Source organism: Papaver somniferum, chromosome 10 (genome assembly GCF_003573695.1).
Source record: "Papaver somniferum cultivar HN1 chromosome 10, ASM357369v1, whole genome shotgun sequence".
Lineage (NCBI taxonomy): Eukaryota > Viridiplantae > Streptophyta > Magnoliopsida > Ranunculales > Papaveraceae > Papaver > Papaver somniferum.
Genome location: NC_039367.1, coordinates 158,304,820 through 158,376,908, shown reverse-complemented (window position 1 = coordinate 158,376,908; position 72,089 = coordinate 158,304,820). Strand labels below are relative to the sequence as shown.

The following is a 72,089-nucleotide window of genomic DNA, read 5'->3' as shown; positions in this document are numbered from 1 at the left end:
TCCACACAAATGTATTTCTCCAAAAACACCTATCCAAACACAAAAGCACCATAATTAGTACAATATCGAGCACTAACAATGCGGAACATTGAGAACAAAATAGACACATAAATGCGTCAATCAAATACCCCCAAACTTATTATTTGCTAGTCTCGAGCAAATTAAAAGAATAAAATCGAGTTAATCTCTGGTGGGTTTATCAGAGGTGTAATTGGTCACAAGTATCCAAAGAGCTATGAGGACATACATATTCTCAACCTATCTCCAAGTAACTAGAATGCCAGAGAAATTAAAGGTGTCAGCTCTAAAGCTGACTGAAGAAAAGGGGAGACACATCCGCACCACTGCTAGATAAAGAGATATCCGCTACACAGCTAGATATACATTGTAAGATGCGTCCGCTGCTTTACAGCTGGATAAGATTAGGAGAGAGATAAAAATGAGAGAGACATCTGCTACACAGCTGGACTGATTACGTGTGATGAGTTAAACCAGTGCTAGAAAGATCTTGTGCCAGATTGAAGGCAGACTAACAAAGCAACCAAAATGCATCTTTCTTCGGCTCTCTCACAGTGCTCAGTAGAAATAACGTCGTCTTATGTCTTCAAATGTTGATGATAAACTCTCGAACCTCATAGAACCTTGACAATTAACTCTTCTCTTCGATTTCTTGCTTTAGTTATAAATTTCTTCTTCCCTATGGCCTTATTGAACAAAAGGAACGTAATGATGTTTCATTTTTCATTTTTTTTTTTTGACAAAAAAATTACAAGACAAAAATTTACATGGCCATGAGAGAAGGACTATAAAACTTGGATCTTCGCAACTTGTGATATCTTGGTATCATGAATTCAAACAACTTATATCATTTGCTCTTATAACTTCTGAGTCTTCAATTTTGACTTTTGAATTATTCTTTTTCTATTATTGCTTCTAAACCTTAAACGTCTTCAACTTTCTTCATAGATTTTGATGTCACTCCGCTTGTTGATGATGATAAGTTTCTACTGAGAGAGAGTCGTAATCCAGTAACTACGACTACATTGTGAGGTTGCTTTGTCTTTCTGGCATTTCCTGACCTACTTGCCTTTCCATCATGGATGGTTAGGTCCATCACGGTTACCCTCTAAAAAGAACAAGTTCTCTCCTGAATTTCAAAGATCTCAATGTCTTTTTTTCTAATGTCTCAATAAGTTGTTATCCCTAGCATTCCAATTTCTATCTTTTCGGTGAGAAACAGTATGTAAACTTAGCTAACCGGATACCATGTGACGCTAGAAGTTTCAAAAATGCAACTAAAAAGTTTCTCCCATACCCCCAAACTTAAATCTAACATTGTCCTCAATGTTCTAAAGATAAAATTAAAAGCATATGAACAAGGAGAAACTGTTACCATTTGAAGCAAAAGGGTTAAGGAAAGATATTACCGTGTTTCATGTGATTGGGTTACCTCCCAAGAAGTGCTAAGTTTAAATTCTTCAGCCAGACATCGGAAGGAATTAGTCACCTCATAGAATCATATAGAAGTAGCCGGAATAATTGTGGGTCATCTGGATCAAAAAGTGCTAACCACAAGAAGAGGAAACTGCAACAGACCAAGAAGATACCGAACATACACTTATTTAACTTTTTGTTTAAGACAACTATCTCTAGTTGTGGCTCAGGTTCAGGCTCTATAAAAGGGTCTAAATAAAATGCTTTCATAGACTGGACTTCCTCAAAAGAAGGATTCTTAAGATCAGGTTGTAGAGTCTGGAAATACTCAAGTAGGAACTTAGAAGCACATACCAATAACCTAAACAACTGCGGATCCTTAAAGTCAATTAGACTTGACTCACAAAACTGACCACGATGAAAGAGTTGGTCTTCCTTAAGAAAATGTGTCGACCCTAATCTCCTAAAGTAATTATGTTTAGTATCAAAACTTAATAACCGACAAATCTTAAAATCAAATATTCCCACAATTGGAAGAAAATTTGTTGGTGGGAAAACAAAGTCAATCTTGGTATCATAGCCTGGGTCAAACACATCAACCAGAGGATGGGTTTCTAATAACTGAGCTTGTCTTTGGACATCATTAGGTTCAGGAAAAAGTATATGAAGATAATCTTGTAAGATGGTTGAGGCACAAATGTCAAGTCCTACACGAGGGAACTTTTTAAGAGTTAAAGCACACGGAGAATGATAATCACCCCCAAACTTAGAGTTTTCTGTGTCTCTAGAAAGACTAGTCACAAATTCCCTAATTTCTAGGTCATCGGATTCCCGAAAATGGTCAATTGATTCTTCTAAGTCGGGTTCATACTCACTCATTTCTACGAGTTCATTTTCTTTTTCTAAGTCTAATGTTTCTAAATGTCTAGACTCTAAAACAATATTCTCAGAATAAACTCGTTCCTCAAAACTATCATCGGCTTCGTAGACAGGAAATACTACATCATCTAAAACGGGGGTATCTCTAGTCAAATCCTCGTCCTTTTGAATAGGTGAATAATTATAAAAATTATTTGGATTTGAACTAGAAATAATATTATCATCGTAAAGCTTAATTGGATTAACAAATTCCTGATCACTATGCCTACATATTTCATGTTCTTCATCGATACTATCCTCATCATAATCATCATTATAATAACATGAAAATGATCGAACCTCATCAAAACAAGTAGTGTTACCAATTCTAACCTCGTCATCTTGATTATGAAAATAACTATCCTCATTTTTAAGGGTATTATTGGAAACACTATATTGGAAAGTAAGATTATTTCGAGCAAGTCTTTCGTTCGTCTCAGCCATCAGCTTGAGGGATTCCTCTATAAAAAGTTCTCTTTCGTCAAAAACTAAGTTATTCATTTCTGCTAACTTACGTGTCGACTCAGCTAATTTACGTGTTGACTCTAGTAAAGAGGAATTATCAGAAGGATCATAAAAAGGACTACTTTTCAATAGTTTCATTGCATCCTCCAAAGACGAGGAACTAGTGCTATAGTCTTCTTGCTCGTATGACCGGTGCGCATGTGGATAGTAATTTGGCTCACCATGGTATAACCCATAACCTTCAAAATTTTCGCGTTCCCAATCACTATTCACACTATGGTCATAAAAAGGATAAAGTCCAAGCTGCTCAGTCGGATACTCATTGTATTGGTTATTATAATACCAGTTCGACATCATAACTGCAAGGGAATTCTAAACAAACACAAAGAAGGCTGACTCGACCACAACAAGCCTATTTTATCTAGCAAACAAAAAGCATGATGGTTCCACTTATATTGTTTCTAGACCAACTTCTATTCTTTCGAAAAGGAATTCGTCACAATCTGAGCAAACCCCTCTGGAATCAATTCGAGTCAAAGTAAGCCGAATAGAGGCGAGGGAAGCTTCGTGGAGCTTTGATACCAAAGGCCTCACCGCATTACAAGGCGGCGCAGTCACGCATTCAACTCACATAAACCATCATGAACTTCGAAGTATGCTTAAAAGAGTAACCAATATTTTTCGAATGACTTTCCTACTAAGCTCGTTACCATATAGGTCTGGTTCTGTTCCAAATTTTAAAGCTTAGGTTCGCGATTGGTTTCGTTTTCCTAAGGCGGGCAAGAAGAGAACGGTGATTAAATCCGAACCCTTATCTTGTATGGATAGGCCTTTCCCTTTACTAGAAAATTAAAAAAGTCGTATTCGATTCCTCAACATATATGCATACAAAATCATCCAGTAAACCCGCTGACAGGAGATTCGCGGGTGTTTAGAATTCTTACCTCCCGTTCCAGACGGGGGATGAACCGTTGAAGTCGACTCGGGCCACGACTCCTATGTCATGTACGAACCCGAAGGGCCGAGGCGATATCGTAATCGCCGTCCTTCTCTGTGCATTTTATTTAAAACTACCCTTCCATAGGGTTTTAAAAAAATAATGTCCAAAAAATAAAAATATCCAAAAATTAAAAAGTCCAAAAATAAAAATAAGAATTACAAAAACAAAATCCTATATACAGTTTCTAAAAATAAAATAAAAATAAATTAACTATATACAAAATCTTCTTCTTTACTTCTTTTGGATCCCTTCTTTGTTTCCTTCTTTAGCTTCGCTTTTCTTTTCAACACTTTTTCTTTTTCTTTAGCTTAGCTCCAAACCTGAAAGAAAATAAGAAATACCAAAACGCATAAAAAAGAACAAAAATAATAAAAAGAAAACCTAAAAAAAAATTTATAAACAAATCCGCATCGGCGGCGCGAAAAATTGGTGTGGTTTTTAAATGATGTTGTAGTAAGATGATTCATTCACTCATATTTGTTGAGAATTTGTTTTAAGACTTAATAAAGAAAATAAGGAAAAATATATACACACAATTTTTCACAAGATGAAGAGATGCTGAGACGCGGGATTCCACTACTTTTCACATTGTTATGGTTCAGTCATTAACTCTAGACAATATAGCTCAAACAAAAGAAGTTGTGACTCTAGTTCTTTGCCAAAAATAGATTTCGTAAAATATTATTTGTAATTTAAAAGCATGACGCATCTAAAGAATTTAGAACTAAGCATGCGGCATCTAACAAAATAACAAATAATTAATAAAATCATAAAGCAGTGCTTACAAGAAGTGAAAATATTATAAAACAGAAAAACTCTCTGCACCTTCCTATTATACGCTCTATTTCTTCCCCTAACTCTGCATTCCCTTTTGTGTGTCCCCCATCACCTATTTATACCCAACAGATGCATATCTCTCGAGTTAATACTCACATCTTCTGACGATTAATAATGTATCTCCCAAGTATTTTCTCTTTATTTTCACACGTAGAAGAGCTGTCAAAATCTTTCAGAACTTCCCTAAACTGATAGATATGAATCCCAGGGGATTTTATATTCCCATATACTGCATTAACTTGCAGATAACAACAAATCTTCGAGATATTATTCTTTCCCTGTTGACTCAAATATACACGAAAATCTTCTATTTTGTCGATCAAAAACCAGTCTGCAATCCTACTTCGGTGTGTCAAATCATTCCCAATCAATACTGTTGAAAATATCCGACAAAAATCTCCACAAGATTTCGATAGTATTTCCACCTCCTCTGTTCTATAAAAGGAAAGAAATTTTGCCTTGTTTTACTCTTCAAAACCATATATTGTTTTACCGAAACAGGATACATCAAGTCCAAATACTTTGAGAATCTCCAACAGAACTCGTTAAAATCTTCCCCAGATATATCGCTGTATATTTCTTTCCGCCAAAATTTCATTTTTAAACCGTGAAGAAGAAGTGCCCCTATCCAAAATATGGGCACCTTTAACAGCTGGGGCGCCTGGGGGTGCCCTAATCCAAAGTGAGGGTGCCTTTTAACACTTTTTCCGGGGTACCTTTAGTAATTTTCTCCGGGGGTCCAAATAGCACTTTTCGAGCACTTTTTCCACACAAATGTATTTCTCCAAAAACACTTATCCAAACACAAAAGCACCATAATTAGTACAATATCGAGCACTAACAATGCGGAACATTGAGAACAAAATAGACACATAAATTTGTCTATCATTATACGACTGTTGTCTCAAGCGTAGGATATAGAGTAGATAGACTTTTGAGTGACAGGATGAGTTCAAGTCTCCACATAACTTTTAGTCGGATGAAGTTCCACCGGTTCCTTGAGTAGTTCTTCGTCTTTGCAAGATAATCGCCATGGAGTCTGGAGCTCAACTATTCCTAACTATCCTAGACCGAGACTTAGTCATAAGTATACTAGAAATCAAGACATATAGTTTTGATCGCTAATATTGACAAATATGCTTGATATAGCAACACATGCGAGTTTGACCGAGCAATCCTCTAATAGGACCACTCGTAGTCGGTTCATAGCCAGTAGTAGAATCTTTAACAGTGGCATTCTGGGTGGTAACCTGTTTGAAGATAATTGGTAAACCACTGTTCTGCTGAGTCATGTTTTGTTGAATCGGTCCAACATAAAAAATCTTCAAAGTTGTGAATCGATTGACGAAAGGTCCCATTTAAAACATGTTTGATAAACCGTTTTGGTTGATATTATCCATCTTCTGATTACTATCCTCAGCTTTTCCTTTATTGCATACAGGAGTAGCAATAGACCCTACTTGGGTATCTGGCACAATATCAGTATGTTGCATAACAGTATCCAAGATTGCAGTGGAGGTGGTTGCAGCTTGTTTATTTTCTGGTACTGATGGCATCATGAGTCTTGAGACACCAGGAAAACATATTTACTAATAGAAGACGCAACTTCTTTAATTGTTTTCTTTTTTAATTTCCAAGATGGATAGTTTTGAACTTTATGATCAAGCACACGGAATGAAGTACATAAGTATCTTGGAAATTTGATGTATCTGCATTCAATAGGAATGGTTGAGTTCTTCCACTGGTAAAGAGGGGGAGACCAACTGGTAAAGCTTTCTGCACTGAAATTCTGACACACACCTTGAAATTCTTCTTTAAAGGATGGTTACTGTAAGGATCTAGAGCTTCAATGAGTTCTCCCATATTGAAAGTAAGTTTTTTAAGGTCTTCAAATTCGGTGAATTCATTACGGATATTACATAGAATAAACCACATTAGTTCTTCAGTGAAGTAGAGCTGATGATTTGTTGGCCATCCCTCTTTTGGAACAACTTTTAATACCATTAGGCATCCACAAACAAACCAAGGTCTCTGAGAGTTAAGTCTATTGAAATCATCTTAAGCTAAGAATCGAATAAGGATTTTGTTGCGCAATCTACTAAATGTTGTAACAGTAGGAGATTGAGCTAGAGGCCACTGATTACAGATATAGAAGCGGATGGAGGAGGTAGGAACCAGGGTTTCACAACATAAGTATCCCACCATACACCATTTCCAATTATTATCAGACTCAGCTAGAACAACTTTTTTGTTGGTGAACACTGGTTCAGACAGGTTTTGAATATCTTGGTCTAACTTTTGATGGTTTTCTTGGAAATTGGGGATTCCATTAGATAAGAGAACTGGATATATATATGAATATACACATATTGAGATGAGAATTACGAATAACCATTGTAATATGTAGTTGTATATAAAGGAATCTCTTAGTAGTACTATACTGATATTGATCACAGACAATGTGGACGGAGAAATGGCAGAAGGGTTTTATTTGTTTATGTTTTTGAACCGTAAAAAGTTAATGAGAAGACTGTTGAATAAAATTTGAAAAACTTTCAGGAGAAATTTGGTGTAAAGTAGTTGTTGTTACACTGCTATGACTGTGTTGGGGACATGGTTTGTCATACGAGATGTCACTTTTGTTCACATACTTTATCAGTGTGGAGATGTATGTATTCACGTGAGTTTTATGATAAGAGAACCAAGTAAATACAAGTCCAATGATCCAATGTAAGCTTTCTTGGGATATAAGAGATTGGTACGTAAGCATGGCGAATTTTTGGGTTAGATCATTAATGTGTTTGTCTTTTTTTAGATCAACATAGGTATGCTGGTACAAACTGCCAAGTGTAATAATGGTAATGAAATTGCAAAATGGGTGGTGGAGGTAGAAATTGAGGGAAAGATTATGTGGTGGCTGATGGTTTTGGTTGGGAAGTTGCATTTTGGTAGTTGGCATAGGTTTGATGGTTGAGCTAGTAACCCATCTGGCAGATATGCTCAAAACCGCAATGGTGCCTCTCAACTGATGTTGCATTCTTCTAATCTGCATAAAAAACAAAGTTTTAGTTAGACCCCAAAATACTATATAAGAGTTAGATGACCTACCAATACTCCACTCGAAGGCAGTTCCATACGGAGTTATGGCTAATGAAGCGGTTAGGTGTTAAGACACCGAAGATTTTCACCAAGTGATTCACCGTGTGAGAGTGGGTGGTGGACCCACTCGTACCCACCCCTATCTTAATGCACATAACGCTAAATTGGGGACATTCATCCTCTTGCTGTGCATTCCACGGTTCTTTCGTTAAGTGAACCTAGAATCTCTGGTTAAGAGATGAAGAAAAAATTTGAGCTAATTAAAAAAAAAAAAGAGTATTAAAGTTTATTTGTTTCGATGTAGTGGACAATCTAACCCCCTGGTTATTGAGACTGCATAAGTTTTTCATTGGATAAGTTAAATGAAGACTAGTGCATAAATTTTCCTTGGTTTCATATCATGGAAGGAAAATTGTCCCACATTGCTAATATTCCCTTAATTAACTTAAATATAATATGGAAGAGCAGGTCCACTCATTTCCTTAATTAACTAAAATATAATATACTAGGGCCGCTCTACTCATTGCCAATTGATTTTTAGTTGGATACCCGCAGATTTTAACATGGTATCAGAGCAGGCTATTTGTGTCGAGTCATTTGACCGCACCTTTACTCCGCGTCAACCGATTTATTTTCCGCATGTTAGACCCAATGAGGCTACACGTGAGGGGGCGTGTTGAGATTATTATTAGTCCCACATTATTTGGGATATCTAAGATCCTGCGGTTTATAATCCTTAGGGTCTCTCCACTCATTGGCAATTGGTTTTGAGTTAGATGCCCGCAGACTTTAACATGGTATCAGAGCTAGGCCTGTACGCGGGATGTAGGCCCGATTTTGGCCATTATTATTTACCATGACCGATGCGTCACTTGTGCACCCATGACCCGACTTTGGTCATTTTACGTACGTAGGTCCATATGTTAGGCCGAGTTACTGGCTTTACACATGAGGAGACGTGTGGAAGGACAATTGTCCCACATTGCTAATATCCCTTAATTAACTTAAATATAATGTGTAAGGGACGCTGTATTTATTGCCAATTGGTTTTGAGTTGAATGCCCGCAGCTTTTAACACATATGTTGTAAAGAAAATTGCATAAATGTGACAAGGGACAACTAAACAAACACCTAGTGTCTAGTCTTTCTGTTTGTGTGTTATTTTTCAAAGCCAAAAGAAACTCCAACTGGCCCAACACCTAATCTCTCAAAGTTATCCATTTTTGTACAGTAAGGAGATAGAATTGTTAGTATTATCTCGGGAATCATTTCATACCATTTTGAATATTTGTCCTCTTTACAAAATATTGATTATTACTTATTCTTGTATATATGAACGAAAAAATCGGATGACCTAAGTCCGACATTTTTATTGAAGATGATGAACTTAAAGAGATACGTACTGATGGCGATATGCTTGAATCTAAAATAGCAAGCCAAAAACTATCCATAAAAGATTGAACGAATTACCACTAAAGGAAGAAAGAATAAGACTGAAGGGTAAATCATCAAAATTGTATCGATATATGTCAAAAGAAAACTTTTCAAAAAAATCCTACTCAAATTTGCTCGACACCAACCAAACCTAAGCAAGATGATACTGACGGCTATCAGGATTTCAACGACAAAGTTTTTGATTAAAGAGATATGGGCGTTCGCGAGGAACTAGATTTAATGAGATCCTTATGGGGAATTTTTATCTCCAATGGTTGTATTTTAAACAATAAAGTGTTGAGTAAAATAGGAAGAAGACACATTTTTATTTAAAATCATATTCACCATTTAATGTAAGGATGGCATGTAATTTTATGAGGACATCCTCTTTCTCATCTCTATACCTAAAAGAAAGGAGTACTTTGCCCGCATTCTTGTATACCCAGACGAATCCGGATGCCCTAAAACTCTTATATTAAGAATAGATTCAACGGGATACCGTGTTGAATGATTGATGTTTTTGAATGGAGAATAGCAAGCCACGATTCAGCCATGAAGATTTGAAGAAAAATCGTCCCCAAATCGAGAAAACAATCGCCCCAAATAGCGAAGAACATAGTCCGAAATAACGAAAAAATATGTCAAAAGACTTCAAAATAATAGAAAACATGTTTTATTTAATTAACTATTGATTAAAACTTTTAAATAAAAAAAAATATCTTGCTCAGATATGTTCCAAAAGAACCAAATATGAGCAAGAGGGTGATGGAGGCTAGGGATTTTTTTTTTCTTTTGGAGAGAGAAAGTCAGAGAGAACAAGAGAAATGGAAATCCTAACTTTTACTCCCTTTTATTTAAAAAATTATGACCTTATATGGAAATTATATCTCATGATAATATCTTAGTTCTATTGGAGAAGCTCTAAACCGGCCTTCATTTGGGTTGCTTTCCTAAAAAGTGATCGCAATATCTTTCCCATAAATGAGTTTGAATTTTCTAAATTTGATCACACTGAATAAAATTAATTTTTAATTTAAGATACTCCTTTTAAAAAAGACTGACTGCTTTGACTTTGTCAAAATATTAAGGAGGCCGTAGTATTTATTCAATTACCCTTAGTTACTTTATCATAATAAAAATGTCAAAAGACATCAAAACAATCCCAAATATGTTTTTAAAAACTTTAATTAAAACCCTTAGAGCATCTCCAATAGAGGGTGAAGTGTTTTATGAGGCATAGGATTTTACACCCCCATTTACCATAAATCCATCTCCAATAGAAGATCCTACAAAATAGGAAGGGTGTGAAAATAAATAAGAAGGTCTTATTTAGACCTTGAGAATGACCTCCATGTCATCGTTTTAACATATTTTTTTATTATTATTTTCAAATAAATTTTTCTAAACCAAGTAGAGAAAAGATAACCCTCGCCATTGGAGATGGTTCATGAACAAAACATTGTTATTTTTCTCACATATATAAAACTCCATAAATAAGAACCTAAATAAAAACTCCACATAGGATTTTTAGCACCCACCGTTGGAGATGCTCTTAGTTACTTGATTAACTATTGATTAAAACTTTAAAAAAGAAAAATTAGAGAAAATGAGAGAAATGGTATTCCTAATTTATTACTCCCCTTTTAGGAAATCTATAACCTTATATGGAAATTATATCTCATGAGAATATCTTAGGTTTATTGGGGAAGGTCTAAACCAGTCGGACACCCACGAACTTCGTTTAGATTCCTTTCCTAAAAAAATTAGCATTTACCCGTAAATGAGTTTGAATTTACCAAATTTGATGACATTAAATTTGATATTAATATTGTACTCCGTTTCAAAAAGACTGTTCGCTTTGATTTTGTCAAAAAAACTGCTTTGACTTTGTCAATATATTAATGAGACCGTAGTATTTTACTTGATTACCCTTAGTTATTTACCTATTTTATTTTAGTAAAAATGCTAGCAATAAAAACTATCTTAAATTGTTAGAAGGATTATAAATACGAAATATAAAAAGAAAATTAAGAGATATCGAATTTATAGAGTATAAACTTTATAAGGAATTTAATTAGGAATATAAATATATATTCTCTTACAAGGAATAAAAAATATATTTGCTTCCTTAATTATACAAAAAAATTTAATATTTTAGATTGGATCCCATTAAAAATGATTTATAAGTATATAACATTTAAGGGTATTGTTAGACAGTTAATTAGAAATATCTGACTACAGAAGTCGGACATAATTTTGAAACCGAGTCAAATGGAGTGGAGGACAATTTTTTCGGATTAGAGGGTTTGGCCAATGCCTAATATACCTCATTTAATGTTTAATTTCACAGAATGGCATTAGGTGACATTAGGTGTGAGATATAATTTCATAGAATCCAACCTTGTTGGAACTTGGAAGAAGGCATTAATGACATTAGGTGTGAGATATAATATCATAGAATCCAACCTTGTTGGAACTTGGAAGAAGGCAAATGACAGATTCGGTAGTGTAATTAGGCATTTGCTAAATATGTCCTGGAGCACATTAAATTTGCCCCCTCACCTTGGTGGCCACATTAAATTTGAGGACATGACACATTTAATGTGCACCGAGCCATGAGGCACTTTTTATATATAGGCTATATAATATAGCCCTGCCATGAGGCACGTCGTAAAATGCTAGGCAGAAGGTCAAGCAAAATTTAATTGGCGCGTGCTTATTAGAGACACTGGCAGACTGTGCTCACTTTAGCAATGCTATATATTATCAGTTATTTGGTGTGTGCGTTTTGCCAACGCTAAAGTTTTAAACTAAACATCATCGACGTGCATAAGAACTGAAAGTTGCAATATAGTGATGCAATATTATTCAAAACCCATAAACAAAGAGTTTCATTATTTCCTTTCGAAAATTGCCTTCAAGATACGACAAATAAAAGAGAGATGCCGATAAAAGCAAATATAAACCATTAACTTCATGGTGTGAGTGCGTTCTTCGGCTCCTGCTTATTTTGATTTTTGGTGCTTATGATCGACATTTTCGGATCTTCTCAAGGAAATACAGGATACGGAAGGTCAAAACCAAGCCCATACCCTAGCGTAGTTGCGTCGGTGCCAGTGCTGGTGCCAGTTATCAAAAAGTACGATGTCATCAAAAACCCAACAAAACCTACTAAACATTTAACACTAATTTTTGATGAACTGAGTATGGTTTTCATACCTAGATCCTTCTTTTGGACAAGAATAATAAGCTGGATAAGATGAGTACGGTGGACCAGCATATTCATATGAATCATCATCGGTGGTGGAATCATCATCGGTGGAATCATCATCTGATGAATCATCATCGGATGAATCATCATCTGATGAATCATATTCATATGAATCATCATCTGATGAATCATATCCCTACAAAAGAGTGAGAGTTTGTAATAATGATAATAAATCTTGACGTGAAACATCAATGACATAATTATGGTTTTTATGGAAAGAATTAAATGGTTATGAAATGGAATGAATGAACTTACGATAACATTAACTTCAGGTGATGAAAGATCTTCCTGAGGTGGTGATGGTGTTGCGGCTACCAAGGGTAGTGTAGCTCCTCCATTCATCACAGAACTTACGGTGGCATTAATTACCGGTGGTGGAAGTTCTTCCTGCGGTGGTGATGGTGTTGCATCTACCGGCGGTGGTGTACCTCCTCCATTCATCACGGAACTCAATTGTTGTTGTAACTCATAATTTTTTTGGTGCACCTCAAGATTTTCTTGTTGTAACTCATAATTTTTTTGGTGCAGCTCAATATTTTCTTGTTGTAGTTTAAGAATCACTTCATCTTTAGACATCATAACCCTGGATATCCCGTAGACATGATCTTCATATCTATGCACGGCTTCTGCCAGTAATGTCTCAGCAGCTCTTTGTTGCAGATGAGGCTGCTCAATATTTTGCACTTGGAAATTTCTTGCGCTGATAGAGGCACGGACATCCTTGAAATATCCCATCAGATGAATTGGAGAATACCCAAGGTATATGCCCGTAGGTTGATGTGCCATTTTGAATCTTTTGAGCTACATAAAAACAAAATATTTGTCGTTTAGTATAATCATAAATAAGGCTAAAATAAAAAAAATAATATATAAAAAACCAATGGTAAAGGGCCATAATTTCGTTTTTTGGACAAATTTTAAGCAAACAAAGTAAGCAAAGAGAAACACAAAGAATGCTTAGAGAAATATCCCTCTGCTCCTTAAAATTGAGACTTTCGGCATTTGCACAAATTTAAAGGAAAATACGAGAGAGAGTAGTTTTTGGTTTTTTTATTCCATATTTCTGTCCTTATATATTAGAATTTCGAATCCACAAATCTCACAAATTAAGAAACCGGTTTTGGTAAATATTATCTTGTTAGAAATTTTTTCAAATGACTTTCATAGCGAGTATAAACATGACCACCAAAATTTTCTATTTTTCTCAAAAAAATTTTTAACAATAATAGTTGTTAGTGGTTTAGGAAAATAGTCTACATATCAATTTTCCTGAGATAAATCTAATATAAAAAGGTCTTACTTCCATAGGGAGGGGGAGAATAATTGTTAAGGATACATATCCTTTTGCCTATAAAAAAATGATTCAAGAAGCTCAAAAGATAATCCTTCCCTCTCAATTCATTTAAGGGTGATATTTTCACTCATTATTTGCACGATTTTTCAGAAAATAGAGAAAGAAGAGACAACGAGGATATGTAAGAAAAATACTCTCTGTTATTGGGTGAGAAAGATGAAAGTGAAAATATCATTCTTTGTAGAACGAAAGGAATATACTAACAATGCCCAACTATAGAAGTCAGACAAAAGAAAAGCAAATCAACAAAACAAGTATTCATGGAAACATGATATAAAAAAGTTTCATACCAGGTTGATATCTAGAGAGGAAGAAACACAGAAACTAGTAACAGGCAGTCAAAAAATTAGGCTGTGAAGTTATACCGAGTATAAATAACTGAAATCAACAATGATCTAATGAATTCAATGGCAAGAATCCAGAAAGAAAACTATGATTCTTGATATAAATTAGTTACTTAAAATCGTAATGCTGTAATTCGATTTCCTTTTTTGGACTTGGTACATTCATTAGGTGGTTATATATCACATCCAATACTTTTCCTGATGAATTTATCCTATTGAAATATGATAAAGAATAAGATACGATACATTAAATTTACGTTTAATATGCAACATTTTAACATCTGTCATGTCATGTTATCATATTTGATTCTTTCGTAATCGTGTTTCTTAGATAGACATAAAATCAAATATAAATTTATTTCCTCAAAAGCACGTTGTATCATAGAGGTAGGGCTTTCCCTAAGGTGTAAGGAATGTGTGATTGTACAGGACCTTCAAGGCCAAAACATTTTGGAAGGATTCTGGAAGTATGAATCTGACAAGATGAGGGTATATGAGTACGTCACAATCTTTTAAATATAAACCTATGCATACATACCTTGTATAACCTTATCAAAACAAAAACGTCTAAAAGATTATTTGAACACAGTGTACATGGTAAATAGTCAGCAGTGTTCAAAACTAACTAACAATGGGATCGTCACCAAGTAGACTAAATTACAAGTATTTTTACTTTAATATAACTATAACAACAATTATAATGTAGAGAAGTAAAGCAAATAACATAGACACAATTAAGATTCTTGGAATAAAAAACCCCTGATACTCTCGGAATTAAGCTGCTATACGAATTGACTACCACAACAACTCATATAGGTTAAACTAAGTAAACACTCCTTCGTTAATCCTCTTTCAACTCATTCGGATTATAACCCGAACAACAAATGAATAAAATTTTGTTCACCGTATAACTCATTTATCGATCACCCAAATCAATTTTAAGATAAGTGATAAAGTAGAGTCAAGGATCTTTCATTTATTCAATATAATCTCCTTTAGTCAACGATTATCGAAATAATCAATCTCAGTGAACAAGATCTATCTGAGCAACTGAATACTACTAGATAGTTTGTTAGATATTTTCATAATTCTTAATTAAGTTTATCAAGATAATCAGTTTGTTAGATCCAAGAGAATCAAGTGTGTAGGAAGTAACACAAATATTTCTCAGCACGCCCAAGTTTATATTTCCAGCAACATAGACTTGGTCACTTGGAGTAATCTACATTGCTCAATGATAAATTATCCCATGGTCCAAAATCTACCCCCTTATAATTACATCATTTGTGACGGACCGAAAAATTACTCTTATGGAGCCAAGGCGCGCAGGTCATAACTTCTCCGATGCACCATGATGATGCTATAATCTGGGTCGTAAAGTTAGGAAAATGCACGTCCATTTCCCCTTAAAAGCATGCTCGTGGAGCATGATGCAGCTAACTTACCTTTTACACCGTTCCAAGTTACCCTTGTTCTGTAAAGGGTTTAAAACCTTGTATGCTATGGACGATGCACCTTACATGCATCACTGGCCTTCCGAGTCTTGTCCAGGCATAAGACATTCCTTGAACTTACGCATATGCCAATGCAGGCCTAATACCCCCTCTTCACTTAGCTTATAAGACATAAGATATGTCTTGAAGAGGGGGTATGGCCCTTTGGTGTAGAAGTACCTGCAGAAATAATCAAAGAAGTTTCATCTCCAAAAGTGGTATCAACACCAAATGTGGTTTCATCTCCTAATGTGGTATCAACACCAAATATTTTTTCATCTCTAGAAGCAGTAGTAATATGATTCCATTTGTTGATGGAATTAATGATACAGTAGTGAACACACCAGTGCAAGTAACCTCTTGGGCCAAGGTGGTGGAGAAGGAAGTGGTTATCTCAACAGCTAGTACATCAACTGCTAAAATTTCTCCTGAGCAAATCAAGGTAACTAAACAAGCTGCAGTGAATAATAAATATAATTTTAGAAAGAATCCACGTAAAGGGGGTACCAAAGTAAATAAATTTAGTCCTTATTTAGTTTGGGTTGATGAACTAAAAGTTAGTTGTAGTTGTTCTTTCTGTCAAAGATTAAATCTCCCCGGAATGGAAAAAATGGTAATTCATTACTCTTGTCAAGGTAACAAAGGGAATATTTGGTTGCTTTGGAACAAATGTATTGTACAGCCACAAGTTATATCAGTTTCTATTCAAATGATAACAGTTAGTGTTGGTGATGTTTTAGTGTCTGGTGTTCATGCTCATGTTAAGGTTGTTCAAAGGAGGTTTTTGTGGTCTGAAATGCTACTAATAAGTGATCTCAACAAGCCATGGATGATTCTTGGTGATTTCAATGCAGTACTTTCTCAAGAAGAGAAAGTTGGTGGTGGATTTCCTAATAGGACTGCAATGTTGGATTTCAATGAATGTATAAATCAGTGCGAACTTCTTCATGCTCCAAAAAATGGTCTTCAGTTCTCTTGGTCTAATTGCCAACAAGGTTCTAGTAGGATTTTATGTAATATAGACAGAGTTTTATTCAATCAGAAATGGCTACAATTGTATGGAGATTGGGGATATAAGGTTGGAATGAGAATTGTTTCTGATCATGATCCTCTGCTGGGTGGATGCGCAAGCATTCCAAATCAAAAAAAATACACCTAGGAAATTTAGGAAAATGTGGATAAGCCATCCTAATTGTATGCAAGTAGTTTCTGAGTGTTGGGAGAAAACAATTACCGATGATCCTGCTTTTCAATTCTTACACAAGTTGAAGGAACTTAAAAAAGAGCTAAATGAATGGAATTAGAAGGTTTTTGGAAATGTTCAAGTAAAGATAAAAGAAGCAGAAGAAAGGGTTAAAGCAACAACAGTGATATCTGATAATAATTCTTTGATGAAGATGCTCTCGATGAATTAGCTCAAGCTAAAAATGAACATGCAAGTGGAGAGGTCCAAGAAAATACTTTATTGAGGCAAATATCCAGAGTTAAGTGGATTAAAGAAAGAGCAACAAACACAAGTTCTTTCCATACAAATATGAAGATTAGAACTGCAAGGAATACAATCAATGAGATAGAAGATAATGATGGAAATGTACTTGCAAATCAAGAGTTAATTGCTCAACACTTGGTGAATCATTTTCAAAAGAAATTTGAGTATTCCTCTGTGGAAATAGATGATGAATTGTTGGAAGTAATTCCAAAAGTTATCAATGAAGAGGATCAACAAATGCTTGATGTTCTACCTGAAGAAGAAGAGATTAAGAAAATCGTTTTTGAGATGGATCCAGAGAGTGCTCCTGGTCCAGATGGCTTTTCAGGTATCTTTTATAGAAGTTTTTGGGAGATTATAAAAAAAGGATTTAGTTGCAGCTATTCAATTCTGTTGGAGAAGGAAATTTATTCCCAAAGGCATGAATTCAAGCTCTTTATTCTTGTTACCTAAAACACAAGCTCTAAAGACTTCTAATCAATTCAGACCAATAGGTTTGAGTAATGTAATCTTCAAGATACTCACAAAAATAATTACAAGCAGAATGAATGAATTATTGAAGAAGCTGATATCTCCTCAACAAGTATCTTATGTGAAAGGAAGAAGTATTCATGAGCAGGTCCTTCTAGGATCTGAACTTGAGAATGAAATGAAGTTAAAAAGAAGAGGAGGGAATGTAAGTATTAAACTTGACATTTCTCAGGCTTATGAAACATTGAGTTGGGAGTTCTTGGTCAAAGTATTAAAGCAATGTGGATTTTCAAATGATTGATGCGAATGGATAATAACTTTGTTCAAGTCTGCCAGAATTTTATTTTTGGTGAATGGAGACCCTGTGGATTTTTTAAAGTTGAGAGAGGACTTAGGAAGGGAGATCCTCTATCTCCAATTTTCTTTGTACTTATGGAAGATGTTCTAAGCAGAAATATCTCAGCTTTGGTGGATAAAGGAAAATTGCAGCCAATGGTAACAAAAAAATGTATTCATCCTACACACCTATTATTTGAACATGATGTATTCATTTTTTGCAATGGAGGTAGGAAGAGTTTATTACATATTCTTAAACTTTCAGATACTTATCAAGCATGTTCTGGTCAAGTTATCAACAAGGTTAAAAGTAAACTCTTTGTGGATGGCACTACACATTAGAGGAAACAATTGATTAGTGAAATTTTTAATATGGAAATTTCTAAATTTCCAGATAAGTATTTAGGTGTTTATTTGGCTCTTGGAAAGATTACTTCTACAATGATATGGCCTATAGTTGAACTGATTCAGAAAAAATTGGCAGCATGGAAGGGGAGATTGCTTTCATTTCAAGATAGGCTGGTTCTGGTAAAATCTGCTCTTTGTAGTGTTCCCATTTATAATATGTCAGTCTACAAATGGCCTTTGTCTGTGATTAAAGTGTGTGCAAAGTTAATTAGAAACTTCTTGTGGACTGGTGATGGTGAGATAATAAAGTTTAAAACAATTGCTTGGAAAAGAGTGTGCACTCCATATGAATAAGGTGGTCTTGGAATCAAAAAATTGAAAACAATTAACAAATCCTTATTAACGAAAATGATGTGGAAGATTTTAAATTAAGATGAAGAATGGGCTCTTCTTTTTGCTGCAAAATTTAAAGACAGAAGTAGGCAATGGACTAGTAATTGGAAACACTCTTCAGTTTGGACAGGATTAAAATGGGCATGGAATACTCTAAAGGAAGATATTAGATGGAAAGTGGGAGATGGATCAAGTATTTCGGTGTGGTTTGATAAATGGTTAGGTGGAAATTCCATAATTGAAGATACTGGGTTCACAGATTATGTGAATAGTCATATTGGTATGAAAGTACAAAACTTAATTCAAGAAGATAACTGGTGTCTTTCAACTGAAATACAACAATTCATTTCTGTGAATGCTTTGACTGTAATAAGAGGTGGTAAAGATCAGTGTGTATGGACTGCTAGTAAAGATGGTAATTTCTACACTGATATTGCGGTTGAGAAAATGAGGCATAAAGAGGTACAGCTATCATGGCCCAAGTTTATATGGCAACATTTTCTTCATCCTAGCATAGCAAGTAGCATCTGGAAATTACAACAAGCTGTCTATGTAGATGATGAGGTAATGAGAAATAATGGTTTTGAAATGGTTTCTATGTGATGTATATGTTTGGAAGCTCAGGATAACATGAAACACACATTGTGAGAATGTGATTTCAGTGTTGCAGTATGGAATTGGTTGAACACAGTTTTCTGTTTTGCAAATCCAAAATCTTTTGATGAAGTTTGTATAGAAGCTAAGCATAAAAGTCCATTTGTCAGGCAGGTTTGGACGATTGCAGCTTGGGTAACCATGAAAGTATTGTGGTTTCAGAAAAATGCTAAATTGTTTGAGGAGAAGAAACCTAATCTGAATGGTTTTAAAGGCAGAATCAAGTAACTGGTTCATGAAGGGAGTTATAGATTAAATGGAATTAGCTGGAATCAACCTTATGATTCTCAGATGAATAATTTCTTCACAATCTAAAAAGGGTGAAGAATTTCTTCACAACCTAAAAAGGTTGCACAAAATCAGTTTGGTGTATTGTTTTAAAAGCTGAGTTTAGGTGTTGGACGTTAGTTGGTCCTGAAGTTTAGCCTTGTTTTCTGTTTTTGCTTTTTGTGTTTGTATTGCTTGTTTTAGGTCAGTCCTGTAAGCTTTTGTTTTAGTCTTTCTATCAATAAAAATGTGATTCAGCAAAAAAAAAATAAAAAAAAATAAAATATCTAAATCAAATATTACAAAATAGGGCTTGGATTCGTGACAAACGATTTAGAATCGGCCCAACAATAAATCACTCTCCTTCCGTGCAAATATGAATCTTGATTTTGGGCATACCTGCTAGGCATACAAAACACTAGTCCTAACTTGGGTGACCTTATAAGGGGTACCCTATGGGTAGTTCAATTACCTTTATTCCCTTAAATCCTTTAAATTACCAATCTATCCCTAACCCTAATACAAAACCTATAATCAATAAACCTAAAATCAGTTTTAAAAACCCTTTTTCTTCCTCCTCCATAGCAGCCGAACCCTTCTTCTTCTTCCTTTTTTTTTCATCGTATCATCGCGGAAATTTAATCGTCGATTCGTGAAACTTTAATCGACGATTAAACTCATCTATATAATGGGTCGTCGTAAGGAAGTATCTCGTTCAAATCGATAGACTGAACAACCTATTGACGAAGAAGAAGATTTAGAGAGTGAAGAAAAAACTCAAAATCAACCACAAAATCAACCGGAAGAAGAGATTGAAGAAGAACCAACTTCGGAAATGAGAATAAGAAGGTTAGTTATATAAACCCATCTCGTATTTGATGTTTTTGATTATTTTGGTTGATTTAATTCGTCAAAGTCATGTTTCAGCGGCGGTTAGAGGGTATGGTTCGGCGTAAAACAAATCTTAGATGTGCGCCGAGCTGTTTTTGAAACTGAACTCTGAAAATGCATATGAACGGCTTGGCGTAGATCTGAAATCCGTTTTGAGCTGAACTTAATGACACAAAGACTTATATTTAGGATCGGCTTATTCGATGGTGTTAGTTTTGTGCCGAATATGTTTTGTGAATTTCAGAAATTTTGCATGTGCGTAGGATCGGCTTGTATGTTAGTATTAGTTTTATGCCGAATAAATGTTGTTTGAATTTCAGAATTTTTGCATGTGCTTAAGATCGGCTTGTATGGTTTTATTAGTTTTGCGCCGATTAATGTTGTTTGAAATTCATGAATTCTTCATGTGTAGGATCGGCTTATTTGTATGACACCATTTTGCGGCGAATAAATGTTTTCATTCATAAGTCTAGATTCGGCTTATTCGATAGTATTAGGGTTGCGCCAAATATCATTTTAAAATTTCATAAATTTTACAAGTGTATAGGATCAGCTTATTTATATGATATCATGTTGCGCCGAATACATGTTTGAGTTCATAATCATAGGTTCGGCTTATTCGACAGTATCGGTTGTGAGCCGAATATATAGGATCGGCTTATAATTGTTTTATGGTATGAGCCGATCCATTCCCTGTGTAATCTAATAAAAATTCCAACACATGATTCAGCTCATATGTGTTATTTCGGGTAAGCCGAGCCTTCTTATTGGTTGACAAGTTTTTGGCTTTTCAAATATATATTTCATATAGTTTGTATCCTTTTGTTGTTCAAAGCATACTTCTGACTTTCCTACTTGTGTCAGGCCTAATGCAGCTAATAAGAGGAATAAGATGGAGGTAACACCTTCTACTTCTAAAACTCCCGATCCTCGAGGAGGAGGTAAGAAAAGATTGGGAGCGGGAGGTAGAGGAGACATTTTAGAAGAATAAGCTGAACAAGGAAGAGTTGGAAGACAAGAAGAAGTTGATGATAATCAAGAAGAACATGAATAAGTTCATCAAGAAACACAACCCCAAGGAAAACCCAAGAAAGACAAGAAAGGTAAGAAGGTGGCAGAACCCGAGAAAGTGAAGGACGATGATGATCGACGGATCACTGGTTTACACATTCCTGATGAAGATGACGTAATTACACCTCGATCAGATGGTTTGCCTCATTGTCTTCCGGAAGATGAAGGAAATGTGTTGATTGGTTATGCCGAATCTTGGGCGAAGAGAATTTATGAGACTACTGGTCACAACCGTGCATTCCGAGTATTGAGACACCAGAGGGCAGCGGAATGGAGTCTTGATGATGAGGTTACTGAGGTGATTGCTTACGTACAACGCAGTGATTTATGGCCTATCATCAATTATGAACATAAGGAATATGATAGTGTGTCGGCCTCTGCCTTTACCGAGCGCTTTTGTCCAGAAAATTACACATTTCAATTACCTTTTGGAGAGGTGACAATCACTCCTGATGAGGCTAGTAAGATTACATGCCTTAAAGCAAGGGGTGTAAGTGTGAATGCTGGTTTTTATGACATGAGTTGGGATGAGCTATACAATTTGTACCAGGAAAGTCTTGGTTGGGGTTCACACAAAACTGAGTTGGAGTTTTGTCGATCAGTTAAAGATGTCGATACCGTTTGCATACCAGGTGGCAGAAATAAGAAGAATAAGAAGCTCAAGTTGACTAACTTGAAAAAGGAGTTTGAGAACACAAAGGAAAGAGTAAAACAAGGTTTGTTGATAATGGATCCCGTCAAAGTGAAGCAAACCGGAACTGCCTACTTGCTTTATATTCTTGGTAGAGACATCTTTCCCGACACTACCAGAAACAAGGTATATGATAATTATCTCCAATTGGTAAAGAATCTTCAAACTTGTAACAAGTTTGCTTGGAGAACGGCTACGCTCGCTTACCTGCTGGACCAACTTGCCGCCATATCTAGGTTGAAAAGTACAAACATCGGATGGAACTTCACTTTGCTCCGGGTAACTTTTGGGAGTTCAGAGTATGGTTCAGCTTATAACCATAAAATCTTTTAAGCCGAACTTTGTACTTACTTGGTTCGGCTTATAATACTTGATCCATATAAGCCGAATAGTTCTCTGAGTTTGCAAACTTTATTCTTACTTTGATGTTTCCAAGTAAAAATTGTTTCTATCAATTCAATTCCTTTGATTTTTTTAATGTGGTTCTTTGGATGTAGGTGTGGATATATGACCATTTCCCAATTTTGAACTTGGCCAAAGTATATGAGAAAGATGTCGATTATGTTTATACAGAGCCAACTGCAGCACGATATGCGTACAAGGACTCCAAGAAAAGGAACAAAAAGAGGTTGGTGGCAAGTTTGAGAGAGACGTTAGACCGTCTTGGTGTTGATGATGTCACTTTTCAACCATATGAGAAGGAAGATGAAGAAGATGAAGTTGTTGAAGATGAGGATATGCCGGTAGGTATGTATCATGGGCCATTGTGGTATCCCGGTGGTTATGTTATATACGATCCTAGGCGAGTACTCCGTCAATTAGGATGCCTCCAAAAGGTTACTTTGTTTGACGAGAAATTAAGGTTGTTACCAAAGAGTGGTAAGGGAACTAAAAGCACCACTTCATCTTGGGAACCAAAGTATGATCCTGATCCCACCGTTTAGTTTTGGAATAATTTAGACAATCACACATTAGATGCGTCCAAGTTAACACCTTTACTTGATGATCCATGTGAAGAGGATCAGGGCTATATGGATTGGTATAACCAAATTTCTCATCCCTTCATTATCAATAAGAAAAGGCAAAAGATAGTTGATAAGGGGAAGGCGAAGCCTATCAAGATCACCAAAAAGTCTACTTCCGAAGATGTAGTCAAGGCTTTCAAGATTATGATAAGAATGACTTCACTTTATACTATTTTCATATATTAGTTATGGTAAAAATGTCTTCAACCTCACGGTTATAAGTTGCAAGGTTTTGTTGGAGGCGCGTAAGTAAAGCTACTACCCGTCCATGTGAAACAATGTAAGACGCAATTGAATGTCTCCGCTATTAAAAACCCACAAATGGGCATTTCCATCCAATGTTCTTCGTTAATGATAAAATCCCCGTGCAAACGACGTTCGAATGCAACGTACTCCACTGCCACCCCAACATCTTTTCTTAGACCTGTTCTCATCATTGTCTTATAAAATTCTTTGTTTTTACGTAGGGTTTGTAACAATCGTTGCCGAATATATTTCACTTCATTTTCAGGGGGCACCGGATTATTCCCTTCCATAAAAGGACCAAGTTGTTCCTCTGTGACGTAATAACCACAATTTCCATCACCTTGCACGTCGTCTATTGCTATAATATTCTCATGAATTATTGGCGATAGATCTGCCAAGTAGTTATTGGCGATAGTTTTCTCCTTTAGCTTAGTTTGGTTCTTAGTTTGTGAAGGATACATCTTAGCCTTCCCCTTGACATCCTATTTACTATCCTTTGCTTGTGACGGATAATCATTATCATTCACCTCTTTGTTACTTGTTTCCGCTTTTTGAATACTCGGACGACCTCGTTTTTTTGGAACTTTGACTTCTTCCTCCTTCATCAACTTCTCAATTTATTTCTTTGCATTTTCCAACCTTGCATCATGGTAGTCAACGTCGGATGGATCCCTTTTATTATCCAATAGTTCCTTGTTGGCTTGTCTAGTTTGAAAATTATTCATTTTCTTACTCTTCCTACCTTTCGGTTCACTCTTCTCCGGTTCCAAAATATTTTATTGGGTGAAAGGATAAATGACCTCCATCATGTTGTCCCATAGGAATTTATTTTGAGGTCGGGACATATTCCTAAACATCTCCGCTAATTTTTCCCATTTGTCGTGTCCCATATCTCTAGATCATCCTCGTCGTCTTCGGCCGGTAGAGGATCGAAGCTTAATTGTTTCCAAAAATGATCAATATCCTCAAATAGTATGATACCATCCTTGTATCGAAGTTGGTCGTGGAGGCATGAAAGTCCCATAGATGTCTTTATTGTACAAACACACTCTTCCTCCAAGGTGGCGCCTAATGTCTTAATCAAATTCACTTCTATCATAAACAAGTCGATGCATAGATGGGAGACTCTATAAGTTAATTCCCGTAGCCAATTAGTATCATAATTCTTGTTTCTAAACATAAGGTCATGCTCGAACGCGGTTTTAATTCTCACAACATCACTTTTGAAATATTCATCAATTACATCAAAAACCGTGACAAAAGTGTCAACACAACCAAAAAGGTTCTTCTTCAACCGATAATGAACCGACTCTACCATACTCGTGGCTTGGTTGTCGAAGTGTTTGTGCCCATTTGTGAAACAACTCACGAACCTTTCTTTATTAGGTTCCAATACATCTTTGACCAAGTAAGTAATGACATCGGGGTAGGCGGTATTCCAATGCTTAATAAGCATTTTAAAATTTTCTTCATAGACATCCTCGGTGATTGACCATATCAAAGCTTCCCATTCTCCTTGGAAATAATCCCACAACATATCATTATGTTCATATGCTTTCAAGAATTCCTTCTTTTTCTTTTCTCGTGTCTCCAACGGTAGCTTAGCAATATTCTCTAATTCTTTGAACTTAAGTGGTTGAATTATCAGTTGGCATTTTTTCCTCACATTGCACCATATGTGAAACGTATAAAGAAAATTGAATGCATGCGGAAATACCTTCTTAATAGCATACATCAACGATCAATCTTGATCGGAAACGAATACTTTAGGAAGAGCACCCTCCCGGAAGATTGACTTCAATTGTTCTAACCCCCAAACATAACTCTCTTTCTTATCGTTTTTCATGAAACAAAAAGCCGCGGTGAACGGTGCCTTTGTCGAAGTATGCCCCACAATGTTCATCAACGACATCTCATATTTATTAGTCTTGTACGTGCAATCCAATATAATAACTTGTGGGAAGCATAGAGCCAATTGGGCGCATTTCGGATGGGCAAGGAAAAGGTGTGTGACTTGACCGAAGTCATCCAACTTCTTTTGGCAAGCGTAGTTATTCTTCACCCCTAACCACATTACTTGTTGCATCACCATCCTACCTTGCAAATTGAGTATTCTAATCTTTTGTCTTGCATTGTAGATAGTTTGCATAGTCGACTTGTTATTCTTGTTGTCCTCCTTCAATTTGCTAAGAATCCTAGAAGTTGGCAAACGTGCTCATGTCATTTTATCCACTTCTAACATCTCGTCGGGTTTGAGTCGCGCTACTTTCGCATGTCCATGAAGGTCTTTGGGACGTGGGTGGTTATGACGACAATCCATATCTTTATTCATTATCCAATATTGATCTTCTTTCTTCATGGTCTTATTCTTGAGGTTGAAAACGATCTTGAAAGGGCAATTTGTTTTCTTCGTCTTCGTCCTATTCTTTCTCCCGGTCTTCCCAACATATACGGTACCCTTTTTAACCTTGCTAGCGCCGGTTCCACTATGCTCACAAATCATTTCAAACCGATCCCATCGGCTTTGTTGTCCTTTAACTAGTACACAATTTACCTTCATCGCATGTTCCTCAAGCCAATCAAGAACTTCGGGTTTAGTTTTTCATGTCTACGTTCATTCCAAAACAAATAATTTGTAAGAAAAACTTTGGAATAGTTCGACAACATTAAGGTGCTCAAAAAGTTCTTACATACCAAATCATTTTGGAAGTGATCCTTGGTATCCTCGTGAATCATGTCTACTGGATCAGGTTGATTTTCCATGGGTCCAACCACGATCTACAAAGAATAGCAAGGTTAAATACTAGAAAAGAATTATAATAGCAAGGTTCGGCTCATTCGAAAATCATAGTATGTGCCGAATCTTGAACATACATGTTTCGTCTTATACGATATTCTAAATATGTGCCGAACCACACTCAATATTTTAATCCAAAAATTAACAAATTAATGTTCGGCTCATACGATAATGAAATTATGTGACGAACCTTAAACATTTAGAGGTTTCGGCTTATACGCTATTATCAATACAAGCCGAACCATTAATTTTCTTATTCCGGGCAATGCAAGATGTTGTTCGGCTTATTATGAAACTTTCATATAAGCCAAACTAGTGTGTAGCAAAAGGGTGAAAATTGAAAATTATACGTTCGGCGCATGCTGTAAACAGATTCAGTGAGCCGAACCGTTCATCATTTGGTTGATTCGGCTCATACACTTCTTGTAGCTATAGAAGTAAGATTGAGCATAAGATAGAAGTGTACCAGTGTATTAGAAGCATTGGGTTCCTCATATATGTGCTCATCATCTGGATTTGGCTCATAAAAATCATCATCTTGAGTTTGTGTTTGAGTTTGAGATTGAGTTTGAGTTTGTGTAAAATCATTCTCATAATCTAAGAAATCAGCCATTTGGGAATCATTGTTGTAGTTGATATGTATTTTCCTAGGTTTTTTATATGAATTATGACCCTCCTCATCCTCCGTTGAATCAAGAATAAAATTTTCTCACTTTCTCCTTCTCTTTCTCTCCTTCTTAACCAAAACTTTGATTTTTTTTCCCACAAATTTTTTCATCTAAACAACCTTTATAATTCTGGAAATATCTTAGCCACTAATCAAAATATTTAATCACTAATCCAGATTATTAACACTAATACGGAAAGGGTAGATTTGCCATTTAAAAAAATTTGGGTTAAGGGGATATCTGATTTTGTTATTTCACAACCCTTTTTGTCTTTATTGAGTATGCCTAAAGATTTTGGTATGCCCAAAATCATAGTTCGCAAGTATTTACCGAGCTTTCTTTCCCATAGCAAACCTTTGCCAGTTTCCTTAAAACCAGAACCTTTTTTTTCTTTTTTTGCCTTCACCGCATATATTTTCCGCATCATTATATTCTTCCTCTCTGCAACTCAGTAAAGCGAAGAGAAACTGAAAGAAAAACCAGAAGGGGCAAGTTCTAATGGCAGAGAAACTTGAAGCAGTAAAAGTATTATATTGTGGGGTTTGTAGTTTACCAGCAGAATATTGTGAATTTGGACAAGATTTTGAAAAGTGTAAACCATGGTTGATTGAGAATGCCCCAGAAGTCTATCCCCATCTAATCCCGAAAGGTAAAAAGTAAATCCCTAAATCTTAACAAACCCTAATCTCGAAATCATTCCTTTTTTGATGATTTGATTTGTCTTCAGATGCAGATGGGAATGAAGTTGATAAGGTGACTGAGAAGCTACAAGGGGCTGGGATTGCTTCTGGTAGTGCTGATGGTGCTGTTCTATCAACTTCTAAAGGTAATTTTGATGTTTTGGATGAATGGGTTTTTGGTTTATTATCTTATTGATTGGAAATTAGGGTTTTTGATTGGTTTTGGGGGTGTTCTGTAGAGGGGACATCAACAGGTAAAGAAGAAGTAAAGAGGCTTCCTGGTGGTAAGGTTAAGAAGAAAGTAAGTATTTTTGTGAAATTTCAATCTGATTAATACAGTAGAGGACATATTCTGTTGTTTTGTTGTGTGGTTTTTTTTAGATTTGATTCTGATTAGCCTGGTATGATATAGCGGAATTGTTGTCGGTTATGAATTTAGCCTGATAGAGTTTTGGGGGAATGAATTTTGTAAGTTTAACATAAATGGGATTATTGAAGAGGGAGTAAGGAGTGTGCTATTTTGGTTGTGTGCCTTGATATGGTTGTTGGAAGGAAATTTTGCAGTCCATATTCTATTGCATGATATTTAGGAACCCCAATTCTGTTAAACTCAAGTGTCCTGTTTGAACTGAGGGGAACAGACCAAAAAGTAGATTTATGTCGAGCGTGGGTGTTCTTGGTGCTTTTCTGTAAGGCTCGATGACCTAGAGAAAACATAGCACGATTGAGACTGTTTGAAACTTTTAAATTTCTGCTTCTTGCCCATTTCTAAAACACCTTGCTTTTACCTCTACTGAATGATTTCTACCGAACTCTGAATGTGACCAATACTAAAAAAACCTGAGTCCCCATTCGAATTGAGGGTCACAGACCAAAAAGAAGCTCAATCTAGGGTGGATATTCTTGCTGCTATTTCGTTGTCTTGTCGCTGAATTTGTATGATCTGCAATAGTATATGAATTGTTCTGTTGTGCTTATCCTGATTACGAGTCTGTGACTGACTGGACTTTAAAAAGTTTGCCCTAAATGAAGTTCATGATAGTTAGCTGGTATGAATTTTGCGGAATTGTTTGCGGTTATGTGGTTAAAAAAAGGTTGCCCTGAATGAAGTTCATGATAGAATTTTGGGAGAATGAATTGTGTAATTTTAACATATTGGGATTGTAGTGTGCTATTTTGGTCGTGTACTTGGTTATGATTGTTGGGAAAACACAGTCCTTACTCCATTGCAGGATATATGGGAAACCCCAAATTGTCAAACTCAATTGTCCTGTTCGAACTGAGGGGGCTCAGACCAAAAAAATAGCTTAATGTCGAGCATGGGTGCTCTTGGTGCTTTTGTGTTATGCTCAATGATCCAGAGTATGCATAACTTGATTGAGACTGTTTCAAACTTTTGAACTTCTGCAGTTTCTAAAACACTTTGCTTTAACCTCTATTGCATGATTTCTAGAAAATCCTGAATCTGATTAATACATCTGAACTGCTGTATGCCACATACCAAATAGTAGCTCTATCTAGGGTGTGGATACTCTTGCTATTTCATTTCTGTATGATATACAATAGTATGTGAATTGTTCTGTTGTACTTATCATGATTGTGAGTCCGTGACTGATCGGCACCTCTGCTTGTTGCCCATTTTCTGTAATTCTGTGATTCAGTTCTTTTATTAGATGAGAAACAGTACCTCTTAAAGTCATGCTGTTGTGTGGTTGGCTGTAATAGTTTGATCTGTGAATCATATCCACGCTGGCTTATGGTTATCAAATTTGCATTCCTCAGATGTTATCTCACGCATAGGATTACAGGTTATTTGGTCTTTGTAAACAGAATAGCATCACTTTGTTGTACACGGGTGTCCTTGTGCAAATTATTATAAGTATTATGTGTTTTTTCCCTTGCACTTTCGTAATTGCTTTCTTGTTCATAAGCAAAGTTTGTGTTCCTTACATATGATTTTGGCAGAATAAAGTCGTAATGCTCAAGCTTTTTGTTGTTTTTTCAATTACGTCTGACGATGATTGCACGTTTTGCAGGATAAGAAGGAAGTTATTATTGAAAAGGTTGTACGTAATAAGCGCAAGTGTGTCACAATTGTTAAAGGACTTGACCTCTTTGGTAAGCTTCCAAGATGCACCTTGGTTCTCTTTCATATATATTCTTTCAGAAGTTTATCTTGTATCTATGGGAATTACTGGATGTAATCTTGACTTGTCTTCAGTTTATGATACATCTTCACTACCATAAAGCTTATTCAAAACATATGTTTTAGGTGTTAAACTGAATGACGCATCAAAGAAGCTTGGGAAGAAGTTTGCATCAGGAGCGTCTGTTGTTAAGGTGATGCAATTCCATGGAGGTGTTTAGGTATCCTTCTGTTGTATATTTATGCTCTTCATTTTTCTGAATTCTGAAATATTTTGTTTCAGGGGCCAACTGAGAAGGAGCAAGTTGATGTCCAGGGAGACATATCGTATGATATTGTGGAGTTCATTACAGACACCTGGCCTGAAGTAAGTCATTGTAAACCTGTTGAATGTCATCTGTGCCGTTACCTAATCTATCTGTTTTCTTCCATTTTTAGTCATTTTCATGAATCTGTACTTCACTGTCATATGATTCTTGACATGGTTTTTTTAATTTCCTTCATATCCCTATTTTACATTCTCCCCTGTTAGTGTTCGTTGTTACACATCAGCGACCAAATTGAGACCATAACAGATTAATCAAGTAGTTGATTCCTTGAATAACGCCACTGCGATCAGTAATCTCCAGTACAAGAAATGCAGGCTGTATCTTCTGCGTTATATGTATAGAAACTATACAATTGGTGATTTTTTGTCTGGGTTTCCTCTTGTCAACCAAGCCCCTATAGGTGAATTTTTCTGATTCTGAGGCTCATATACAAGTTACCTTTAAAAGGGGACTGACCAATTTTACTGTCCAAGCCAATTGGAAATGCATGGACTATTCTGCCATTGTTTGTCTAGTAGTACACATAATACTACTCTCACTCAGTCATGCTTCTTATCCCATCAGCTCAATTTTGTAACAGTTTTAGAAATTTGATGGTGAATTCTGTAGCCGCCTCCATTTATTTGCAATGCCATCAAGTTTATCACCAGACTTTTCTTTTGGGTATTTGATTCTATGCCTTTAAACTTTACACTGGCCAAAACACTTGTTGTGAAAATCCTGATTGCTGAAATCCTACGACCATATTTCCTTTGTTTGTTTGGGTATGATATTCATGAAATAGCTGTTATGTGGTGGGGGTCGTAACTTCTTATAAATTTCCCGTTTGTCTCTTAATGGTGGAATTTTGCTTTGTTCCTTTTTTTAAGGGTATTCCAAATTTTTTTTTGGTGTTGTCAGATGTCTGTTGGATGTAATTTGCATATATTGATATGTGAATTTCAGTTGGATCAACCAGACAAGGTCTCTCTCTTGAAAAGGTCAAATGAACTATAACTGTTTTGTTGATAAGTTTCTTCTACTCTCAATTTCAGGTTCCGGAAAGTGCTATCTACTTCATTGAAGATGGGCGAAAGGTTCCCGCTGCTTGAAAGGAACTTCTGTTGATCTGTTTTTATTGGGTCTAACAGAAGAATGGATTCCCTAGCCGTACGAAGAGATTGTGAAACACAATGGAGCATACATTACATGTGAAATTACTATCTAGCTGACTGTAAGTAGATCATGGTCCAGAGTGTAATACCACTAAGAAAAATTACCTTTACTTTCCCTCGTATACTCATTAAATATGGAAAATGGGTTCAGAAACAAACCTGCAGTATTTTGTAAAACAAAACTCGTTGACAGTTAAATATGGCTCTTTTCATGTCAAATTTAATATTGCACCCTTTTTCTTAGTACTCCACAGAGGTTTCTTCTAGCATTCTTATTGAAGGAATTGATTCTCTTATATTGGTCCTCTAATTCGGAATTCGAGTTCAGAAATGCAGGGTCTCAATATCTCAATGTTATTCTTATGTTTTAATTTTTCCAGAATATCTTCGATTATCTCATCAGAATCTTTATGATTGTGTTAGGCGTTTCGGTTGACATCTCAACTCTCAAGCTTTCCACATGATGTTACCTATAACCATTGTTTTACTCTTTTGCTCTTTCTCAGTTCTTAAACTAGAAAAGAACGTGACAGAGTAAGATTACTTCTTTAACTTAGATTTTGTTGTTTTTTGTTTTTTATTTCAGCCTAATACATTACTAGTAGTAGAAAAACCGTATTCCTCTTGTATTTTTCCTAATGAGGCACAAAACATGTCAGCCATCAATTTAGTCTTCGCTGTCTGTATGAGCAAGACGTGCAAGATGCCATATCCGATATCCCCCAAGGCAGCTTAGACTTTTTAATAATGTTTTGCCCACATATATTGTGGTTGCTTCTTCCTCTTTTCTTCGATCCTGGCTCCATCCCGCTCCCAGTCAAGTCCAAAATTAATTATAATTAATTGTTGGACAAAGCTTGATTAGCATTAGAGTTGATAATGATCTTCTAATTGATCAACAACAAAGAATTTTATTTTAAAAAATGTATTTGGTTATCTTTTTTGGTTAAATAAAATCATGTTTAAACCATCACATATCACGATTAGTTGGAATAGCTGGCAATGAAGTTTGGTATTATTAGTAGTATTTTTTTAAGTCAAACTTACCCATTCATTTGTCAAGATTAAGATCATCATTTAGATTAAATTTGTTTTAAATTTCCATCATCCAGCAATATACATTCATACTTCTTATCCACTAATTCACATTACTAATCCTATTTTCTTTTTTTTAATTTAGTATGTCTAAGTTGAGTGCACATCTAAAAATAAGTTGGATTTTTTTCATAAATACCCGATGGTTTTGCTTCTTCATTTCACCAACATTTTCTTTCAAGATTTTCGAAAAAAAATAGAAGACAGGAAATGAAGTCTGTTTTATGGTTTATTGGATTATGTTCTGTTTTGATTAGCCATGGAGTTGAAGCTTCTCATAATATTTACTTGCATCTTCAATCATATCAAACCAACACCGTTCACCAACCTTATAGAACTGGTTATCATTTCCAACCTTCCAAGAATTGGATGAATGGTATATGTCTAAACCTTTCTTCAAAAACTAGATACAAAAATGATCAAGCAACACGCGAGCGAAAATTAGTTTCCATTATTTTCTGTTGTTGCTTCTTTTGGTTTTGTTTCTTGTTCTAATTGTTTTTCTTTTTGTGGTTGACATGTTCTGACAATGGAACGGCGAAATGTGTTTCATTGAATTCACAGATCCTAATGGTCAGTTTTCTAAACATCCTAGTTTCGTTCATAGTTTTCTTCTATTAAGAATTTTGTAACTTCCTCCGTTTCAAGAAAAGAGTACTGTGGTTTCCGGTTTATCCTATTTTAGGCTAAAATGAAAAAGTGATAGTATCGTTTTTACAAAAACGGAGGTAGTATCAAATCCGATGCTCATGAATATGTTGTATATATGAATCCATGCAGGACCTATGGTTGACAATGGAATATACCATCTAATGTACCAATGGAACCCTTTGGGTCCAGTATGGGGTAACATAGTATGGGCTCATGCAACATCGGCCGATCTCATAAACTGGCAACACCATAAACATGCGATTTACCCTTCCGAATCATTTGATATCAAAGGTTGCTGGTCAGGTTCAGCAACATTTGTACAAGGAAAACCAGTTATTCAATACACAGGAATCATCGAGTCAAATCAATGGAACTACCAAGTGCAAGACATGGCAGTGCCTAAGAATTTATCCGATCCTTACCTTACAGAATGGATTAAGCCAGCTGAGTACAATCCGGTAATGAAACCCATTGATGGTATCAATGCTAGTTCCTTCAGGGATCCAACTACTGGTTGGAAAGGTCCTGATGGAAAATGGAGAGTGGTAATTGGAAGCAAAATCGACCGTGAAGGAATGGCGATTTTATTTCGAAGTGATGATTTTATTCACTGGACTAAAGCAAAAGAACCTCTTCATTCAGGGAAAGAAATAGGAATGTGGGAATGCCCAGATTTCTTTCCAGTGGCTGTTGATGGGAAAAAGGGTCTTGAAACTTCGGTTCTCGGTCCTAATGTTAAGCATGTTTTTAAGGTGAGTTTGGATGACACCAAACATGACTATTACACAGTCGGTACTTACAATCCTGCAACAGATAAGTATACTCCAGATGAGGGATCGGTCGATAATGATTCCGGTTTGAGATACGATTACGGGAAGTTTTACGCATCAAAAACGTTCTTCGATAGTGAAAAGCACAGGAGAATATTGTGGGGTTGGATAAATGAATCTAGCAGTGTAGAGAATGATGCTAAAAAGGGTTGGTCTGGAGTACAGGTATGTAACAAGTTTTAACATAAGGCCTAACTATATGAACTCTTAGTTCAAATCGTTCGATTGGATTGAGTTAACACTCTAAGTAACTCGAATCAAATACTAGTGATATCTGAATCACCTATTTCAAAAGTTGTTTGGTTCACTAACCTATGGCGATATATGGGTTCTCTTTTGCAGGCAATTCCTCGAGTTCTCTTGCTCGATAAAAGTGGTAAGCAGTTGAAGCAATGGCCAGTTAAAGAGCTAAATGAACTCCGAGGTGAAAAGGTTTATTTACACAGTACAGTTCTTAAAGGAGGTTCAGTGGTGGAAGTTACGGGCGTAACAGCTTCACAGGTTAGTTCCATTCCGAAGTTGCTTGTTCGCATTTGGCTTGGCGTAAATTACAGTTTCTAGCTCAAAGGGTCACTGGAACTGGCATTTGAGTATTTCTACCTAAGTTATACAACTGAATCCATGTTTCATTTTACTTGTTTTGATCACTTAACAGGCAGACGTATTCGTCAAATTTAAACTCCCCAAATTAGAAGATGCGGAAACTTTTGACTCAAGTTGGAGTAACCCACAACTGCTTTGTAGTTCAAAACCAGCATCAGTACAAGGGAAATCAGGGCCATTTGGTTTAATTGCTTTGGCTTCTAAGAATTTTGAAGAACAGACAGCAATCTTTTTCAGGATATTCAATAACCAAAACAAATATGTTGTGCTCATGTGCAGTGATCAGAGCAGGTCAGTATAGTCCCATACATTTGCTCCTAGTCCAGTTTTTATCGGTCTAGCAGCTTATTGGTCTGGAAGTTTCTACTAGAGAGGCATCTGCAGCTTAGTTCGAAAATGTACTTCATCCTGTCGAAATCTAACTTTAACTTGTTCCTATCATTACAGGTCATCCACGGACGACACTAACGACAAAACCGCTTATGGAGCTTTTGTTAACATGGAACCAAATCATGATAAGCTAAATATCAGGAGCTTGGTATGTTGATGCAATCCTTATAACCATTTTGTTACCATTTTTGCATGTTTAAATGGTTAATGAACTTCATTTTGGTATTCGTTGTCAGATTGATCACTCTATCATCGAGAGTTATGGAGTTGACGGAAAAGCTGTTATAACAGCTAGAGTTTATCCAACGATTGCTATTGATACTGGAGCTCGGCTTTATGTATTCAACAATGGAACTCAAGATGTGAAGATGTCTAGTCTTAAGGCATGGAGTATGATGAAAGCTGATATCAGATATTTGGAGGATTCAAAAACTTCAAACACCTAAGTCTTAAGGCCATAGCTGAGTGTTTGGGTGCCGGAGCCGAGGTTTTGCGGAGGCCCCTTTTACAAGTAATATAGTGTTAAAATAAAAACTGATGGCCTAATGAACTTGGGGGGGCCAAATGTAGCTGCATCTGCTGCATGAATTCCCCTAGCTGCCTCGCAGCTTGTACAACATATTAACCCCATTTTGGGTTTTTTCTTTTTCTTTAATCGGAAAACGTGCCGTTGTTTCTTGCTCTATATATTTCTTCTTTTATCGGTCAAGAAAATGTTTCATTGCTCTCTATTATCCAAGAAAGATCACAAGAAAATGTTTCATTGTTCTCTATTAAATAGGTAATAATCCATGACCAATTGATAATATTTAACTTACAAAAATATTTAATACTCCCTCCGTCCCACTATTAAGTGACCTACTTTATCCAAATGGTAGAAGGGCTAGTCAAGGATCATTGAACTGTTCATCAGAATTTTTGACGATAATTTTTCCGGAGTGTTCAGAATTGTTGTATAATTTTTTTTGATAAAAAGTAGAATGATATTTATTAATGGGAATCAGGCAGATGCTGCCTTAGCAGTACAAAGTTTATCCATGGTGAAAAATCCATGGACTCTTTAATACAAAGCTTGTCTTTCCTAACTCTCTTAGAAATACTATCAGCTACATTATTAAAATCTCTTTTGACATGAGATATCTTGCAAAAACTAAACTCAGTAATCAAAGTTTTGATCTTACTAATAAGATTATTACTTTCCCACCTTACTAAGCTAATATCAGATGAGATAGACTTAACAACTAACTCTGCATCAGCTATAATGTTAATTTCAGTGACTTGTTGCTCTTTAATCCAGCTTAAAGCCTCCAGAGTAGTCATGCACTCAGCAGCTTCAGGGTCAATTACTCCGTCTTCATAGGATCCTTTGACACCTGTGTAGGTACCTACAGAATTTAAAAGCACCGTACTAATGCCATCAATATTAGTCACATAATCAAAAGATGCATCAAAAAAAACTGTAGACATATTGGAAGGAGCATGCTCAGTGGTGTTCAAAATTTCATAGCAGGGATGTGTAGTGTGTTTCAAAGACAAATCAAAGTTTTGAAGATGAAAATGAATTCTAGAAGCAGCTGAGATAGGGTTTAGAGTTTTATCTTCAAAGATGTGTTCACATCTTTCGTTCCAGATAATCCAACATCCTACCATCAATGTCATCTTACATGTATTATGATCTTATGAAGCATTACCATGTTGATTGTTGAACCAGGAAATCATCCACTCTTTGATACTTACACAATTTTCTACAACTCTATCAATGTTAACATTGAGATGCATCCAAACTGATCGAGCAAAACCACATTCAAGTAGTAGATGATATAGAGATTCAAATTGGCAATTGCAGATGCTACACTGAGGATCAATACTGCTATTAAAACGAGCTGTTTTATCTTTCGTCTGCACAATATCCTTGAGACACTTCCAGATAAAGAGCTTGATTCTGTGTGGCATTTTCATCTGTATAATTAATCTCACAAATTACCATGTAATAGGAAAGTTAGATTTGTAGCCAGGAACGTGAATAGTCATCACGAATTTCAGTGAGAACCGCAAATTTGTGTTCTTCAATGAAAATCGTGGTGGGAACGTGCTTCGGACTAGAAGAAACGCGCTCCTAACATGGGAGGAACGTTTCCCTTTAATACCCACAATTTCCAACTGTAATATCTTAATGAAGTATATCTCATATATCTGTCTAAATATCCTACTAACTGAATATTTTTATATCCTCACATATTTATCTACTATATCATATATTTGGCAATATCTTCCATTACTTATCTGCATAGTTTTCGTTTTTATCTTTTCAAGAAGTTAGTTTTAGTCTAACGTTTGTACGGTAAGAGATACTCTTGTCTATTGAGTATTCAATCTTCCCCTGCACGTATACACACTACACCACTTCCAACCCCAAGTTCACAGGGTAGACAAGTCCTATATGTGAGATATGTAGTAGGAAACTAGAAGAAAGTATTATTTCATTGAGATTTTCTAATAAATGTTATATGTTGTTGTCTTATTTCTTGTTTATAAATTTGGAAAAACTAGTAATAATTGAACCTAAATTACGTTCCTCAACCGCTCATCGAATTTCATTTTTTGAAAATTTACGATTTATGTTTCCGTTCTCGTTCCCGCTCCCGACCCCATTCCCCCTCCCAGCTACTAAGAGTTAGATATCTACTTGGGTAGTACACAATTTAATAAAATGGACCTGCAAAACCAATATAAAATCTGCCTGTGTGATCTAAAATTTTCTCAATAATCCAACATTATCACATGTAATCTGAATTTGCCCATTGTGAATGAAAAGATAGGTCAGCTGACCTGAATTCTATATTTAGGGGTGTAAATTGGGACGGGTCGGACAGCCTGGCCTAGTTATTAAATGGGACGGGACAGGGCGGGCACCAACTTCGGTTACCCATCAAATTAAATAGGTCAGACGGGCAGGGCTATACTACAAAATAAACTACCCATGTCATGTCCAAGCCTGTTAAATAATTTGGGTTAGGGCGGACAGAGCCGATCGGGTATACAGTAATATTTTTAAACCAGAAAAAAATGCAACAAATTTTACTCACTATTTAATACCAAAATAAATAAATACTTCATGACAGAATCAATAAAACGATGTTCAATATCCAAATAGTCTAAATCAAAACGAAAGCAATAAAATTTAAAAGAAAATGTCTCATAGTGATTTAAAAAATTGATATGCGTGCCTCCATCTTCTTTTACTTGTGTGGTGGTCCATGCAACTTTATTCTCAAAATACTAAAGTAAAGAGCTTCAAGACATTCACCTGCTGCAGAAAAAGATAAAGATTAACATTAGCAAACAAGAAAAGTAGCAAAGTGCAACAAGTGTAATGTTTGACATAAGTTGCATATCAATTCTTTTGCAGAACTATCAAAAGGGAACGTCTGACATAAAGTGTAATAATCAAATAACATTAGCTCTGACATACAAAACAATTTATTATTGCAGACTGATCAAAACAAGCACTTAATTCAAACCAACATCTAAATAGAAGTATATAACCAAAAAAAAATGGATATAAAGAGAGATGTTTACCTTGGGGAAGCAACTACAGATTAAGCGACCAACCGTTCAACTTCATCTACCGGTGTAATGTCGTCATTCGAAGGATCAAAAGGCTTATATATTTCTTTCATCTCAGCCTTCCACCAATCTTTCAGAATGACTGAACACTCCAACATATCCGGGGTTAAATTGTTCCGGTAATCACCTAATATATGTTTTCCAGAAGAGAAAGCAGACTCCGCGACAACTGTAGATGCTTGCACTACTAAAACATCACGCACGATACAAGAAAGTACTGGATACCTCTTTTCATTGTTTTTCCACCAATCTATCACATCAAAATCTTCCAAATCAGTCAAAGCAGTTTCAGGGTCGGCATAATATCTATTTAGTTCTTCCGACGACGTAGCGAGAGGGTCTCTTTTCTGCAATCTGCGAGCTGCCCAAAATCCGCCTCCGGATGATGTGGAAGTGCCTTCATCTAAATATCCAGAATGTATTGGACCCACAGATGCCCCTACAGTACCCATGAAAGTTGAAGGACCATTGGAAGTAGGGTTTACCTGTTTATCATGCAAAATATTGGAGTACTCCGCGAACAAACTTTTCAGTTTGGCATCCATTAACCTACTTTGGTCGCCGTGACACCGGATTGAGTATGCAGAAGTACCAAAACAATCTTCAATATCAGAAAGAGTACTTTCCACACCTTTAAGATTAAGACGAGGATCCAAAATAGACCCTAATCCAAATAATATCGGAGTGGTGCCCCAATACTTAACAAACTTTGCCTCCATGGCAGCAGTAGTTTCTTTAAAAAATGGGTTATCTCTGTGAGACCATGCCAATCTCATACAAATACTGAAGAAATGAATTACTAGTCACATACTAAACACCAGAAAAAACGTTAGTGGCGTCATAAAAAGGCTTCAAAAAACGCACATAACAATTAAGCGTGTTCCCAATCAGCATCAGTAATAGCATGAGCATATGGCAGATCATTGAGAAAGGCCGACAACACTTGTCGGTAAGTAATTGCATCTTTTAACATAAGATATGTGGAGTTCCGCCTATGTTTTACATCAAGTTGCAATTTCTTAGGGTTCATACCCATGTGAGCACACAATAATCGAAACTGAGTACACCTTGTACCAAACGTAAAAATATGTTTCAAGCTACTCTTTATATGATCAAGCATATCGGTGAAACCCTTAACTTTTAAACCATCCTGGAAAACCAAGTTTAGAATATGGCAAAAACATCTATTGAGAGAAATTGAGTCGTTAGACATTTCTTTTTGACTAATTTTCATTGAATTGTTGTTCCTACTTACAGAAAGACATCTGAGAATCTATATTAAAAGCTAACAACTGCTGACCTACACAACCGGTTCCTAACGTACAGATTACCTGTAAGTGTCAGTTACACCACATTCTTACACCACACATTCACAAGTTCATATAAAACATGAAATACTTGAAATAGAAATCTATGCTCTGATACCCCCCGCAAGTGCAGCGTCGATGAAGAATCAGAGACACTGATCTTGATCCTCAGTGCACCAAAACGTGTAGAGGAAAGCCGTTCGTGAATATATCAGCAATCTGGTCTTGAGTGGAGATGAACCTTACCTGTAATGCCTTTGCAGCTACCAATTCTATGACATAATGAAATGCAATTTCAATGTGTTTCATCCTGTTATGAAATATTGAATTTGCAGTAAGATAAGTGGCACCCATGTTGTCACACCAAAGAACTGGAGCTCTAGAATATGGAAATTGAAGTTCAGCTAATATAGATTGAATCCATACAACCTATGATGTTGCATCTATTAAAGCTCGATATTCAGCCTCTGTGCTAGAACGAGACAAAGTTTTATGCTTTCACGAACACTAGGAGATCAGATTGGGTCCAAGAAAAATTTCCATTCCACCAGTGGATCTTCTATCAGTTGAGTCACCAGCCCAATCAACATCAGAAAAGGCTTGAACTTGCAGATAACTAGAGCATTTAAAATGAAGGCCAAAGCCAAGAGTACCTTGTAAATAGCGCAGAATTCTCTTAACTGCAGTCCAGTGAGCTTCTGTTGGAGACTGCATATGTTGACAAGCTTTATTGACTGCAAAAGAAATATCATGCAAGGTGATATTAGCATATTGCAGAGCACCAACAACACTTCTATACAATGTAGGATCATCAAACAATGGAGAAGTGTCAAGACCAGTTGGAGCAGCAAATGGTGTAGAATATGGCTCGGAAAATGTCATCTTTGTTTTATGAAGTAAGTTGGAGATATATTGCTCCTGAAATAGATGAAGTCCTGCAGAGTTTCTGGATGCTTGAATGCCTAAGAAGAAATGAAGCTCACCAAGATCCTTGATTGCAAATTCTTTACTGAGATCAGCAAGAAGATTATTTATTGCTGATGTAGAGCTTCCTGTCACAAGAATGTCATCTACATAGATAAGCACATACAAAGCAGAAGAAGAATTTACTCTGAAGAAGTTGCTGACCTTCACATAGTCTAGTAGGCCCATAGGGTATTATGTAATTGTTCACACCATCGGCTCTTATGTTCATCCAGCTTCTTTTTGAGGTTAAGAGCGATGGTCTTTTTTGTAGCTTTGGATTGTCCATTACTCTGAGGGTAAATGGGGCTAGATTTGTTTTTCCTGATTTTGAAGGTATCGAAGAGCATGTCAATGTTTTTCTCTTGTAGTTGCTTGTGGTTGTTAGAAAAAATTTCTTCCGGTATGCCGAACCTGCATATGGTGTTCTGAAAAATGAAGGTAAAGACGACTACATCTTTGATCCTTTCTAGGGATTTAGCCTGCACCCATTTGCTGAAATAATATTTTTCAACTATTAAGAACTGTCTCTTTCATGTTCCTTCTATTAGTAGACCGACAATATCGAATCCCCACTTCGCAAATGGCAAGGGGATTCCCACTGAGTTTAGCTCCGTTGACTGTGCATGGATCCTTTTGCAGAAACACTGACATTCTTCGCATCTTCTTGCAGTCATATCAACGTCTTGGATCATCTGGGGCCAATACTACCCTTGCATCTTGGCCTTTTCTGCTAATGATCTCATCCCACTATGGTTCCCTGCCTCCCCATAATGAATATGTTTCAAGATACGATGGACCTCTTGTCTAGATAAGCAACACAATAGTGGTCGAGGAATTTATATTTTTATAAAATCTCAACACGAAGTCGGTACCTCCCCGCCTTTGATTGTATTTTTCTTGCTAACTTGACATATGCGGGTAGCCTTCTTTCTTCGTGGAATAGGTTGACTTCGGTTCTCCAATATTCTTCATTGCTTCAATCCTCATCTTCGTTTGCTCTTGTTAAAATGTCATATTCGGCGAGATCTTCTGCTATGTCTGTTTCTACATCATTTTCGTGATCTTCCATTATGAAGACTAGTTGCGGTTGGATTGAGGGATGGTATACTCTTCCTATTTTATGGCCGCGATATTCTCTTCTCTTAACATCGATGATGTGTAAGTTAAGGCATCAGTGTGCATGTATCTTTCCTGCATAAATGCCTGAATGTGATGCTTGAAATTCTGGATGCTAGGTCTTGGACCAGTTGCATGTATGTTGATAGAGTTTCGTCATACGTATTGTATTCTAGCTATATCTGTCGGATGACCTGCTGTGAGTCACTTGTTAAGCGGACATCAATTATCCCCAATTCTATTATGAAGCGAAGGGCCTAACGACGTCTTCATATTCCACTATGTTATTGGTATGTTCCTTGAATTCCAGTCAGCCGTAGGAGTTGTGATGATGATCTCAATTCCTGCGCCTTCCCTATTTCTTGATCCATCAACGAAGACTTCCCACCTCCGCTGGTTAGTTGGTGTGAGCACATCTATAGGATCCTCTTTGTCTTATCTCGTTCCCGGCAAGCCTTGTACCTCTTCGTCATTATTGAGTGGTAAATCTGCCAAAAAGTTTGCCAAGACTTGTATTTTTGAGCGAACTGGATTTCATGTATGATGTTGAATTGTTCTAATTGAGCGTTCCACTTGGATATCCTGCTGACCTTCCCTACATTCTTGAGAACAGATTCCAGCGGTGCCTTGCTAGGGGACACGAACGTAGTGGGTCAAAAAGTAGGTTACCAGCTTATGTGTTGCAAACACCAATACCAAAATGAGATGCTCACTATTTGTGTAGTTTCTTTCCGTTGTATTGAGTGTTTTGGTGATATAGTACATCGGTTGTTCTATCTTGGTTTTCGTCTGGACTGACACAACGCTTACAACATCTTCATTCGAAGCTATATACATCATTAATACCTCATCAGGTTCGAGTTTTATGGAGGATCGAGATCGCTTCTAAGTATTCCTTGATCTTTTGAAAAGATTCTTCACATTTAGTAGTCCACGCGAATTTTTTGTTCTTCTTAAGAAGGTTAAAGAAGTGTTTCCATTTGTATGATGATCTTGCAACGAACCTACCTAGGGACGCTATGCATCCGTTGAGCTTTTGCACCTTGTATACATTCCTTGATGAAGGCATTTCAATAATTGCCTGGATCTTAGCGGGATCGACTTCGATGCCTTTCTTCGTTACCAAGTATTCGAGAAACTTCCCCGACGTGACACCGAAGGTACACTTCTCCGGGTTTACCTTCATGTTGTACTTTCACTGCATTGAAGATTTATTTTTGGTCACGAATATGATCCTTGCGTAATTTTCTTTTGACAAGCATGTCGTCGACATAGACCTCCAGGTTGTGCCATATCCATGGTTTAAAAATTACATCAACCATCCTTTGATACGTTGCTCCTGCGTTCCTCAACCCGAAAGGTATGCGGGTGTAGCAATAGAGTCCATGTGGAGCAAAAAAGGCTTTGTGTTGTTAATCTTCCTCAGCGGGATAAATTTGGTTGTAACCCGAGTAGCCGTCCATGAATGATAGTTCTTCGTGTCCCTATACTTCTTCTACGAGTTGATCGATGCTCGGGAGCAGATAGCTATCCTTCGGGCAAGATTTGTTGAGATTGGTGAAGTCAATACATATCCTTACTCCGCCGTTTTTCTTTGGTGACCATATTGGATATCCATGTGGGGTACCTAACTTCCTTTATGAACCCTGCTTCCATGAGTTTGTTGAGTTCCTTCTCTACGGACTGATGATATTCTGGCCCTACCTTGCGTAGTCTCTGCCTGAACAGGTTGGTGTATGGATGTATTCGAAGCTCATGTTTTATAATCTTGGGGTCGATCCATGGCATATCTCCTAGCTTCCATGCGAAAATGTATGAATAATCTTTTAGTATCCCAATTAATGTTTTCTCTCGATCCTTATCTAGCAATGTCCCAATTTTTATCATCTTGGGATCTTCTTTGGCTCCTATGTTTACTTCTTGGGTGGGTTCAACCGAAGTGAATGTTGGTTTGGGATCGCCCATATAAGGAATGTTCTTTGATTGCTATTTGGTGGATTCTTCGGCATTCTTCGTACCTGAAGTATTGGCTTCAATATTCATGGCTGCGTTACTCTTCGTCATAATTTTTCCGGATATTTCCTCGAGGTATTGATCAATTGATTTATCTTTGGATTCTGATTTGTTGTTTCCCGTTCGTTCTTCCTCTTGTTCAATGTTGAGTTGGTTTTGCTGGACATGGCATTCCTTCGCAGTGACTTGATCTCCTTTGATTTCCATCTCTTCTTCAGGAGTTGGGAACATGAGATATTGATGGTATGTTGCCTCAACCCTTTTAAGCCGGTGTACCCATCGTCGGCCAATGATGGCGTTGTAAGGTAATGGTGCATCGACCACACTGAATCTGGTGTCCACCTTCATCGGTCCTGCCATGACTTCTAATACGATGTCCCCCAAGGGTTTCGTAGCCGCACCGTTTAATTCATAGATAGAGTAATAAGAAGACATCAATTGTTCGTTATTTAAATTCATTCGTTTAAAGGTATCATAGAATAACACACATTGACCGAATTCCCTCCATCGATTAAGATATTCTTTATATTCCACCTTGAAACGGGTAATGTGAGCACTAAAGTATCATTATGATCTTCCATATCCTCTTTTACATCATCAGCGGAAAAATTCAGCGGTACTTCCATCCATTCCTCGTGCTCCTCGACTTCCTTCTCATCGATTCTGTATAAAAAGCAGTAATACTAGAATTTATTTCTCAATCTCTTGCTTATCTGCCCTTTCAGCGATGGCCCAGTAGATTCGGAGAAGGAAATGGTATTGATTGTTCGATCATTCTCGGATAAATGAATGGATTTACTCTTCCTTTCTTGCAATTCTGGTTTTTGGACGTACTCTTTAAGTTCTCTGGCGTCGATCAACCTTTGAATCATTATTTTTAGATTCTTACATTTTTTAGTCTGGTGTCTGTTGAAGCAATGGTATTTACAGTAGTCCCTTGATTTTTCTGATCTTGGTGGTTGTTTTCCCTTTGACACGTGGCCATTCGAAGTTTGTTATATCCTTGATTTCCTGTAAGATACACACATAGCTAGTGTTGAGATTCGTGTAAACTTGATCTTAGAATGTTATTTCATTGCGTCAGTAGTCTTCTCTACGTCCTCGTTTATCTTCGTTGAACAGTTCGGTCGAGTTAGCCCTCTCGGATCCGCTGAGTTTGTTCGATGAGACTCCTATATCCGTGCTCTTGGATTCTCCTACTGGATATCCTCTAGCCTGTCGTGTTTTTCAATGATTACCCTAAGACCCCCCTCGGTTGTGGGGTTACTCCCGTGAATCTCAACAAACAAAGGGATCATTCTGACCACTAAATTAACATTCCCTATTGCCTGGAAAATCTTGTGACATCTGTCCGTATACTCCCTTGTTGTTTCTTCTCTAACGAAAAGAGTTTGTCCATGCCTGCGTTAACTATCTTGTTGTACATGTAGGTATCCATAAATATTTTGGTGAGCCGACTATAAGAGTCGATGGAATTGGGAGGTAGGTTATCGAACCAGGATAGTGCTGACCCTTTCACAATTTATGGAAAATACCTGCATAAGACCACATCAGAATCGAAACTTATAAGAGAGATTTTTATCTTGGCTATTTGGGAGATTTTATCTACACGTTTATAGTTTATCTTTCTACAGGTTTGTTCGTTTTGGTTTTCTTAATAAAAGTACACGGTAATTTGGCACAGGCGAAGATCAGTTTCTTCTTTATCAGAAAAATTAGATCTAGGGTTCGGGTTAATCACTGCACATGGAGAATTTTTGGACATATCACTCCTATAGAGTATCTCTTTTCCAAGATAAAAAAAATCTATCAAAATGGTCGAATTATAATTTCAATCTCAGAAGGTACAAGATTTAGGTGCTATCATGTTAGATCATGATTTATTTATATTTTGAATCTTACTTTTTATTTGTTTCATGTTACGATATACTTGTTTATCTATAAAACCATCATGTAACGTTTTTTATGGAATGAAGTACTTATGGTTTGATGTTTAAAAAAAAAATATATGAAAATCTAATTCATTAATTCTTTTGGTTGCACGTTCTCATTGATGACGTATACAAAATTCTTTATAAATTTTACTTTGTGTTTTTTTCAAGCGCCTGAAGAATTGTTTAGTTAGTAACGACGCTAGTAGTGGTTTTGGTAGCTTTATTTTTCATAGATTAGGCGTTGCTATTCAAAAAGGTGTTGGAGCCCAGCTTGTTGTTAGGTTACCAACCAAAAGCTTTGTATAATGATTAATTCAATATTAGATATATTTTTAATAATTGTAATTTAATATTTAAGAATATATGAAAATCTTATTCATTAATTCTTTTCAATGCATATTCTCATTGATGGGGTCGAGATCCTCGTGTCTGTGCCCAAACCAATGTGTATCCTCTATACCTGCTAATATAATTTTGGCATCCGTCGTCTTATTACAATGAGATTTCAAAGATTTAGTAAAGGGCTGTTTACATAAAACTAGAAAAAATCGATTTTTGGCCATCAAAGCGTAAATATTAAAATTCTTTATAAATTTTGGTAAAAATAATTAGAAATTTATATCAGTATGATTCGACTGCCGATTTTAGAACCTGATAAATGAATTTTATTATCCTATTACTTGTGCCTCCGCACCAAGAAGTATTATTGAGATTTATCTTTATAAATTTCGTTGTTAGGGTGGAAGTGGAGGTGGTGGAGCTTGGGTGTTAATTGGAGCTCGGAGGTGATGGCGCTTGGATATTGATTGGAGCTTGGAGGTGGTGGCGCTAGGTGTGGTCTCTGTAATTACCAGATTAAGTAAGATAATTTATAGTTAGACTTAAATTTCTGTTTGTATTTAACCTCTTCAAGTAGCCTCCATCTCTTTGCTCTCTAGTCCGTTTTTGGACTAGATCTGAGCAAATATTTTTTTTTTATTTTAATTATTATTAGTTTTTAGTATAGGATTTTAATTTTGGTTTGATTTTGATGTCGTTTGACATTTTTCTTCGCCTTTGGAGCGATTATATCTTCGCTTTTTGTGCTATTTTGTCTTCATCTTTATGGTAATTTTATCTCCAATTCCAAGGTGACTATTTCAAGGAATTTTGGTTGGTATGTGGTTTGTTATTTCGGATTTTTCAAGAACATCATTGATTCAACTCGGCGCCGCTGCGATTTCACCTTTAATCGAAGAGATTTAGGGCATCCGGGTTCGTCTCAGAAAATGGTTAGAGCAAATTACTTCTCAATTTCAGAAGCATCTCTTTTTGAAGAAGACAACTATCTTCAATGGTCGGATTTTATTCCGGTAAATAGCATTATTCCTCCTCCCTACAAAAATTGGATACTATTGCAGTTCATCGCTCTTTCTCTTCGCAATTTATTCGTAATTTGTATCTTTATTGGTAATTGGATTTTAATTTTCTTGTTTTACGATGTTCTTGACCATCTTGTAAACATCCATGTAACCTCTATTTTTCCATGAAATAAAATGTTACATGATATCAAAAAAATAAAAAAAAATAAAAAAATAAAGAGGTTGTATTTAGTCACTTCCTTAAATTAATGCATGTGTAAACTAACGGAATTTCCTGAAAGTTATGATTAATTTTAATGGTCGGGAAATAAAATGAAGATTCGCAAATCAGCTATCGCGATCTAAAATTTGCTTGACCAAAACACTGAGACCAAATACCCAAAATTTTCTCAACGACTTAAAATAGGTAGCATGCTCTAAGCACTGGCTCAAAAACTAGATACGTAATTTCAACTTTGGCCCAAAAATTACTTAGGGATTCAAATCTTCCTCGTGGCTCTAATATTGCCAAAAAATTGTGTCATCCAATAAAAATTTATTTAGTGACACAAACTGCGCCATTGCAGCCTATTATCCTGGGAGATCTAAAACCTGCACTTACCGAAAATTCTGAGACATATACTTAGCAAAGCATTTTTCAACGATTGATTTAACGAAGATAAACTTGAGCAATTAAGTTTTATTACTGCAAGCATTATTACATTTGAAGACGTGTAATAGAGAAACTATCACATACGTATCCTTGCAGTCAACATGAAAACTAAAATAGTTGGAAGCAATTAAACCAAGATACTTGGAATAGCAGTACGGTTTGATTATGCATGGAGGGATATCTTAACATCTGCAGTGGCAGTAATGCTTATTACCCCAAAGCTTGCACAATCCATTTGATCCGTCCTTGAAGCAGCTGTCACTGCACATACTGCTGCATCTCGCGTTTGCAGCTGCGTCACCTGTGCGGCAGCTAGGCATGGGGAACTGTTCACAACATTTGTATTTTTGAGCGTTTGTTACCATCACCCTGCTAATATCTGCATACATATAGCAAGAAATTTGAAATTTTATTGCGAGAGAATGGATGTTAATTATTAAATTGATACTTACATATAGTACGAAGAGACAATCAAAAACAACCAGTGGAATTCAAAATTCGTCTACACCTAAATATTACTGAATGATCGAAGTTAAGTAAAACACAAACAATGAAAAAAATAAACCATTTGAGTTCGAAATTCTCAGCAATCAAAGTTAACTAAAATACAAACAATAACGAAAAATAAAACGACTTGAACTCGACATCCTCAATAGCACAGAATATTATCAAAACAACTAATTACTTATTATGAATAATAATATCATACTAACCAGAGCAGAGAACAATGAACATGACAAGAAAAGCAATAGCAGTTACTTTTCCACTGGCCATCTTAATATTGTGATTAGTAAAATTTCTACTATAGTTTATAATTTTAAAACTCTAATTCGACCTAATGTCAGTGTGAAGGATGTTATGCTCAAAGCTTTAGCTACCTATTTCTATAGGTCGATTAAAGAATATTAAAAATCATTCAAATTAATTATTTCCAATGCATACATGCATATACTCATTGATGCACGCATAAATGGAGAATATTACCACATTTATGAATACAGAGTACAGAGGTCAGAATTTCGGTTTTTGGTCAGACAAACGTTTTTGCATCAACTTATTAGTACTAATTTGAACGGATGTTTCGTTTATATGTAGCGGTCCGCGAGTTATAATCCTAAAGGTGTCACCCTCCTTTCACAAAAACTCATTAAAACAAAAGTAACACAAAAATCTCATCAAAACAAAATTAACACAAAAATCCCAAATTTAAATGTTGGTTTCATCAAATTTTATGATGAAACCAAAATAAAATTTGATGAAACCAACATTTAAATTTCGGGTTTTTATATCAATTTTTTTTACGATGGAGTTTTAATGGATCCCAATATTTGAGTGGGTTTTTGTACCACAAGTTTGGTCACCTTGGTTTTTTATGACTAGTTTTATATACATAAATTTAATTATTCGCTTATACGTAAATTTAATTATTTTTGGTAACTTATTAATGGAGATTTTGAAAAATGAGGATTAGTTTTGTTAACTATGGCCTATAATTTCTCTCTTTCAATCAGTTGGGCGCTCAAAGAGCAATTTTAAAATTCAAATTTACATGTCAAAAAGTGAAAATTTGAAACCCAGCTATGAACTCTTCATCTTCTAAAACCCTCCATCCGAAAGGGGAATCCAAATTTGTGCATCTGGGTGCACATTGACATTCCAGCCATCCCAATGGAGGAAGTTGTTGGGTGGAAAACCAGTTTGACTGTATTGTGTAACAAACTTTCCAATAAAATAAATTTTCATTTAAAACAGATATGCTCTCTCGTCATTTAATAGTCAATTTTTGTCGTCGGCATTTTTGGGAACCCTGGCTAATTTGGAGCCTAGTGTGATTATTTGGGACCTATAAATTACTTCATCTACCTAATATGAAATGATAAGGGGTGTCTAAATTTGCTGAAACTACCAGTTTACCCTCTACAAAATATTAATACTACCAACTTGTTCAGAATTGAATACTCTTAGGATTACTACCAACTTATCATTTCATACTACCCTAATATGAAATGATAAGGGGTTTCCCACCTACAAGTCCTTTCTCCAAAAGTGATTGTCTATGGAATGAGTCGAGACAAAATAACTAATTGGTTCACACTTCGTGTGATCGTCTATGGATAGAGATCGAGACAATACAACAACGAAGTATGTTACTTGATAGAAAGGTTCGGACTTATCCAAACACAATAGGATTCACTTATTAAGTAAATAGGAATTAACGTTTGTGTAATTTACTTTAATTATAATAAAACAATTATAATACGAAAATATAAAGTAAATGACACAGCAAGATTTGGTTAATGAGGAAACCGCAAATGAAGAAAAGCACCAGGACCTTTTCCAGAATTGAATACTCTCAAGATTAGGCCGCTACAAAAAAATACACCTAACTTCGTATAGTTGAGACGAAGCAACTAAACCTATAGTTCACCTAGTTCCGTTTGTATTCCCACGCCTCCGACCTTGGTCACGTACTTGGAACAATTCCTTTGGTTCGTATTCCAAACAGGAAAGGAACAACAAATCTGTTTGTTATCATCTCTATTCAACCAAGTGATATGAGTCGGACAAAGGCTCTTATGTTTATCTTAACATAAACTTCTTCTTCAGGTTCTTAGATCTATCTTATATTCAACTACCGAAGTAATCGTTTAAGATTAAGCCAACAACACTAATAATCCAAAGAATTGTGTTGATGCCGATCTACTCAATTAATCAATCCAGTCTATCACAAGGATAAACCGATTATTAATTGGATCCTCTTTTACCGAAACAAGTATTGTGCACACCAAAGATTATGAACCCACAAATCAGAAATCTTCAATATCTTCTTCGTCTTCATATCATCTTAGATCTTCAATAATATCCTGCACACAATCACTTGAATCTTTTGTGATCAATCATGCACAGAACGGAGTCTGTTAACAATGGATTATCACAAGATCGTCTTTAGAACTAACATCAGTCTAATGATCCATGTTGAAACTCCTGAACTAGTTTGAGTGAATCTTATATCATAAGTGTTAGAGCATGGCTCGGTTGAACCCACCAAGCGTTGGTATGTCAAGTTTGGTTGTCATATTTTAGTGAACCAAAACTCATGTTAAGAGTCGCTTAATTATGTACTAGAGTTAAACTTCGTACAGGTTAGCTTGAAAGCATTAGGATATGAGACATTACAAGTATTGCGAAGACTTGAAGATGTGAAGAAGCAAGGTGCTACAATGACAACAATCATCCTTCCACTTGAGGTTAGTGATATTTGACTTGAACTGTTTCATTCCCTAACGTATCTTTCAAGTCTTGCATATTGAAAACATAACTGCGAAGCATATTTGAACTCTAGATAGACATAGTATTAAGGAATACAATACGAGGTTTATACCTTAGCCATTCAACTTTGTAAATAAGACATCGCCATAATCATTTGAATTCTATTGTGATTATGTATGGGTATGAGGTGAGGATTTCATCCTAGGGAACAATGTTTACATGTGTTCTAAGGAAGTAAGTTCATAAACTTGTTTTGTGAACCGAAAAGGAAATTTCCAGGCGTTATTGGTTTTGTTATTCATTGCATATCTTATGAACAACCAATATGTGTGATAAAGTAGAACCGCTCACAACTTGTTGTGTTTTTGCTAGAACTATTCACAAAGGCCTGACTTTTGTATTGGTATAACTTTTATTAGTAAAACGAATCTTAAGTAATCACCTTGGTATGATCGGATTATGTATGCCTTGGGGAAAGGGAACCGATCCTTGTAAGGGTAAGGGAACCAATCCTTGTAAGGGAAAGGGGAACCGATCCTAGTATGGGAAAGGGGGAACCGATCCTTGTAAGGGGTGCAATACATCAAGGGGAACCGATCCTTGTATGGGGTGCAACAAGGTTTACAGCAGAAAGGGGAACCGATCTTGTGAACATGTGCAACACATATAAGTTAGATACCATATATATGTGGGTAACCGATCCTAGTACCTAGTCAACTGAATCTTTTGGGAAGCTAGTTTAACTATGCGTAGTACTCACATGGAGGTAGAACCGAAACTTTGTTTTGGTAGAACCGTAAACCCATGATTGTGATTGAATGTTGGTTTGATCAATCACATAGTTCTTGAAAGTCAGATGAACCAATTCTAAACTTGTTTGGAAGTGTGGCAAATCGGTTTCAAGGTTGTAAGTGTGAAAGAGAACTTACAAAGTAAAGATATCGACAAACTTTGAACACGTGCTGACAATGTTTATTTCTATAATTGTTCAAAGATATTCCTTAACGGCTAAGGGAAGAGAATCCCAGGATCGAAACATAAGTAAGTTAAGAATCTTTTAATTAAGGTTATTAATTTCATTTTGTAGGGAAATTCCAGAATTAGTAATGTGCATTTACTAATTATATTTTCCGAGAGATTTTGATCATTATTTTTGGACAGAGCATTTCCAGGAATTATGAAAACCGAATTTTTGATTTAATAAATATCTTGAGAATATTTTCGGTTTTGGAAATTCCTTGGTGTCCAAGCTTCCTTGTCTATAAATACACAAAGTTTGCCTTTCTAGCAAACTAAGCCTTCGTAACAACATACTTCCTCTTTTGTCTTTGTTACTGGTGTAGACGCCTATCGGAGAGAAGAGTAATCTAATTAGGTAAAATATCTTACGGACGCTCGTTTTAAAGTCTTCTTTTGGATTGAGAAGCTCTAGCACGACCCCTTGGTGGGAAACTAGATAATTGCGGTTATCTTTGTTTTCAATTGATTTGATTGACTAACGGTGGTTGAAATCTGATTGCACATAGTTTGTTTATTCTTGAGAATCTTCTCTGCTGATATAAGATTCACTAAAACTAGTTCAGAGTTTCGAAAGGGATCTTTAGACTGTTGTTAGTTCTAAAGACGATCTTGTGATAATCCATTGTTAACAGACTCGGTTCTGTGCGTGATTGATCACAAGAGATTCAAGTGATTGTGTGCAGGTTTTAATTGAAGATTTAAGAAGATTTGAAGATATTGAAGATCTGACTTGGGTTTTATAATCTTTGATGTGCACAATATTTGTTTTGGAAAATAGGATCCAATTAATAGTCGGTTTATCCTTGTGGTAGATTGGATTGATTAATTGAGTAGATCGGCATCAATATGTTTCCTTGTGATTAAAGGTATTGATTGGCTTAATCTTAAACGATTACCTTAGGGTGATTGAACATAAGATATATCTAGACCCGACGAAGGAGTTTATTTTGAGATAAACGGAAGAGTTTTTGTCCGACTCATATCACTTGGTTGAATAGAGTTGATACCAAACAGATTTCTTGTTCCTTTACTGTTTGGAATACGAACCAAAGGGATTGTTCCAAGTACGTGACTTATTCATAGGTCGGAGGCGTGGGAATACAGACGGAACTAAGTGAACTATAGGGTTAGTTACTTGGTCTCAATTACGAAGTTAGGTGTAATTTTGTGTAGCGGCTTAATCCTGAGAGTATTCAATTCTGGACTAGGTCCCGGGGTTTTTCTGCATCTGCGGTTTCCTCGTTAACAAAATCTTGCTGTGTCATTTACTTTTATTTTCCGCATTATAATTTTTTTATTATAATTAAAGTAAATCACACAAACGTTAATTCCTATTTGTTAGAGCATAGCTCGGTCAACCTCGTATGCGTTGCTATATCAAGCATGTTTGTCAATGTTAGTGATCAAAACTATAAAGTCTTGATTTCTAGCCTATTAGCTAAGTCTCGGACTAGGATAGGAAAAGTGTAGTTGAGCTCAAGTACTTCATGATGATTCAACGACAACGACGAAGATCCACACCAAGGAACCATGGAACTTCATCAATAAAAAGGTATGTGAAGACTTGAACTTATCTATCACTCGAAAGTCTATCTATTCTTCTCCTACTTCTTATGAGACAAAAGTCATATGCTATATAGATTAGAAAATATACACTTGATATTTCGAGCTGAGTATTCATTGCTTATCTTTTATTCGAAATCATGTGTTGGTAAAGCGTTTCGCTTTGATCAGGTTTATCTTCACCTAGTGACTAAAGTCATGAAAGTTTCAATCACTTTGGAAATTTCTCTGACGAGAAAGGTCTGTTTTTCTTCACGACTGAATATCGCCCTCTGAGAATGTTTCAATGATTGAAATGAGAGTTTAGATTATATAACCATGTATTCCATGAACCGAAGTTTTCGAACTTTGTTGATCAAGAGAAATTAGTAGGATTGTGGAATTGGCTTTCTAAGTTTTCAGACTCAGTCCGCGAACTGACGAAAGTTCTCGACCGAGAATTTCTGCTGGGATTTTCAAAACTCGTTTGTGTGCTAAGTCCGCGAATCCAGTCTGCGAACTGGTGGAAGTTCTCGACCCGAGAATTTCTGTTGAGTTTGGAATACTCAACCGATTAACTTAAGTCCGCGAACTTGTTTGTGAGCTTAAGCGGTTATGATTTAAAGGTGTGCTCTGAACATGAAACATTAATTATTAAGGAACGCTTTATGCAAACTGTGGCTATAATGTTCATGAGCCGATTCTAATCGAATCGAATCATCTTTGTTTTAATTGTGTCTTGTGTAGTTACATAAGATCTCATAGCAATTGAACAACTCTTAACTAGTTCATTTGAGTCATTTGAACTAGTTATGGTGAAAAAGAACATGATTAATATGAAATGCTCATATGGTTGACCTTTTGGGTAATCATGTTGAACCAACATACGTGTACTCGTTTGGGCATGGTTTTCTCAAACCCAGTAAACGTGTACCCAAGTGTGTGTGACAAGCTATGTCTTTCGATCTAACGGTTGAGAGATATTGTCTTGAATCTAAAACAGGTTTTCATTCAACGGTGGATAGAGTTTTGTTTGTACCTTAGGAAAACCCTGATTTCATAGGCTATATATAGGAGACATCTACCATTGAGCAAACCTAATTCCCACACTTCTGCTACAATAGTTACGCCTATGCAATCATGTAATTGATGGAAAATAGGATTAAATATTTTGTGTGACAAGGATAAAGTCTACTATGTTGTTATGCATAAAATGATGCAAAGATAGAATAGATACTTGTATGTTAACCACGGTATTGATCTTCATTGATCCATTTTATTATGTTTTATTGTGAAGGCTCCATTGTGTGTCTTATGTTGAGCACCTTACAACTAATTCGATTAACCTTGGCTTTGTTTGTTGTTCCGTAAGATGCTATATGTGGAGCATTAGGAACTAAATTAATCAACTAGTTTGGTTATTTAGTTTTGTACTTCATAATTTTTCCTTCTTATGTTGAGTACATGTACGGTTAAGGTTGTCATGTCTTATGATAATCTTAGTCGGGGTTCCATAATCTCTTATGTTGAGCCCAAAATAATTAAATTGATTACCTCGGTGATTAGTTTGGTTATTCGTTTTTTTCCGATTAGATTAATTATAGGTTCTCTTGTAATTAATCTAATTGAGTTTTCATATATTCCACAAAGTCTTTTGTTGAGTATATGAACGGTTACACTATCATGTTCTGTTAGTTAATGTAGTCACGTATTCCGTAAGGTTTTCATTTTGTTGAGTACTTGAACGGTTAAGTTAGTCACCTCCATATGATTAACTTAGTCGTAGCCTGTTGATCCGTGAGTTTACTTATGTTGAGCACTTTCAATTAAATTGATCACTTTTGTGGTTTTGATTTAATTGCGTTTTCCAATTAGAATACTCATGGGTTTACTTGTGTGTATTTTGGTTGAGTTTTGTATATAAAAAAATCATTCACATGGTTTTTGGTGTCCAAATAAAAATCCTTCTTTTCTTTCGAAATTAAGGTCGCTCTTGTTGTTCCTTTGGGAATGACATCAAATGGGGGAGATTTCTTTTGAACTTGTGCTTAATGGTAATATCTTGCAGGGAGTACGGTTGTGGAATTTTATAGGGGTTATCTTGCGTCTTAAAACTCCTTGATGAATGTTGTTAGCTTCTGCTATAAGATTGCATCTAAACTAAGATGATATGTTGTCTTTCTTTTGGTCATGAAATGTCTCTTGTGTAAATTTCATTATGAACCCGTTCTTGTACCTTTGCCAGTTTTATTGAAAAAAAGAGGGAGAAATATTGTAGGTCACACTACAAATACATATGGTTTTCGGATCATTGTGTAAGGGGGAGTGGTTTCCATGATCGAGATGGAGTATTGACTAAGGGGGAGTAATACATATCACCATAGTATTATTGTTAAAGTCGTGATGCAATTGGACTTTGATGTTACATAATAGTACTATGACACTGTATAATAATGATCGAGAATATCGATTTCTCTCACTGATATAGCTACGGATTTTCAACAACGGTGATACTAAACTTACAACCTTTTGGATCATTGGAGTACTTGGAAGGACGAAGATTTCAGGGAACGTTGAAGATTAGACTATGGAATAGGATCCACTAAAGTTTATCTTTTTTGTATTCCATATGTTTTAATAGTTTTGTCACTAAAATTAAAAAAGGGGGAGATTGTTAGAGCATAGCTCGGTCAACCTCGCATGCGTTGCTATATCAAGCATGTTTGTCAATGCTAGTAATCAAAACTATAAAGTCTTGATTTCTATCTTATTAGCTAAGTCTCGGACTAGGATAGGAAAAGTGTAGTTGAGCTCAATGACTTCATGGTGATTCAACGACAACGACGAAGATCTACACCAAGGAACCGTGGAACTTCATCAACAAAAAGGTATGTGAAAACTTGAACTTATCTATCACTCGAAAGTCTATCTATTCTTCTCCTACTTCTTATGAGACAAAAGTCATATGCTATATAGATAGATCATATACACTTGGTATTTCCAGATGAGTATTCATTGCTTATCTTTTACTTGAAATCATGTGTTGGTAAAGTGTTTCGCTTTGATCAGGTTTATCTTCACCTAGTGACGAAAGTCCTGAAAGTTTCAATCACTTTGGGAATTGCTCTGACGAGAAAGGTATGTTTTTCTTCACGACTGAATATCGCCTCCTGAGAATGTTTCAATGTTTGAAATGAGAGTTTAGATTATATAACCATGTATTCATTGAACCGAAGTTCTCGAACTTTTTTGATCAAGACAAATCGGTAGGATTGTGGAATTGGATTGCCAATTCCGCGAACCCAGTCCGCAAACTCAGTCTGCGAACTGAAGGAAGTTCTCGACCGAAAATTTCAGTTGGGATTTTCAAAACTCGTTTGTGTGCTAAGTCCGCGAACTGGCGGAAGTTCTCGACCCAAGAATTTCTGTTGAGTTTGGAAAACTCAACCGATTAACTTAAGTCCGCGAACTTGTTTGTGATCTTAAGAGGTTATGATCTAAAGATTTGCTCTGAACATGAAACATTAATTAAGAAAGAATACTTTATGCAAACTGTGGCTATAATGTTCCTGAGCCGATTCTAATCGAATCGAATCATCTTTCTTTCAATTGTGTCTTGTGTAGTTACATAAGATCTCATAGAAATTGAACAACTCTTAACTAGTTCATTTGAGTCATTTGAACTAGTTATGGTGAAGAAGAACATGATTAATATGAGATACTCATATGGTTGACCTTTTGGGTTATCATGTTGAACCAACATACGTGTACTCATTTGAGCATGGTTTTCTCAAACCCAGTAAACGTGTACCCAAGTGTGTGTGACAAGCTATGTCTTTCGATCTAACGGTTGAGAGATATTGGCTTGAATCTAAATCAGGTTTTCATTCAACGTTGGATAGAGTTTTGTTTGTACCTTAGGAAAAACCCCGAATTGAGAGGCTATATATAGGAGACATATAGCATTGAGCAAACCTAATCCCCACACATTTGTGTTCTACCAGTGCGCTCGCTAGAGTCGATCTCCATTAACTCTTGAGTTTCTTCTAAAACTCGAGTTAACGACTTAAAGACTTCATTGGGATTGTGAAGCCAGACAGATATTACTTTTATCGTACTTGTGTGATATGATCTTGCATCTTCTATCGTACGAGTACAATCGATTGATTGGCTTGAGATCGTGAGAGTTCTTCGATAGGAAAGATAAAGAAGTCACAAACATCTTCGTCTCACTATTTGTGATTCCTCGACAATTCGCTTGTGTAGTCAGGAAAGATTGTAGAGAGGTGATTGATTAATCTAGGTTGTTCTTCGGGAATATAAGTCCGGATTTTCAATTGGTTCGTGTAACCTTGATTTTATATCTAAAGACGGAACAAAACCTAGGGTTTATCTGTAGGAGACAGATTTATCCTTTCGATAGACTTTTCTGTGTGAGACAGATTCGTTTATTATCAAGTCTGTGATTTTGGGTTGCAGCAACTCTTAGTTTTGGGTGAGATCATCTAAAGAATCAAGTGCGCAGTATCCTGCTGGGATCAGAGGCGTAGGAGTATAACTGTACCTTGTATCAGTGGGACATTGGTATGGTTTCAACTATAGATAAGTCTGAGTTAGCTTGGGGTATTCTAGTGTCTGTAGCGGCTTAATACAGTGTGTATTCAATCTGGACTAGGGCCCGGGGGTTTTCTGCATTTGCGGTTTCCTCGTTAACAAAATTTCTGGTGTCTGTGTTATTTCTTTTCCGCATTGTATTTTATATAATAGAAATAATACAGATTGTGTGTTCGTGATCATCAACTTCTCTAATCCAACTTTTGGTTTTTGATTTTAGTTAATTGATCCTTGGACATTGGTCTTTGGTACCGTCCAAGTTATCTCTATTTTATAAAGACTCGCTAATGATTTTAGCTTGAGCGGAAATCAAATCGAGAGATTGAGATATAAACTATTTGATATATTTTTTTATTGATTAAGTCTGACTTTCTAGTTGATTCTCATAAAAAGTATATGGGACTTTGTCCATACAGATAGCTAAGCGAAATATTGGGTGGTGTTGTTAGACCCTCGCTTTTTTACTATTTACTTGTTAAGCAATCCTATTGTGTTTGGTTAAGTCTGAACCTTTGTATCAAGTAAACATACTTCGTTGTTGTATTGTCTCGATCTAGTATCCATAGACGATCAAACGAATTTTGAACCGATTAGTTGTATTGTCTCGACTCAGTCCATAGACAATCACTTTCGGAGAAATGACTTATAGGTAGGAAAAGTTTTAGCTTGAGGTATATTTGCTAGAAAGGCAAACTTCAAGTATTTATAGACAAGGAAGTTTGGACACCAAGGAATTTCCAAAACCGAAAATATTCTCAATTATTCATTAAAGTACAAATTCGGTTTTCATAATTCCTGGAAATGCTATGTCCCAAAATAATGATCGAAATCTCTCGGAAAATCTCTAATTAGTAAATGCACATTACTAATTCTTATTTCCCTACAAAATGAAGTTAAATACATTAATTAAAAGATTCTTAACTTATTTATGTTTCTTTCCTGGTATTTTTTTCCCTTAGATATTAAGGAATAACTTTGAAAAATTAAATAATAAACATTCATAACACGTGTTCAATGTATGTCGACATCCTTAATTTGTAAGTTCTCTTTCACACTTACAACCTTGAAACCGATTTTCCACACTTCCATACAAGTTTAGAACTGGTTCATCCGACTTTCAAGAACTATGCGATTGATTAAATAACATTCAATCACAATCATGGGTTTATGGGTTATACCGAAACAAGTTTCGGTTCTACCTTCCATGTGAGTACTTATATGTGTTGAGTAGGTACTAGGATCATTTCCCTACATATATATGGTATATAACTTATATGTGTTGCACATGTCCATAGGATCGGTTCCCCTTTGCCTAAAAACGTGTTGCACATGTTCATATGATCGGTTCCCCTTTCTGTTATAAACCTTTCTGCACCTCATAAAAGGATCGGTTCTCCTTTGTGATGTACTGCACCTCATACTAGGATCGGTTCCCCTTTCCCATATTTGGTCAGACATAAAGTCACAAAACCGATCATACCATCTCAGATGATTACTTAAGATCGGTTTCACTTATAAAAGTCATACGAATACATAAGTCACGCCTTTGTGAATAGTTCTACTAATAACACAAACAAGTCGCGAGTGGTTATACTAAATCACACATAATGGATGTTCACAAGATATGCAATGAATAACAATCCAATAATGCCTGGCGATTTCCTTTTCGATCCATAAACAAGTTTATGAACTTACTTCCTTAAAACACATGTAAAACATTGTTTCATAGGATGAAATCCTCACCTTATACCCATACATAAGGAAGAACCTGACTAAGGAGTTTATTGAGATAAACGGAAGATCCTTTTGTCGAACTCACATCATTGTTGAAAAGAGTTGATACCAAACATATTTGTTGTTCCTTTACTGTTTGGAATACGAACCAAAGGAATTGTTCCAAGTACATGACTTATTACAGGTCGGAGGCGTGGGAATACAGACGAAACTAGGTGAACTATAGGTTTAGTTGCTTGGTATCAACTATACGAAGTTGGTTTAATTTTGTATAGCGGCTTAATCCTGAGAGTATCCAATCCTGGACAAGGTCCCGGGGTTTTTCTGCATTTGCGGTTTCCTCGTTAACAAAATCTTTTTTTTGTCATTTACTTTTATTTTCTGCAATTATAATTGTTGTTTTCATAATTTAAAGTAAATTACACAAACGTTAATTGATAGTAATCCTATTTGTGTTTGGTTAAGCCCGAACCATTTATCAAGTAAACATACTTTGTTGTTGCATTGTCTCGATCTTGTATGCATAGTCAATCACACAAGTTATCTTGATGTCGTATTGTCTCGATCTCGTATCCATAAAGGATCACATGAAGTGTGAACCGATTTGTTGTATTGTCTCTACTCATTAAATAGACAATCACTTTCGGAGAAAGGACTTATAGGTGGAAATTTTTTAGATTGAGGTATATTTGGGTACCCTTGTCTTTCTAATTGGTATTAAAGCAGTCAAACACGAAAAGATCTAACAATCAGTGTTTGGTGCGATCCAACCTATAAGAATTGAATCTAATGAATGATTCAGTTCACGTAAAGCAAGACATCAAGAGTTTTGAATTAACACTTGATGATGGCATATACAATTCAATATCTGAAGAAATTATCTGTAGAAATTCTACGAGACAAGTTAATCTTGTTAATGACTTAGAAACCGATGACAACTGGAAAATTTATCTAGAATAAAGGATGGATGAAATTTCCCATGATGATGACTCCGATTTTGAACGAGAAGTAGAAGAGGATATCTCTGAATACTCTAAACTACTAAATCCTTTGAAAAATAAAAATATGAGTTCTTCAGATTTCGTTGGTCTTATGACTCCTATTTGTCGTGAAAACAAGAAATTGAAGAAGTTTTTTCAAGGATATTATATTGGTTAACAAAACAGTGATTCTCTTCTTAAAGATCGTACTGACGAGCTAAATTCTAAGAAATTAGAATGTAAATATCTCCGAAGAGATCTCTTTTTGTAAAGAAACTTGTTGAATCTGAAGAAAGGGTTAATTCTCAACCAAAGAGTTTTGAAGAGAAACAAGGTGGATATCTATCACGAGAAAAACATCTTAAGGCTGATCTAGATGGTGCTCTTGATCAAATAAAGACATTTCAAGAAGAAATTTTGGACCTTAAAAAGTTCAATTTTAGCTCAAAGAATTTAACCTCAATGTTAGAAGCAAGTAGAAATCATAGTGATACACGAGGATTGGACTTTAAGGGAATAAATGCTTCAAATATTAACAAAGAGGTAAAATTTGTTAAAGCTACTAATTCTTCTCAACCATAGGCTTCCACTGTTGTCAAAAATGATATTATTTCTTGTGAAGAAGTAAATCCAGCCAAGCCTAAGAATTGTGTTCAACCAGCACCAATCAAAGAAACCACTTCTGCTAAATTCAAAAAGCAATAACAAGGATAAGAATAATAATAAGAAGAAGAACAACAAGAAGAAGAAGAAGAAGAAGAAGAAGAAGAAGAAGAAGAAACTCATCGAGCTCCAATGCAAGAGGATCCACAAAAACGTAACACTGAAACTCTTACTTCGTATATTTATACTAAGCATTGTTATTATTGTGGTAATAATGGGGATGCAAAGTTCGTAAGATGCAAGATGCACTTTCTTTTGTATCAAACGAATTGACTATGATTTCTCCCCAAAGGAACTCAGATCAGTATTGTCCTAAGTTTAGGCAAAAGAATTATTATAATTGTTAGAGCACTGCTCGGTCGAACTCGCATTCGTTGCTATCTCAAGCATGTTTCTCAATGTTAGTGATCAAAACTATATGTCTTGATTTCTAGTCTACCATAACTAAGTCTCGGACTAGGATATAAAGTGTAGTGGATATCAAGAACTCCGTGGCAATCATCATACAAGACGAAGAACTACTCAAGGAACTGGTGGAACTTCATCGACTAAAAGGTATGTGGAGACTTGAACTTATCTATTACTCAAAATACTATCTACCATATCTCTTATATTGAGACAAAAGTCATTTTGCTATATAGACTTTGATTATATACATTTGCTATTTCGAGCCGAGTTTATCTCGCTTATCTATTTATCGAAATATGTGTTGGTAATCTTTCTCTTTGGCCAAGTTCATCTTTACCTAGTGACGAAAGTCATGTTATATTTCAATCACTTTGAAAATGGCTTTGACAAAAAATGGTTTGTGAATAACAACTATATAACCTCCTCTAAGAATGTTTCAATGATTGAAATGAGAGTTTAAATTATATAACCATTGTTGGATATAAGCATTGTGTGGAAATACATATATGTATAAGTCCTTATTCCTTGAACCAAAGTATGCATACTTTATTGATTAGGAAAATCGGAACAATAGTTGTGAACTCAGTCCGCGAACCCAGTCCGCATACCGACGGAGGTTCACATCCTGAGAAAATATGCTGGAGTTTGTGAACTCCTTCCAGGAACTTAAGTCCGCGTACTTGAGTTGGTTATATCTAAAGACGATTATTTATGAACTTATATTTATATTAACTAAGGAATGCAATTTGCAAACTGTGGCTATAAAGTTCATGAATCTATTCAAGTGAATGAAATCGTTTTTGCTTCAATTGTGTCTTGTATACTTCTATAAGATTTATACAATTGAACAACTATCTAACTAGTTCATTTGAGTCATTTGAACTAGTTATGGTGAAGAAGAATATGGTTGATATGAAAGTGCTCATATGGTTAACCATTTGGTTAAATATTGTTGAACCAACAACATGTTTGGGTACAGTTACACAAACCTAAAATCGTGCATTTCATTTGTGTGTAACAAGCTAAGTTTTCGATCCAACGGTTGAAAGAGATTGAATCTAATCAGGTTTTCATCTGACGGTGAATATTGAATGCTTTTTTACTAAGCTAACATTGATTGTAAACGCTGATTTGAAAGACTATATAAGGGAGAACTCTAGCAACTGGGAAACCTAATCCCCACACCTGCTGTGTGATACTAGTTGTATTATCTAGAGTCGATTCTCCTTTAACCTTAGGTTTCTTCTATAGACCCTGTAGGTTAACGACTTGAAGACCTCATTGGGATTGTGAAGCCAGACCGATACTACTTTCTTGTAGTTGTGTGATCTTATTAGAGCATAGCTAGGTCAACCTCACATGCGTTACTATATCAAGCATGTTTGTCATTGTTAGTGATCAAAACTATAAAGTCTTGATTTCTAGCCTATTAGCTAAGTCTCGGAATAGGATAGGAAAAGTGTAGTTGAGCTCAAGGACTTCATGGTGATTCAACGAAAACGACAAAGATCTACACCAAGGAACAGTGGAACTTCATTAACAAAAAGGTATGTGAAGACTTGAACTTATCTATCAGTCGAAAGTCTATCTATTCTTCTCCTACTTCTTATGAGACAAAAGTCGTATGCTATATAGACTAGATCATATACACTTGATATTTCGAGTTGAATATTCATTGCTTATCTTTTACTCGAAATCATGTGTTGGTAAAGCGTTTCGCTTTGATCAGGTTTATCTTAACCTAGTGACGAAATTCATGAAAGTTTCAATCACTTTGGAAATTACTCTGACGAGAAAGGTTTGTTGTTCTTCACGAATGAATATCACCCTCTGAGAATGTTTCAATGATTGGAATGAGAGTTTAGATTATATAACCATGTATACCTTGAACCGAATTTTTCGAACTTTGTTGATCAAGATAAATCGGTAGGATTCTGGAATTGGCTTTCCAAGTCTGCGAACCCAGTCCGCAGACTCAGTCCGTGAACTGACGGAACTTCTCGACCGAGAATTTCTGCTAGGATTTCCAAAACTCGTTTGTGTGATAAGTCCGCGAACTGGCGGAAGTTCTCAACCAGAGAATTCCTGCTGAGTTTGGAAAACTCAACCGATTAACTTAAGTCCGCGTACTTGTTTGTGAGCTTAAGAGGTTAAGATCTAAAGATATGCTCTGAACATGAAACATTAATTATTAAGGAATGATTTATGCAAACCGTGGCTATAATGTTCATTAGTTGATTCTAATTGAATCGAATCATCTTTGTTTCAATTGTGTCATGTGTAGTTACATAAGCTCTCATAGTAATTGAACAACTCTTAACTAGTTCATTTTAGTCAATTGAACTAGTTATGGTGAAGAAGAACATGATTAATATGAGATGATCATATGGTTGACCTTTTGGGTTATCATGTTGAACCAACATATGTGTAGTCGTTTGGGCATGGTTTTCTCAAACCCAGTAAACGTGTACCCAAGTGTGTGTGACAAGCTATGTCTTTCGATCTAACGGTTGAGAGATATTGGCTTGAATCTAAATCAGGTTTTCATCTAACGGTGGATAGAGTTTGCTTTGTACCTATGGAAAAACCCTGATTTGAAAGGCTATATATAGAGACATCTATCTAGATCAAAACTTAATCCCCACACGTCTGTGTGACACTAGTGCGCTCGCTAGAGTCGATCTCCATTAACCTTTGATTTTCTTCTCTAAAATCGGGTTAACGACTTAAAGAATACATTGGTATTGTGAAGCCAAACCTATACTACTTTTATCGTAGTTGTGTGATCTGATCTTGCATCTTCTATCGTACGAGTACAATCGATTGATTGGCTTGAGATCGTGAGAGTTCTCCGATAGGAAAGATAAAGAAGTCACAAACATCTTCGTCTCACTATTTGTGATTCCTCGACAATCCGCTTTTGTAGTCAGGAAGGATTGTAGAGAGGTGATTGATTAATCCAGGCTATTCTTCGGGAATATAAGACCGGATAATCAATTGGTTCTTGTTGCCTTGATTTTATATCTAAAGCCGGAACAAAACCTAGGGTTTATCTGTGGGAGACAGATTTATCCTTTTGATAGACTTTTCTGTGTGAGACAAAGTCGCTTATTATCAAGTCTGTGATGTTGGGTTGCAGCAACTTTTAGTTGTAGGTGAGATCAGCTACGGTAATCAAGTACGCAGTGTCCTGCTGGGATCAGAGGCATAGGAGTACAACTGTACCTTGTATCAGTGGGAGATTGGTTGGGGTTCAACTATAGATCAGTCTGAAGTTAGTTTGAAGTAGGCTAGTGTCGGTAGGGGCTTAATACAGTGTGTATTCAATCTGGACTAGGTCCCGGGGTTTTTCTGCATTTGCGATTTCCTCGTTAACAAATTTTCTGGTGTATGTTTCTTTTCCGCATTATATTTTATATAATTGAAATAATGCAGGTTGTGCATTAAGATCATCAACTTCTCTAATCCAACCTTTGGTTGTTGATTATAGTTGATTGATCCTTGGACATTGGTCTTTGGTACCGTCCAAGTTATCTCTCTTTGATAAAGACTCGCAGATTTTTATTTGCTTGAGTAAAGATCAAATCGAGAGATTGAGATAATAACTCCTTGTGATACTTTTTATCTAGATTGAGTCTGACTGTGTACTTGATTCTCTAGCAAGGTATTTCGGAGTTAGTCCATATAGATTGCTAAGAGAAATATTGGGTGTTGTTGTTAGACCCCCGCCTTTTCAATTGGTATCAGAGCAGGCAAACACGTTTAAGACCTAACTAGTCCGTGTTTGTAGCGATCTGACTCTATGGATAGAAGTGCTATCTCTATTAACGTACCACTAGTATTCAATGACTCAAATTACTTATGGTGGAAAATTTCTATGCGAGATTTTCTTCAATCGTGTGATTTTCAATCATGGGTACATGTAGTCATGGCTATGATGCGCCTGTTGTTGCAGCAGGAAACAGAACTGTTTCCAAGGATATTGGTGAATACAATGCTGCCGAGATTCTTGCTGCAAAGCAGAATTCTGAAGGGTTGAATTCTAACATACATGTCATTTCCCCAAGTCTTCAACACCATGTGTCTAATTGCACTAGGTATAAAGATGCTTGGGATATCTTAGAAACCGTATTTGAAGGAAACTCCACTGAAAAGGAAGCTAGGCTGCAAAACCTTAATTCCGATTGGAAGAACCTTCCTATGCAGATGAAGAAACATTTGATGAGCTTAATCACAAAGTGTCTGAAATTTTTAATGCATCTTTTGCATTGGGTAAGACTATTCCTGAAAAGGACATTGTGATGAAAATTCTCAGATCGCTGCCATCTAGATACGAGTCTAAGAAGCATGCCATCGTTGAGGGGAATAACCTCAATAATCTCTTCAGAACACCTTTGTTGGGAAGCTAAAGATCTTTGATCATGAGCATACATCCAAAGTCGGTAAGGATGTTGCCTTTAAAGCACAAAAGAGCATTAAATTACTTTCCAAAGGTAAAAGTGTTCATGTCTCTGAGGATGATCAGTCTGAGAATGATTTTTCAGATGAAGACCTTAAAAAGTCGGTCGCCTTGATCACAAGACAGTTTAGGGATCTTCTGCTGAAGAGAAATAAACGGTTTTCAAGAGTCAAACCTAGGTCATCAGACAAACCTCACGGTCGCATACCTCCTAAAAACAGGGATGCTGACGAGGCTGATGACGAGGACATGCCTCGGTGCTTTAAGTGTAAGGGTTTTGTCCATTTTGCTAACGAATGCCCAAATCGTAGAAAATACACTGGGAACAAATGTCTAGCTGTAACACTTGATGAAATGTCTGAAACCTATGATTCCAATGAAGATAGGAAATCAAGTGTAGGGCTTCTTGGTGAAAAAATCAATTTTGATACTTGTAGCAATACATATATCAACCTCAATGGGTTCGGAGAAGAAGGAAACCCAATCAAGCTGGAGGATTCAATTGATTCATCCCATGGAAACTCTGGTCGTGATGTTTCAGGATCTACTATGTGTTTAGCTGTTGTCGTACCACAGATGCCTGAATATTATCCAAGATTTACGTGCTCGTTTTGTTCGATGAAGGGACACGAACTATCAAGATTTTACAAACACAAGCATCAAATGAGGCACGCAAACAAACTTCAAAGATGAGCAGATCGATTAGCAAGAAAGTTAGAACTTTCTCAGAAGACCGCTAAGGTATGTAGGATCTTATCTTCATCAAATAAGTTGGTTTCCAGGGATAGAATAAGACCATTTGAAAAAAAAGTATGTTTAAACCGTTTTGATAGACAGAAGCATGAAGATTCCTCTCTTGAGGATAATGGTGGACAAATTGTTGTTCACCACAACACAAATTAATTATGTTGTTTGGCATATCGTGTCTCATGTGCCTGATCAAAGGAGACATGATTGCAATCTTACAGGCTTGTAGAAATATTTCTTTAGATTGTTGTTGTCTGTCTATCAAACAAAAGAAAGGGTTATTACCGACAATTCTTCTCTTTATAGGGCTTAGAGTTGAACGACCACGAACCTGTTTATAGGTTTCGAACCCTATATTCCTTTTTCCTTCTTGATACCTTTTTGTCTCTAGACCTAATGAGATTGTGAATTTCATCCACAAAAACCAGTTGTTTATAACTGTTCTCAAAGCATCATGTCTATGGAGATAAAAGATGTCAACATGATTGTTAATCCATAGTCAGCCAAGACAGTTTGTTGATATAAACTCATATCTTCGTGAACCATATGTTCCAATGGTTGTTGACAACAAGGAGTTCGGGAATGATGCTGAATTTCTCAAAGGCATTGTCGCCTAGGATGTCTTCTTTTTGGATTAGTTGGAAGAATAACTAGTGCTTTGAATAGCGATGATTGTGACTACACATAGATATTTTTGGTTTCATCTTCTTGTGTTTATCTTTTAGGTTTTTGTTTTAAATTCTAAAAATATTTGGAGGATGATTATTATTGCAGTATTTTCTTGGTTTGTTATATTGCAATATTTTTATGGGATATGTATTGTTTGCGTCCGTGAACTTGAAGGTCCCATATTGCGGTCAAAAGTAATGTCGTCCATGAATTGGTATTCGTATTGATGAAATGACGAATGGACTTTTGACATATACAAAAGTTATGCCTATGCAATCATGTATTTGATGGAAAATATGATTAAATCTTTTGTGTGACAAGGATAAAGTCTATTATGTCATTATGATGGAAAATAGAATAGATCCTTGTATGTTATCCACGATATTGATCTTCATTGATCCATTTTTATGTTTTACCGTGAAGGATCCATTTTGTGTCTTATGTTGAGCATGATACAACTAAGTCGATTCTTATTGGCTTGTTGGTTGTTCCATAAGATGCTATATGTTGAGCATTATGAACTAAATTAATCAACTAGTTTGGTTATTTAGTTTGTACTCCATGAGTTGTCTTTCTTATGTTGAGTACATGTACGGTTAAGGTTGTCATTTTTTATGATGAACTTAGTCGGGATTCCATAAGTTCTCTTATGTTGAGCCCAAAATAATTGAATTGATTACTTCGGTGATTAGTTTGGTTATTTGTAGTCCAATTGGATTAATTATAGGTTCTCTTGTAATTAATCTAATTGAGTTTTCATATATTCCACAAATTCTTGTGTTGATTACATGAACGACTATACTAATCATGTTCTATTGGTTAATGTAGTCGTATATTCCATAAGGTTCTCCTTATGTTGAGTATTTGAACGGTTAAGTTGGTCACCTCCATATGATTAACTTGGTCGTAGCTCCGTAGGTTTACTTAAGTTGAGCACTTTTCAATTAAACTGATCATTTTTGTGGTTTAATTTAGTTGCATATTCCAATTGAATTAATCAAGGGTTTACTTGTGATTAATTTGGTTGTGAATTGGATATAGAAAATCATTCGCGTGGTTTTTGGTTTCCAAAAAAAATCCTTCTTTTCTTTCGAAATTAAGGTCGCTCTTGTTGTTCCTTTGGGAATGACATCGAATGGGGGAGTGTTCTTTTGAACTTGTGCTTAATGGTAATATATTGCGAGGAGTGCGGCTGTGGAATTTTATAGGGGTTATCTTGCGTCTTAAAACTCCTTGATGAATGTTGTTAGCTTCGGCTATAAGATTGCATCTAAATTAAGATGATGTGTTTTCTTTCTTTTGGTCATGAAATGTCTCTTGTGGAAATTTCATTATGATCCCATTCTTGTACCTTTTCCAATTTTATTGAAAAAAAGGGGGAGAAATATTGTAGTTCACACTACAAATACATATGGTTTTCGGATCATTGTGTAAGGGGGAGTGGTTTCCATGATCGAGATGGAGTATTGACTAAGGGAGAGTGATACATATCACCATAGTATTATTGTTAAAAGTTGTGATGCAATTGGACTTTGATGTTACATAATAGTACTATGACACTGGATAATAATGATCGAAAGTCTCGATTTCTCTCACTGATATAGCTACGGATCTTCAACAACGGTGATACTAAACTTAAAACCTTTTGGATCATTGGAGTACTTGGAAGGAAGAAGATTTCAGGGAACGTTGAAGATTAGACTATGGAATAGGATCCACTAAAGGTTATATTTTTTGTATTCCATATGTATTGATAGTTTTTCCACTAAAATTAAAAAAGGGGGAGATTGTTAGAGAATAGCTCGGTCAACCTCGCATGCGTTGCTATATCAAGCATGTTTGTCAATGCTAGTGGTCAAAACTATAAAGTCTTGATTTCTATCCTATTAGCTAAGTCTCGGACTAGGATAGGAAAAGTGTAGTTGAGGTCAAGGACTTCATGGTGATTCAAAGACAACGACGAAGATCTACACCAAGGAACCGTGGAACTTCATCAACAAAAAGGTATGTGAAGACTTGAACTTATCTATCACTCGAAAGTCTATCTATTCTTCTCCTACTTCTTATGAGACAAAAGTCGCATGCTATATAGAATAGATCATATACACTTGATATTTCGAGTTGGGTATTCGTTGCTTAAAATCATGTGTTGGTAAAGCGTTTCGCTTTGATCAGGTTTATCTTCACCTAGTGGCGAAAGTCATGAAAGTTTCAATCACTTTGGAAATTGCTCTGACGAGAAAGGTTTTTTTTTCTTCACGACTGAATACGCCCTCTGAGAATGTTTCAATGATTGGAATGAGAGTTTAGATTATTTAACCATGTATTCCTTGAGCCGAAGTTTTCGAACTTTGTTGATCAAGAGAAATCGATAGGATTGTGGAACTGGCTTGCCAAGTCCGAGAACCCAGTCCGCAGACTCATTTTGCATACTGACGGAAGTTCTCGCCCGAGAATTTCTGCTGGGATTTCCAAAAATCGTTTGTGTGCTAAGTCCGTGAACTCAGTCCATGAACCCAGTCCGCATACTGGCGGAAAATCTCAACCAACTCAACCGATTAACTTAAGTCCGCGAACTTGTTTGTGATTTTAAGAGGTTATGATCTAAAGATGTGCTCTGAACATGAAACATTAATTATTAAGGAATTCTTTATGAAAACCGTGGCTATAATGTTCATGAGCCGATTCTAATCGAATCGAATCATCTTTGTTTCAATTGTGTATTGTGTAGTTACATTAGATCTCATAGCAATTGAACAACTCTTAAATAGTTCATTTGAGTCATTTGAACTAGTTATGGTGAAGACGAACATGATTAATATGATATGCTCATATGGTTGACCTTTTGGGTTATCATGTTTAACCAACATACGTGTACTCGTTTGGGCATGGTTTTCTCAAACCCAGTAAACGTGTACCCAAGTGTGTGTGATAAGCTATGTCTTTCGATCTAACGGTTGAGAGATATTAGCTTGAATCTAAATTAGGTTTTCATCTAATGGTGGATAGAGTTTCCTTTGTACCTAAGGAAAACCCTGATTCGAGAGGCTATATATAGGAGACATCTAGCATTGAGCAGACCTAATCCCCACATGTCTGTGTGCTATTAGTGCACTCGCTAGAGTCGATCTCCATTAACTCTTGAGTTTCTTCTCTAAACTCGAGTTAACGAATTAGAGACTTCATAGGGATTGTGAAGACATACCGATACTACTTTTATCGTAGTTGTGTGATCTGATCTTGCATCTTCTATCGTACGAGTACAATCGATTGATTGGCTTGAGATTGTGAGAGTTCTCCGATAGTCAAGATAAACAAGTCACAAACATCTTCGTCTCACTGTTTGTTGATCAAGATAAATCGGTAGGATTGTGGAACTGGCTTGCCAAGACCGCGAACCCAGTCCGCAGACTCATTCCGCAGACTGACGGAAGTTCTCGCCCGAGAATTTCTGCTGGGATTTTCAAAACTCGTTTGTGTGCTAAGTCCGTGAACTCCGTCCGTGAACCCAGTCCGCGAACTGGCGGAAGTTCTAAACCCGAGAATTTCTGCTGAGTTTGGAAAACTCAACAGATTAATTTAAGACCGCGAACTTGTTTGTGAGCTTAAGAGGTTATGATCTAAAGATGTGCTCTGAAAATGAAACATTAACTATTAAGGGATGCTTTATGCAAACAATGGCTATAATGTTCGTGAGCCGATTCTAATCGAATCGAATCATCTTTGTTTCAATTGTGTCTTGTGTAGTTACATAAGATCTCATAGAAATTGAGAAACTCATAACTAGTTCATTTTAGTCAATTGAACTAGTTATGGTGAAGAAGAACAAGATTAATATGAGATGCTCATATGATTGACCTTTTGGGTTATCATGTTGAACCAACATATGTATACTCGTTTGGGTATGGTTTTCTCAAACCCAGTAAACGTGTACCCAAGTGTGTGTGACAAGCTATGTCTTTCTATCTAACAGTTGAGAGATATTGGCTTGAATCTAAATCAGGTTTTCATCTAACGGTGGATAGAGTTTTCTTTGTACCTAAGGAAAAACCCTGATTTGAAAGGATATATATAGGAAACATCTAGCTAGAGCAAAACTTAATCCCCACAAGTATGTGTGATACTAGTGCGCT

General features: G+C 36.1%; 3 protein-coding genes across 4 annotated transcripts; 2 read left to right on the top strand and 1 right to left on the bottom strand.

The window, feature by feature from the left end:
* The first annotated feature begins 27,377 nt into the window (after positions 1-27,377).
* Positions 27,378-31,551, top strand: LOC113316961 (translation machinery-associated protein 22-like). 2 transcript variants are annotated; one of them, XM_026565120.1, is made up of 7 exons: positions 27,378-27,645; positions 27,730-27,822; positions 27,916-27,977; positions 29,713-29,794; positions 29,949-30,016; positions 30,106-30,189; positions 31,186-31,551. In XM_026565120.1, exons 1-7 carry the CDS (start codon positions 27,495-27,497, stop codon positions 31,240-31,242), a joined length of 597 nt encoding a protein of 198 aa, XP_026420905.1. In that variant the 5' UTR covers positions 27,378-27,494; the 3' UTR covers positions 31,243-31,551. The 2 variants fall into 2 exon arrangements, with proteins under 2 accessions (XP_026420905.1, XP_026420904.1); XM_026565119.1 differs by having other exon boundaries at positions 27,379-27,645; positions 27,724-27,822.
* Positions 31,552-32,550: 999 nt separating this feature from the next.
* Positions 32,551-35,600, top strand: LOC113318869 (beta-fructofuranosidase, insoluble isoenzyme CWINV1-like). Its single transcript, XM_026567147.1, has 7 exons — positions 32,551-32,776; positions 32,965-32,973; positions 33,181-34,046; positions 34,224-34,382; positions 34,537-34,775; positions 34,932-35,022; positions 35,111-35,600. The coding sequence occupies exons 1-7, from the start codon at positions 32,611-32,613 to the stop codon at positions 35,318-35,320; spliced, it is 1,740 nt and encodes a 579-aa protein (XP_026422932.1). The 5' UTR covers positions 32,551-32,610; the 3' UTR covers positions 35,321-35,600.
* A 4,715-nt stretch (positions 35,601-40,315) lies between these two features.
* On the bottom strand, positions 40,316-44,263 carry LOC113316688 (uncharacterized mitochondrial protein AtMg00810-like). Its single transcript, XM_026564837.1, has 2 exons — positions 43,909-44,263; positions 40,316-40,878 (listed from the first exon to the last, which is right to left on the bottom strand). The coding sequence occupies exons 1-2, from the start codon at positions 44,261-44,263 to the stop codon at positions 40,316-40,318; spliced, it is 918 nt and encodes a 305-aa protein (XP_026420622.1).
* Positions 44,264-72,089: the final 27,826 nt, after the last annotated feature.

Coding starts and splice junctions, on each gene's coding strand:
- LOC113316688 (XM_026564837.1), bottom strand. CDS start 44,263: ATGGCAGGACCGATGAAGGTGGACACCAGATTCAGTGTGGTCGATGCA. Junction 40,879..43,908: donor TATTGAAGCCAATACTTCAG/GTACGAAGAATG, acceptor TTATCTATGTAG/ATGACATTCTTGTGACAGGA.
- LOC113316961 (XM_026565119.1), top strand. CDS start 27,495: ATGGCAGAGAAACTTGAAGCAGTAAAAGTATTATATTGTGGGGTTTGT. Junction 27,646..27,723: donor TCCCCATCTAATCCCGAAAG/GTAAAAAGTAAA, acceptor ATTTGTCTTCAG/ATGCAGATGGGAATGAAGTT. Junction 27,978..29,712: donor GTGGTAAGGTTAAGAAGAAA/GTAAGTATTTTT, acceptor CACGTTTTGCAG/GATAAGAAGGAAGTTATTAT.
- LOC113318869 (XM_026567147.1), top strand. CDS start 32,611: ATGAAGTCTGTTTTATGGTTTATTGGATTATGTTCTGTTTTGATTAGC. Junction 34,383..34,536: donor CGGGCGTAACAGCTTCACAG/GTTAGTTCCATT, acceptor ATCACTTAACAG/GCAGACGTATTCGTCAAATT. Junction 35,023..35,110: donor AGCTAAATATCAGGAGCTTG/GTATGTTGATGC, acceptor ATTCGTTGTCAG/ATTGATCACTCTATCATCGA.